This window comes from Bos indicus x Bos taurus, unplaced genomic scaffold (genome assembly GCF_003369695.1).
Source record: "Bos indicus x Bos taurus breed Angus x Brahman F1 hybrid unplaced genomic scaffold, Bos_hybrid_MaternalHap_v2.0 tig00001128_arrow_arrow_obj, whole genome shotgun sequence".
Lineage (NCBI taxonomy): Eukaryota > Metazoa > Chordata > Mammalia > Artiodactyla > Bovidae > Bos > Bos indicus x Bos taurus.
This window is the reverse complement of record NW_020867375.1, coordinates 1-50,767: the sequence shown is the minus strand read 5'-3', so window position 1 is coordinate 50,767 and position 50,767 is coordinate 1. Positions and strand designations below refer to the sequence as shown.

The window sequence follows — 50,767 nt, the reverse complement described above, 5'->3', positions numbered from 1 at the left end:
TGAAGTACTGGTATTAGCCAGGCAAATGGGGAGGGCAAAGTTTCCCAGAAAGAAAAACAGCATGTCCAGGGACCTTGAGGCCAGAAGCTACTTAGTGAGTCCAAGGAACACAGAACAGACTAGTAGGACTAGGATTCAGTGAGCAAGGGGAGCGGGAAGCAAGACCGCAGGCCTAGACAGGAGCGGGCGTGAAGGGCCCTCCGGCTAGGGAGCTCACTCACCTTGATTCCCAAGTGAAGGAACCCAGCAAGATGGTTGACGTCAGGCCCGATGGGTGGCGGACAGGCTGAGGACGTGAGAGATCGGGAGGGCAATGGTGACGAGGGTGTGACAGGCCAGGGGTGAGGCTGAAGATACACCCAGGTTCGGCCGGTATTGACACGGAGGTACATGGAAGAGCTGCAGAGACGGTAAAGGGCTCCATGTGACCTTTAGATCAGAGGCCCCGGTGACAATGACCTTGACACATGATAATCGCTAGCCCTAGTATTGACCCAGAGACTAGTAACCGCACGCCCAGCCCAAGTATCTCGAGCCAGGCCTTGTGCCACATAAGCGCTTTGCAAAGACTGCCTCACACAACAACCCCAAGAACCTCTGCGGTAAGAACTCTCATCCCTACTGAAGCATAAAATCCAAGGCCCCCGCCGGCTGGGCCAGGATGGTTCAAGTCCACTGGCCAGGACTTCCTCCCCCTGGGCGGTGGGTAGGTAGGCACTGCTAACCTTTGCTTCTCTGAACTTCCTGTGTTAATAGACTCCAAGTTCCTCTTGCTCCCAAGTCTCCCCTATCCCTCTCTTGCAGCCAATTCTTTGTTATTTTGAAGTCATTTTCATGTTTTTCAGAGTAGCACATGCTTTAAGAAAATCAAATTCTACTAAAAGGATTTTGTCCCCTGTGACCATTCTTCCCAAGTAGCAGACTGAAGCATTGCACATTTCACTGCTTAAAACATTCCACATACCTCCTTTTGCTTTCAGAAGACAAACTCCACACTGGTCTGTGACCCAGGCTGCCTGCCAGTCTCTTCTAGTCCTGTTTTCTTTCTTACTACCCAGCTCTAACCTCTAGTTTTCCAAACAAGCTTTTCCTGTATCATTTGTACCTTTTCCTGCTACATGGACTGCTTTTCCGCTAGACTTTTGCATGCTTACCTCCTTATCCTTTGGGACTCAACTAAGAGGCCCTCCCCAACTAGAATGCGCCGCTTCCCTTGTATCCTCAGTGTTCCTGTTATCACGGCACCCAGTTTATTTGGTTGCACTCACCAAAACCACAACTGTCTTTGTTGACTGGTTCACTGTCAGGCTTCCTGCAGCTAGAACGTCAGTCCATGAGGGCTGGGCCCAGGTCTCTGATCGCACTGTCTCCCCGGAGCCTAGCCCTGTCCCAGAGGCAGGGTAGACGCTCACTGTAAACGCTGTTTAAATGTTGAAATGCCCCTATGATGACATCTCAGGGCTGCTGTGCCTCCTGTTTCCAGACTTTTTGGATATTCTACAATCTATTACACTTTTTTTTTTTTCAGTTGATTGTTTTCTCAAATTTCTACACCCTGTAGTTCAGTCCTTCTAGTAACCGTTAATGAAGGTGCCATCGCCCCCTTTTATAAATGAGATGGAGAAATGACGCTGGCATGGTCTCTGGTGCACCCGGACTCAAGGCCTGCAGGGCCCTTCCCTCCGTTTGCCTTACTTGTGACCCTGTGCTCCTGGGCCTCGACTCCACACACTCCAGAGCCCTGCTGGGACCGACTCATGGTTTGTAATGGATACCTTTAGAAGTTTTTACTTTCCCCAGCATTTTATTTTTGGACCTACAGAAAAGTTTAAGGAGTAGTATGATGTACACTCATATAACCTTTACCTTGATTCAGAAGCTGTTAATGTTTTGCCATATTGGCTTATCTATTGATCTATCCACATACTTTTTTTGCTGAACCAGTTAAAAGTAAGTTGCGCTATCATAATCCTTCATGGTTAAATACTTCAGCTTAAGAATATTCTCCTACATACCACTATTCATTATCCCACTGATTTTATCCTTGATACAATGTTACCTAATATGTGCCAGTAATACCCTTGACTGGTGTTTGGTTTTGCTTTGGGTCAGGATTCAGTCAGACATCACACGCTGTACTAGGTTGGTGTGCTTTTCGGCTTCCTGCCATCTAGCACAGCTGCCAGCCTTTGCTTGTCTCTCGTAATGGGACATTTTGAAGAATCCAGGTCAGTTATTTCATAGAACACTGCACAGTTGGGGTTGCCTAGCTATTCTCTCATGAGCAGCAAAAACACAGAAGAGATGAGGGTGTCCACCCCTTTCCAGTGCGTTACATCAAGAGGCAGGAACATCAGTTTGGTCTCATTGATGTTAAGTTGGACCATATGGTCAAGGAGTGTCTATGAGATTTCTCCTGTGTTTTCTTCCCAGAGGGTAAAACTTTGAGACTCAATATCCTGTTTAGCCTTTCATTTGGTGAACTACTAAATTGATTTAGTAGATTGAAAAATGGTCCCTTTCTAGTTATGTATCCCTTCTACATTTCTTAACTGGCCTTCTGGTAAAAATGACCTTTCCCTTCTCCCTGCACTCATTCTTATTTACTATGGATTTGGGACATTTTAAAATTCAGTGTGTTAATAGTCCCATTTTTTTTTTTTTTTTTTTGCCATTATTTACCATCATATTGTTCAAAATGTGGCCAACAGGAACTCTCTAACGTGTCCCCCTTAGTTTTCTAAGCATTCCCTTACTTTCTTATGAAAAAAGTCCCAGGTTCACCTTGTAACTTCCTTGCCATGATCCTAAAATCAGCCTTTTTGCCAAGAGTTCTGGCATCTCTTAGTGGGGAGTGGGAAATAGTATTTTGAAACCAAGATCTAGGTGCTGAGCATGCTGACTGCTACTGGGACAGCCATCAGTTATTATTGCTTCTAGGCCCTTTCTGACAAGAGCTAGTAAATTATGTAATTAAAAAAAAAGTCCATACTGATACCTGTTTCCACTTCCACAGAATTCTTCCTCTTCCTGTTCCTTAACTCAATCTTTTCTCCCACAGTGAGAACCCTTGCTTTATTCTCAACAACACGAATGTATTTATTCATTTGGTCTATCCTGCCATACATACAAAATGGATTCTTTTAAATAGAATTACAATAAACCAAAATCAGGACAAACTTACCACGTAAAACTTAGTATTTCTTTGCAATTCTTTTCAAAGAATAGTTCTCCATTTTATATCCATTTGAAATAGTTTCATTTAATATAGGTTCGTTGTCTAAATCAACAAAGGAAAAAGAACTAAAACCAAGGCTTTTTTTTTTTTAATACTAAAACCTGAGGTCCAGAGAGAACCAGAACAAAGGACCTTTCAGAAATGGGCCTTTGACTTGTAGCCTAGTCACTCGTCAACAAATCTTTGCCTAGACCCTACCTACCAAATTTCATCTTCCCCAGTCATAGAATAAAAGTCGTACAGAACAGTGCCTCTGACTTTTTCCCTCTTGCAGAGCACTTGCGGAGCTCAGTGATTGACCGGAAAGACTTAATAATCAAAGAATCAAGCCCAAGCCCCAGCAGGGAGACGATATCTCCGTGGTGGACGTGGAGAAGCAGATCGAGGCCTTCCGCAGCCGCCTGGTCCGCATGCTGGGGGAGCCGCTCGTCCCGCAGCTGCAGGACAAGGTGCACCTCCTCAGGCTCCTGCTCTTCTTTGCCGCAGACCTGAACCCCGACTCGGAGGCCTCTCCGTAGGCCCAGAGCAGCCCAAGGTCGTCCGAGGCACTGAACACCGAGAATACCTCCTGAAGTCCACCTCCAACTGCTTGGAAGTCCCAGAAGTATAGAAAGTAGTTTAAAATCTAACAGGACCAAACCTACCTTATTTATCTGTAGGCTATGATAACTTTCTAACTCTTTAGTAAACATCTTTTTTTTTTAACAACCCTGTCCTAGCCTCTTCTCAGATATGAGTTAAATACACACGGTGTATATATTTTTTAATAAATTATTTATGTATACTTTTTTGAAACAGGTAATACTGTATGCACTATATGTCTAACATTTCCATTCAAGATGTGAAAAAAAGAATCCATGTGCTGAAAAAATTCGAGACGTCAATGTTACGTCATTCAAGGTACTGAGAACCTGTTTCAAAAGAGAAAGATGTTTGTCTCCCTAATGGAAAACAAACATCCTATGTTGGACCTGTGATGCTGCCTATTTGTGGCCAGTCTGTTAAGACCTAGTGTAATGAAGGGGGATAGAAACAAAAATACTGAGTGTGCTGCAAAAGAATTGATGTGGAAAGGATACAATAAAAAGGCAATGGTGTTTCAAAATACCAAGTTCATCGTACTTAGGCTTCATGACTGAGCAGGCAGAATGGAATAACAATGAAAAAAACCTCCATCTATATTTGAGAAAGTAGTAAGGATTTTTATTGTCAAAACAAGTAAGAGATACAAGCATAACGGAAGACACGAATAAATTAATTCTGATCATTTGAGACTCCAGGGTCTCTGGGGGAAGGTCAGCTCGACTCCTTGTGTAGACACAATACCGTCCAAAGCAAAAGACAGCAGGGACGGGAGACAGCGCTCAAGACGGTGGCTGCACGTGTGCAGTGAAGAGAAATGAGAGTGGCCTCCCCGGTTCCTCTCCTCAGCGAGGTATGTGTACAGAGGTAGGAGGCTCATTTGAGGGGAAAATGATTGCATACAGAAATTTTTTAATTCTCCTGCCTCCCAGGAAAAACATTTTCAAGCCCTAGCCTGAACAAGAAAATCAAAATAGAGTGACACTAGTTTCACATGAACCTCCAGACTATATTCGAACTGCAGTTGCCACCTCTTTTAAAAAGTTTAACATCCATTTATCTATAGCAAGCCAGTAGACTGAATTTTCTCCTTTAGGAAGTTTTCAACCAAATGGAAGCTAAATTAATGTCACTTTACAGTGCAACAAAGGCTGTGTTAAGACTAGTGTTTGTTCTGTGACACGCAGAAGAGAAGCACCCCTCCCACAGCACAGGCCCCAGAGGTACCACAGCAAGGGCTGGCTGTGGGACACAGGGGCCCACGAGGTCCCCCAGGACGTGAGGAGACGCCGGTGCCAGCACAAACCGGGGGTCCCTGCCGGGGCTGGCTCCTAGCTGTACCCAGATCTCAAGCAGGCCTTGGGTTCCCTGACTGACCAGACCGGCGCCAGCACAGCTGTGAGGGCCGAAGTCACCTGTATTAGTCCGCGGACATCCCCACGCCATGGTCCCCATGCGCACCTGGACACGGTGAAGGAATCCTGAAGCCTTGGTTTTGGAACAACGCAGACAGTCACCTAGTAAGCAGTGGTCCAAGTTTTGGGGAGGTCCCCATATACCACTGCTCAAGTTTAGTCTAACGTTAAAGCAATACAAAACGGCTTTTCCACACAAGGACAAGCTTTGCACTAATGTTTCGCAAAAACCAATTATGTCTCCATCTAGCCTCAGTTTGATTTCACAAAGACAAAACTTTTCCTATGTCAGAGCCAAGGTAAAGGGAGCTGGGCTCGATACCCTTGATGCAGAGTCCCCAGGACAGAAAGCTCTAGAAGCCAGTGGGTGTGAGAACATTCAAGTCCCGGGGTTTGAGGCTGTGGGCCCGTGGCAGCTGTTTCGTCCCTTCCATAACTGGGATATCCATCTTGGGCGGCTTGAACGTTGCTGGCTCCTCCGCCCTTCGGGTGGCTTGTGCGCGCATCACTTCCATTGGAGAAGGTTTCTGGGCTCCTTTGTAGGCTTGGATGGCAAAGCCTCCTGCAGAAGTAAACCACAGAGCAGATGATTTCAAGATCTGTCGGCAGTTACCAGCATACATGGTCAAATGCCCGCCACGCTGCTTTCTTTAGTGAAGAGGGTGCCTTACCTGACTCAGACTTCTGGAGGGATCTTGGTCCAAAGAGGCTCCATTTATCGGCCGAGCTTCTGTCTTTATCCCCGCTTCCAGAATCCATGGTGCTAAGGCTGGGGCCAGGTAAGGCTGTGGCAGAACCAGAAGTGAACCAGCCTCTGGAAGAGAAAGGATAAAATGCCAGGTAACACATCCTTTTGCTCCAGCTCTAGAAGTGTTCCCTGCTGAGGCCAGGGACCGCCAGCTCCTGCCCCTGACTCGGAAGCCTCGGGCTGAGCCCCTGGCTGCTGGGCCCGCTGAGGTGCTCACCTGCTCTTCTGCTTAGGGGAGGCCTGGGGGCTGCTGCTCGGGGTGGACTGCGTGGACGCCGGCTGCCTCTCCTCTCTTGCTGTCTCTCCACTCTGGAGCTTTAGTTTCTGCTCACATGAGTTAAGAAGAGAGACTTTGTAAAAGTCAGAGCAGATACAAAACAGCTAGTTAGGGTGTAAACAACCTGCTTCACACTAACTTCAGGAAAAGGAAATGTTAACAGGTGCACCATCTGGATCACAGGCCAGATATTCTTCAGGCTCTGCCATGCTAGGTAAAAGGCCGTCTTTTAAAAACATGTTTTCATCAAATACATCTCAAACACCTCTGTACTAACTTCACACCAGAGCTTCTGACGTCCGCACATTTACAGCCAGTAAGTGGAGGAGCCAGAAGCCCCGCAGTGGGCCCTCAGCACCCCTCCTGCCTCGGCACGCCACTCTCTCCAGCTCAACGCTCCCTCTGTGAACCTCGCCCGCCCGTACCCAGCCACCCGGTGCTCTGGGTGCAGTAAACAGACGCCTAACCACAGACCAGCACTTTCCCCGGGGAGACAAGCCTGCTTGTCTCACTGCTCCTGGGCCATGGCTTCCACACGTCTCCATGCCCCGTGGCTAGGATGCCAATGCCCAGGCTACGCTTAAGTGCCCACGTGTGAATCCTCTCCATCCTCAGCACGGGAAACTGTGTGAGCTGGCATCTCAGCCATCCTCATGTTCTACTCCTATGGCCAGGATGCAGAGGATGTGCCAGATGCAGTCCCATGGGTACATGGAGTGAACTGGGCAACTGAATTCAGAATGACACCCTGGAAAGTTCTCAGTGTCAAAGGTTGACAGTGCTCCTCTCCAGAAGCATCTGTCTTGTCTGAGAGCTTCAGCTGAACACCAAGCTAACCCTGACTCCCCCACATCATAGTTTTATGTGTAGTGTGCAAAAGTCATCTGGGACACTCATTACAAAATGCGACCATCGTCTACAGGGTCTTGTATCTCTGCCACAGGCCACGAACACTACATTATTCCTCTGTCTGTATACTGTATAACATGCCTCTGAGTACGCCCCTTCAGGAGCCAGATTCTCAGAAGATTTTGGAATATGAGAAAGAATCCACAGGGACTAGGGTATCCAGAGATTTGAGTTCAGATACTGTGGATGTTTAAATACATAACCCTAAACCCCTGTTTCTTCATTTACAATATACAGATAATAGTGTCTATGTCAGAGGATTAGTAAGATGAAGTCAATATGAGTGCTTGATAAAAGCAGCATTAATTATAAAGTGATAGTCCCTGAAAGAAAATCACTTAAAACTATTTTATTGATACAATTATTTGGTCATTATTAACCTTACTGAAGGGGCTTCCCAGGTGGCTCAATGACAATCTGCCCGCCAGTGCAGGAGATGTGGGTTCAATCCCTGGCTCGGGAAGATGCTCTGGAGAAACTGAAAATGATAACCCACTCCAGTACTCTTTCCTGGGAAATCCCATGGACAGAGGAGCCTGGTGGGCTACAGTCCATGGGGTTGCCAAGATTCGGACATGACTTAGTGACTAAACAACAAAAGCCTTACCGAAAATTCTTTATCCATTCCAATTTTAAAAATGAAAGAGCAAAATCATCCCAATTCTACCCTATTTTAATTTTTTAAAAATTAAATTAGAACCTGGCACTCCTTCCCACCCAGCGTTACCTCTGTTGAGGTTCCCAACTCTCCTTTCTCACCCTCGGTCACCCACTAGTACACAGAGTGACCCGTGTTGGCTCTGTTGTTCATCACATGCTCACACGATCAGCCCAGAATCTCATTTGACCCTCCAACCCAAGCTTTATAGGCAGATAAGCAGAAACAATGAGGTTGAGAGCCCCGGACCTTTCAGCTAAAGTGCGACCACCCTGGAGGGGGACTAAACAAGCTCTCAATTCCTCATTCAAGCCTCTTCCCACCCCTCTCCTCAACCCCCAACTAGCTGAGCTGGGAGCTCCTGGACCACAGCCACGCTCAGGCTGTAAATGACGAGGTTTGTGTTCAGTTCCTAAGAACAAGCTTACGTGGAGTGCTTCCGCCACTCGAAGATACTTGGTCTCCTCAGTGGTAAGGCCCTTGTGGGGGGTGTAGCCAGCATCTCGCAGCCCTGCCTGTTGCTCAAAACGCTGAATGCTCTCCTGGGTCTGTTCTGGGGACAGAGGAGATGATAGTCATGGCCATCCCCCCTCCCATCGCAACCTGGGGGAGATCAACAGATAGCTACCGTTCTCCCCGGGAGCAAGAGCTCACACCGGCAGTCTGAGAGGGCATCCCCCAGACAGGCGGCATCGCAGCAATTCTGAATCTCCCACAAAGCCCCTCTGAGCAGAAGGAAGCCTCCCTGACACAAGCTAGAGAGACAGCCGGGGAGCCTCCAGGGAAGCACTCCTTACTGTCCTCACTTGTACCCCAGGACACTGTCTGTATTAATATTTAGAAATGCAACACGGAGAAGGCAGCTGACATTCAGAAACAGTGCAAGCTCTCCAATACAAAGCTTTCTCGGAGAGACTCACCACCCTCTCTAAGACCTTTGCCCAAAGAGAAACCAAGCCACGTTTAGGCCAGACGGCACCAGGGTAGCGGTAAGATCCGAACCAGAGAGAATAATGTGCCTTGAACTGGCCAAGGTCTACTGACTCAGTGCTTCCAACGGTGTGCGTAGCTGCCCGCCACGGGGCCTGGCACAGCATCTGATTATCTCATCATCAGTGTCAGTGATGCCTTGGATGACAGCGGAATTCCTGCTTCATCTGTCCACTCTACATAATACACCCCTCATGGGTGAGAATGCGGCAGCTGTGGACCAAAATGCAGACGCCACAGGTCCTTCAGGACTGAGTTCTTCCCCTTCGAAGGGGCTAGATTATTTCCATCAGAAACAGAAGCAAGGGAAAACACACACACACTAAATGTATGAGGATGTTTTCCAGTCTTGCCAGGTAGTCACCTTAAAATTTTAAAAGCAGGAAAGGACTTCTTTGTGAATACAATACACTAATTTAAATGCGGCTTAAAAAAAAAAATTTAAGATTATAGCAACATCAAAAGTTCATGGCAGTATTAACTAAAAAAATAAAATGGTTTATTATACCTGCAATTATATAAAAATATACTTACAGGTGGACATAACTAAGCCAAATAAGTATCTGAGTGATAATAATATATACTGGGGTTCTATGATGTTTTATGCTGTTGGTAACCTCTATTTTCAATAAAGAAGTTCTACTGCACAGAAAGAACAATGACTGAGCTTCTTAACACTGCCAGGACACATTCTCAAGGTTGCAAAATACAAGTAGTAGCTGCTGATTCAAACACTGCATTTCTGTGTGAATAAGAAAAAAGTCCAGGTAAGAGTTTGAACTTCTGGTTCCTAGGTGAGTTCTTCAGGAATTGCCCAAGACTAACTGACGCCCTCCCAGAGCACATGAACAAGGGCTTCTGACTTCCAACATGCCCTGCCCTGGCAGAGGCTGCTGCTGACAAGCAGGACTCTGTATCTAGTGACTGTTAACTTCCCACAGCAACTAGAAGGACCCTCCAGAACCACTGAGTTCAGATAACTTGTTAGGATTTTTTTAATTCAGGCTATCTTGTTTCTAGTTTTATCAGGACCATAAATCACATATTCTTAAGACTAAAGACTGGTGCCTCAAGGTCCAGGGAAAGGAACAACTCTGAGCCATTTAATTTAAAAAAGTAAGTGCGGGGCAGGTGGGCGATGGCTCCGTGGGTCTCCTCCTCTAGCAGAGCCTGAGACGGCAGCGGCAGCAGCCCCTGGCCCCTGACACTGTGCTATCTAACCCTGCCACTTACTGCCGGCCAGATCCCCCACCTCATGGAGGGGAAACAGCTGCCACAGTTAAGACAACTTGCCCCAGGCCACACTGATGGACAGGGGAAAGCAAGGCTGTAGCAACAGAGCGGCGGTAGTGCCCTGAATGAACCACGATGCTGAGCACTGGGTCAACCTCCCGCCTCAATGGAGCTTCAGCACTGGTGCCGCCTGGGCAGCCAGGCTGGCTTCAGCGGGGCTCGCTGAGGACAGGCTGAGGCAGGCGGGCGTGCAGAGCCCCTGGCAGCTGATGCGGGGACTCAGCTCTCCCCCGCCCCACTTGACTCTATTCCGAGGGCGCAGAGGCTTACTTGTGATCAAAGAGCTCATGATGACATGGGTCGCTTTGGCCTTCACCACAGGGGCCTTCTCTGCACTGTCAGTGGCCGGCGGCGGGGCCGGGGCAGGCGGGGAGACGCTGGGCTCTCCCTCCTCCACCTGCTCAAGAGGGGACGGGGTACGTGAGCAGACACGGGAGTCACAGCCTCAGCCCCCCTTCGGGAGCCATCAGATCCATGAGGAAACACGTGAAGGGGGCTGTCATCCCCACCTGGTTAGATGCACAGAGACAGCACGTATGACTTGATACAAAGAGTCTGTATTTATATACTTGTGGGAGAGCCAGAATCTGAAGCTCTAGGCTTTACTGTCGTCCCAGACTGTGTCCAATACACTATATTACCAAGGCCCTAAGGATGCAGACGCCTATTACTAAGCGTTGACTGTGTCCCGAGCACCATCCCTGCTTTTGCATGATGAACCACTGCATCTACTAAGTAGTTCTGGAACTCTGCCGACATCCTGCCAGCATCCACCAGAGGGCTTATTGAACAGACTGCTGGGCCCCACCCAGAGGGGATTCAGGAGGTCTGAGTCAGGGTTCAAGAACGTTATTTCCAACAAACCCCCAAGTGATGCTGATGCTGCAGGTTCTGAGACCACACTTTCTGGGCCATGGCTCTAAAGGTCCAATAATGGTCTTTTAAAACAGACCAGAAAGTCTCCATAGCGCCTCATCTTTCACGCGAGCGAGCTGGAGCATGCTGCCTTCCCTCAGCTCAGTACCTGACACGGTGCTCAGCTCTGACTGGAAGCAGAGAAGTGGGCTTCCTCTTTATTCTCTGCTTCTCCAAAGGAGCTGAGAGGAAAGATGGTCAGAAAGGAGGGGAGAAGAAGGGAGTACTGAAATGTTGTATCCCTGTTACAAAATAGGATTTAAACTTCTCAGCTACGATCTAACTAACTCAAGTAAAACCTAAATAAACCTCTGCTTCCTCACTTGGGAGGACAGCTGCGGGTGGGGATGTGGATGCCTAGGGCGTAGAGAGTTAGGACCAGCGGAAGCATGCACGCAGAGTCGGGCTGGGCTCCCCGTGGACAGCGGCTGTTCCAAACGTCAGCTGTCCCAGCTGGGGCACAGCCGAAGACTGGACGCACGTTCTTTGCCTCATGAAGCAAGCGGGAGCCTTCACAGGTGCAGAGGGTGGTGGGCCGCCATCCAAGCCCCAAGCCCCATCAGGAGCCGCCCTTATTTCCTGCTCCAGTCCTGGGAGCCTGCTGCTTCGGCGCCACAGGCAGGCTGCCAGGGCCCTTCTCTGCTGGTACTGCCAGCACTTTTTACACAGAGCGCTTCCACCTCAACAACTGACTGGGTCAGATTTTGGTAGATGGCTAATGTGGGGGAACGTGCCCTGGAGCTGCAGGGGATCCTTCATGGCGACAGCAAGAGGCGCCCCATTCTGAGAGCCTGACGGGGCGGGCGTGGGTGAGCGGGGCACCCCCATTAGAAAGGAAGGCTCAGACACGGCTCTACTGAGAGAGGTGGGCTGGGAGCCGCAGTCACAGCATTGGCTCCACACAGAAGACTGGACAAGCCTCCCCGCTGTCTCTTCTTTAATCCCCACAGCAGCTCCGTGACAAAAGTATTGTCATCTCTCACACGAGACGCTGGCTCGGGGGTGAGGCCAGGCTCACGGCGGGGCACAGGCTGTTCGGGGCTCACCCCCAGGGCCGCTTACACGGGGGCTTTACCTGCCCTCAGGACCCGAGCTGTCATACGACCACACTGCAGCTCGACCGCAGGTGCAGGTGAGGAGGAGCCACCGAACTGGGCAGGCCTAGCTCATTCAGGCAGCGCGACCACCTTTCTGGCACCTTGGTCGTGGGAAGTCAGAGGTGAGAGACAGTCAGGAAGCAGAGGCTCCAGTGACATGCCTGCAGCCAGCATGTAAGAACCGTGAGCCCAGCTGCACAGAGGGCTGCGAGCGCAGAGCGGCGCGTGTGCCTGCGGCAGGAGGGCCGGCGAGGAGGCAGCTCCCCGGGGTCGCCACGGGACCGGTGCCCGAGACAGGACCGCACGAGGAGTGGCGCAGCACATCTGCCACGCCCTCCACCAGATGCTGCAGAGGGGTGCAGATCAGACGCGGCCCTGCCCCCAGGATGCTAACGGAGGGTGCCTAACACAGCAGGGGTGCTGACAGGGTCAAGGACACCGGAGACCTGAAAAGCAGGGGAACAGTTTACTGGTAGGACAGAGAAAGATCACAGAAAAGACTGAGATCGAGCTAAGACTCAAAAGATGCCATTTGTCAGGCAGATGGAACAGAACGACAGGACGGGGACTGGGACTATTCCAGGCAATCAGAGCAGTGACAAGCAAAGACTCAGAGGCATCAAACACCCTATTAAGTACAAGAAATCTTAGTAAGTGGCAAGGCTGGATCACGGCATGTGGGGGGCATGGTGTTCAGAGGACCAGGATCATGCAAAGCCAGACCAAGACTACGGAGCTTGGACTTAATGCTGTGGAAATGGCAAGGGCGGGTAATGGGAGAAGACATGGCCATTCTAGTTCTGAGTGAGAAAGGAAAAGAGGCCTACCAACCCCACAGAGAACAGTACCACGTACAGAGATGAGCGGGTGCCCCATTCGCTGGGTGCCGGGAGCCACCGGCAGTTTTGGGAGCAGAGGAAGGAAAAGGAAGGGGTGGGGCCTGCCAGCAGCACTCGGCAGGGTCAGATACCTTGGCGAGGTCCTGATACTTGCGCTCTGGAATCACTGGCTTCCAAGGGATGCTGCCCATGTCCGATGGAGGAGGAGTCATGGGCGTAGGGTCCTCGAGGGCATCATCATAGCTGAATGCCCGGCGGTACATCCCGATGGGCAGGGACATCTTGCCTAGAGGCCCACTAGGCTCAAGAGCTAAGAACAGAGACACCGGTGAGGATGGGATCACCAGCTGAACATACTGGTAGCTTTAAATAAATTCGTCTGTAGGCAGGAAGGCTCTGAAACACTTCTTCTGGGACAAAGCAAAAGCAGCTGGTTCTGGAAGAGCTAACCCAGGCAAGGTAAGCAAACAGGACAAAGCCCTTCCTCTCGGCCTGCCACTTTGGATTCTCCACTTCACCCACACAGCAGCCCTAATCCATCTTTATGGATTAGCAAATCAAACAATTCAATTTACCTGAGCCAGGTCACATAACTTCAAAGTGCAGTAAGGAATCAAAACCCAAACCCACCTGATTTCAAAGCTTGTATTCTTTAGGCCACAGAAGCGCCCCCGTGGCAATCCCAAGCATCTCAACTCAGGCGAAAATGAGGATGTGAAGTCTTAGGAATTCCCTGGCAGTCCAGTGGTTAGGACTCGGCACTTTCACTGCTGAGGCCCCGGGTTCAATCCAGGGTCGGGGAACTAAGATTCCACAACCCTCATGGCCCGCACCCCCCCACAAAAAAACATGAAGTCTTGTTCCCATTTTATACTATAGATGAGTAAATGAAGGCTCAGAGGTGGCAAATCCTGCCTTTCCTACATCTCCTCAGAAAACAAGAGCAATGACATGCCCGACACGCTGGGTGTCCAGCAGCGTCCAAAACAGTCTCAAATGTTTCCTATGACTCAAAAGAGCAGAGGCAACGTCCATCCAGAAGCTACTGACAATCGTCTCTCAAAGCACTGCCAGCTGACCCTGCTATTCCCGCCCACTGGAACGCCCCACCCTGACGCAGGCTCCCACTTCACGGGCGCGCTCAGCTCTGCCAGACCAGGGAGCAAAGTTCACTTTGTTTGCGGATCCTTTCCAAACAGGACTAATGCCAGATCCTGCCTTCAGGCTGACATTTTCCTTTTGCTACAATTACACAACCACTCTCTCCAAGACATCAACCTGTGTGGCAGTTGAGTCCCAAACCAGCAAAGACATTCTATGTAAACAGAGGGGGACAAGCAGTTACCCTTATTATCACGATTTGTAACAATTACCAACAAATCCATAGAAAGGATTAGTAGTTGCCTGGAGCTGGGTGGAGGGAGGAGCCACAGCGGGAATAAGGCCTGACTACTGCAGGAACAAGGCTTCCTTTTGGGGGTGAGGAAGATATTCTGGAATTAGTGGTGATGGTTGCACAACTTTGTCACTACACTAAAAATCGCTACTGACCTGTTCACTTTAAAATGGCTGAGTTGTATGGTATGTGGATTATCTCAATCAAAACAAACACGTAAGCAAATGACAATCACCAAGTACCCTTCCTTGTCAAGCATACATCCCTCATCTTTTCTAATCCTCATTAAGCAGATATTCTTCCCCTTTTCCAGCCTGGGAAACTGAGGCACAGAACAGTTAAAAACAACAGCCCACTAGCAAGTGTGAGGTGAAATCAGCCAGCAGTCACACCCTCCATGCAACCCACCCCACAAGCAGCAACCTGGTGCATGCAACCCTGGGGCCCAGACGCCCACGGGGAGTTTACGGTCAGCACAACCACAGCGAAAGACAAACTGAAGCACAAGCTGATGGAAGTCTGAGACTCAGGATGAATCGTATCGAAAGACAGAAGGGAGACTCCTATCCCTCCACTTAATTTGGGAGCAATTTCACAAACATCTTAGAGACATCCCAATAGCCTTCCTAAAAATAATAAAGTCAGGTAGTATTTATGAGGAAATATATTTCCTAGTGGCTCAGCTGGAAAAGAATCTGCCTGCAATGCGGGAGACCTGGATTGGATCCCTGGGTTGGGAAGATCCCCTGGAGAAGGGAATGGCTACCCACTCCAGTATTCTGGCCTGGAGAATTCCATAGTCTGTTGCAAAGTGTTGGACACGACTGAGCGACTTTCACACATATTCCCATAAATAGAAAACAAAAATTTTTCTGGGCAGTAAGTAACTACTCAATATTAACTTTTGTTTCACAATTTCCATTTATTTTATGTTTGATCTTCACAGTAACCCTGAGAGACAGGCACTATCATCTATACTGAGAATCAAAAATCAATTCAGGGACTTCCCGGGTGGTCCAGTGGTTAAGAACCCACCTTCCAGTGCAGGGGACGCGGGTTCAACCCTTAGCCAGGAACTAAGATCCCACACATTACCGGGCCTTAGCTAGAGAACCCGGGCCGCAGCTACCAAGGCAGGCCTGCAGGTGCCGCACTGGAGAGAGCAGCCTGCACCACAACGAAGGCCCAGAGCAGCCAGGATAGTAACGGACAGATTTTAAATTTGTTTTAAACATTGAGTGATTCAGACTTTTAAAATCACTAACCCCTCCCACTAAAACAGTCCAGGGAAGGATCAATGACTTCACTAACCCAGAAATTACCACCCGGTAAAGAACCCAGGACTCACTAAATGTTGCACTGAATATTCTCATAACTAAGTTCAAGTTGCCTTGAAGTCAGGCTGGTGTCTTTTTTGCTTTGACTTTCATTCCTCCCAATCTCCTACCTCCTCCTCACCAATAAAAGGGGTGAGTTTAAGTCATTTTGGTACAAGAACTTTTCTGAATTTTGATTTGATACATAAGAAAGTGACAAATTTGTCATACCCTTAAGTGCAATAAGGGTACTCTTTCAAGTTAGATGCTGGGTTCACACCCTGGGTGGGTTAATAAGATAAAATTTAATGTGATAATAAGATAATACTAATCATTTACTAGGATTATATTAATAAGATAATAGATTGGCATCATTTAAATAGTAAGTCTAAATGGCAGAGAGTAACTACTAACATCTGGTCCAGAAAAAGTGGTTTCTGTCTAGTTTAAAACCTTAAAGGGTAAAACATAACTTTATCAAAAAGAACTAAGTTTACCAGGCACTTCTGGTTGTCTCGAAGCCATTGAAAGACTGGGATCCAGGCGCTTTTCCTACACAGACTTTGAGCTGAGTTCCCCGCCACCTAGTAAAAATAACAAAGGGTGTTTTCTTACAGCGAGCACCAAAGACTAGCCCCAATGCTGTTCTTCCAACAGGCACAGAGCTTTATGGCTTTAACACGTCAAAGAGCCGATGAGCGACAAACATGCCAAGGGAGAAAAAAAAGGATAAAGTCAAAGGATTCAGCGTACCGTCACTGATCTTAACACCCGTGATATGACAAAGACACTATGCACAGTGAAAAGGTCCCCTTACCAGAGAGAGATGATGTGACGATTATGCCTACAGGCAGGTATTAATGAGGAACATCGTCCAGCTGCTGCAAATTAGCAAAGCTGCTCAGGAAGAGTCCATCCATCCCAGAGGTTCTGAGAACAACAAACAACCAGCGTTGGCACAGCCCTGCAGAGTCTGCCAAACATCTCCCTGTGTTTCATGTCTTTGCCATAACAACCTAAAAAGAGATACTATACTCATTTCAGTTTTCAGTAAATTAGGGCTCAGGGTCAAAATAACCTGACCCACGGCAAGGGGCTAGGGATCAAGTCAATAAATTCATTCCTTGTTGCTAGTACTGACCGACATTCAGACAACGCTTATCTCGTGTTTTAACCCTCGCAGCAGTCCATTGTTTATTCACACTTTAGAAGAAACGAAAAAGGAGAAGTGACTTGTCCAAGGTCACAGATAAGTGGCCCATCTTGTAAGGCAGATTTCAGCCCCATTTCACCGAGCAGTTCAAACAAAGCTCTGAGGGAGCCGTTATTTGCTTTCAACTTGCTACACTGCCCCCGACCCACCCCCCCCCCGCATCCTGATGAAGCTCAGACGGCAAAGTAAAGAGCATCGCAGAAGCCAAAGTTCCGTCAACCTCGGAGCCCAGGGAGCGTTCCGACAAGGCCACCTCCCCTTTCACTTCCCGGGGCCCGGCCCTCCCCGCGGCCCGCAGAGCGCTGACTTCTCCTTTACCAGATGCAAGACAACGCCACCCAGACGCGAAAGGCCTGGGCTGACTCAACCGCCTCTTCCACCCGGCGAGGCTAAGAAAGGTTACGGAGACTAGGGGCAGGGGCTGGCTTAAGATGAAGGTTCCCCGGGGCAAGGCAAGTAGGAGGCTGGGGAGCTGAAGGCGAGCAGGGGTGGTCCAGGACTAGGCCGGCTTGGTAGAGGCGAGGCCCGGTGCCGGGGCCGCGGGGGCGTCATCGCTGAGGAACCCCGCGGTGGGAGGACACCCCCCACCCCCACCCCCGCCCCGCCCCGCCGCCAGAAGGCGGAGCGAAAGCTGCACAGAGCGGTCCAGCCAAGCTCCGAGCCTGAGTAAGCCAGCCTGAGTGAGGGCACCACAAGGCCCCAGGCCCGGGCCTGGCGGGGGATGGGGGCCAGGCCCCTCCTAAACAGCGGAGCCCGAGCCCCCGGGGGGGCCAGGCCCGGATCCTCCAGTTACCTTTCCGTCCGCCGCCGCCGCGGAGCTGCCTGCGGCCTGGGACTAAAGAGGCTCCAAAGACCCACGTCTCTCGAAAGGTTGTTGCGCAGTCCGGATCCAAGCCATGGTGTGAGCGGCGCTGTGCCTGTAACGACACAGAAGGTCCCAGACGCCAACCTGGGAGGGAGAACAGGATACCAGCCGCCGGCAGCCTCCCTGATAAACTCTCCCGAGGCGGCGTCACTTCACGCGAGACCTGGCAGGATGAGGGCGGGGCTGGAGTATGCTGGGAGTTGTAGTCCACGATACGGCAAGACCCAGAATCATCGCGGGCACTGAGGGTCTTGGGGCCAGGGCTCTGTGTGTCGAACCCGCCAGCTCCCAGAAGAAAAGCGCCCCTAGACCAGCATTCTATGCCTGGGCCTGTGACAGGCTGAGGACAGATTGAGATAGCACGGTAAAGTGACACTCTCAAACCTTTTTCATTTAGGGAAGCTGACGTTCGGAGAGATGTGAAGGCACTTTGACTAAGAAGACCTGAAGTGAGCAGGGACCCTCTTCCAGGAACTGCTGGGTTCATATTAGTAGCAGGGTTCATACTTGTAAGCAGGACCAAAAGGGGAAGCAAGCAGCACCTGCCTCCTCTAGGTGGTGGTGGTGGTGTTCTGTCCCTAAGTTGCATCCAGCTCTTTGGGACAGCATACACTACAGCCAGTAAAGATCCCGTCTTTTGCTATCGCCCGCAGTTTGCTCAAATTCATGTCCATTGAGTTGGTGATGTTATCTAATCATCTCATCCTCTGCAACCCCCTTCTCCTTTTGCCTTCAATCACTCCCAGCATCAGGGTCAATTCCAATGAGTTAGGTCTTCCCATCAGGTAGCCAAAGTTTTGGAGCTTCAGCATCAGTCCTTCCAATGAATATTCAGCATTTCCCCAGCCATCTGGAGATAAAACCGCATGGAGCTATTTTTAAAATGATCAATTCCCTGTCAGATGCCAGCCCTACTGGGGTGACCACTCGCGGATAAAAATCTGCAATACTTAAAAGCTCTCCAGGTGAATCTTATCTTAGGCAATTACAGGTGATGTAAAGTGAAGTGAAGTCACTCATTCGTGTCCAACTCTTTGCGACCCCACGGACTATAACCTATCAGGCTCCTCTGTCCATGGGATTTTCCAGGCAATAGTGCTGGAGTGGATTGCCATTTCCTTCTCCAGGGGATCTTCCCAACCCAGGAATAGAACCTGGGTCTCCCACATCGCAGGCAGACACTTTACCGTCTGAGCCACCAGGCTTCTCTCTGGATCCTAATAAATCCACCTCGTATCACTTTGTCTCTCAATGAATTTTTGCAATGAGACATCAGAGCCTGAGTTTCATTAGTTTTGGCCGGGCTTGAGTCCTGGGAGAGCTGAAGGACAGGAGGAAAAAGCAGTGGGAAAAACGTGCCAAGGAATCCCCTTCATAGCCCGCCAGAAAATTTGCTAAATAGCTGACCAGTGCTCACAGTTTCATTGGTCTGATTCTTGGCACAGAGAAGACAAAGGACAGAGGAACCCCCACCAGCTTGGGTAACAGATACTGGGGCTCAGCAGATAGCGCCTTTGGGACATGCTGAGGAGTAGCCTCTCCACAGAGTCCCTCAATTGTGCCCCCTGCCACCCGCCTGTTCGCCAGAGGTTCGAGGAAACAAGAAACGAGAGATTGTAAAGGCCCCTCCAGCCATAGGAGCGAGGACCTCTTACCTTAACCAGAGGTCTTCTGGAATCTGAGACTGGGCCACATGAGCTTTCTGCTGAATTCGTTTTTCGCTGTCCCGGTGTCCAGCATGATGGGCCTTCCCCTGCGCTGGGTTTCGTAGCCTTCCACTTCTAGCGCGGGAGCTTCGCTGAACTGGGCTCCTGCTGTGCTTGGCCTCTTCCATGTGGAGGTTGTTTCAGCCAGGTTAAACCCGAGTCATGGCACCATTGGAGAAGGCAATGGCACCCCACTCCAGTACTCTTGCCTGGAAAATCCCATGGATGGAGGAGCCTGGTGGGCTGCAGTCCATGGGATCGCTAAGAGTCGGACATGACTGAGTGACTTCACTTTCACTTCTCACTTTCATGCATTGGAGAAGGAAATGGCAACCCACTCCAGTGTTCTTGCCTGGAGAATCCCAGGGACGGGGGAGCCTGGTGGGCTACTGTCTATGGGGTCGCACAGAGTCGGACACAACTGAAGCGACTTAGCAGCAGCAGCAGCAGCACGGCACCCTGTATGTTCCTCGGTTCTTTGTCTCGTCACAACAAAGATTTGGAGCGACGGACATTAAAGCCCTCGGCGTGTCACAGCTCTCAGGTCTTGGACAAACCGTGTTACGGCTCTTAAGCAAATCAGTGTTACAGCTCTATTTTATTTAGAAGGTAGCAGGAGAGAGAGGGAGAGTGAGAGAGAAAGAGAAAGAGCACACGCACACGGGAGAGAGAGAGCCCTTCACTCAGTTTTGCCATCGCATCCTAAAACAACTGCCCACAATTTCTTCCTACCCTAAATTTACCCAGAACATTGTGGTCATGCTGATATTCTTAAATTGGAAACGTCTTTATCTGATTCCTATGAAGACTTCAGTGACTCCCCTCTGCCGATAACATCCCACATCCCTGACATATCAGTGAAGGTCCATCAAAACGGACTCTGGTGACCTATCTAGGCTCACCTCCCCATATTCCTTCCCTTGGGCCAAAGCTACTGAGCTACCCACTCCTGTTACCAGCCCCCCCCCCCCCCCCACTTACCTAACTCAGTGAGTGAGTGAAAGTCCCTCAGTCGTGTCCAACTCTTTGCGACCCCATGGATAGTCCATGGAATTCTCCAGGCCAGCATACTGGAGTGGGTAGCCCTTCCCTTCTCCAGGGGATCTTCCCAACCCAGGTACAAACCCAGGTCTCTGGCATGCAGGTGGATTCTTTACCAGCTGAGCCACCAGGGAAGCCTTACCTAACTCAAGTCTTCCCCTTTGAACTCTGGCTTATCTTTTTGCTCCAAGAAGCCTCTGCATCACTCTCATCCTCAAGAGTCCTTTCTCTCTTGGGCTGTTTGAAGCTTCCTCAAAAAAACTGCCTCAGGGGGTCCTAAACCTTCGAGCTTTTTCATATAACAAACTTTCTTCCATATGGGAATAGGCATGACTTTATGATCATCTTTGCAAGCAAAAACATCTTCTGATCAGATCAGATCAGATCAGTCGCTCAGTTGTGTCCGACTCTTTGCGACCCCATGAATCGCAGCATGCCAGGCCTCCCTGTCCATCACCAACTCCCAGAGTTCACTCAGACTCACATCCATCGAGTCAGTGATGCCATCCAGCCATCTCATCCTCTGTCGTCCCCTTCTCCACCTGCCCCCAATCCCTCCCAGCATCAGAGTCTTTTCCAATGAGTCAACTCTTCGCATGAGGTGGCCAAAGTACTGGAGTTTCAGCTTTAGCATCATTCCCTCCAAAGAAATCCCAGGGCTGATCTCCTTCAGAATGGACTGCTTGGATCTCCTTGCAGTCCAAGGGACTCTCAAGAGTCTTCTCCAACACCACAGTTCAAAAGCATCAATTCTTCGGTGCTCATCCTTCTTCACAGTCCAACTCTCACATCCATACACGACCACAGGAAAAACCACAGCCTTGACTAGACGAACCTTAGTTGGCAAAGTAATGTCCCTGCTTTTGAATATGCTATCTAGGTTGGTCATAACTTTCCTTCCAAGGAGTAAGTGTCTTTTAATTTCATGGCTGCAGTCACCATCTGCAGTGATTTTGGAGCCAGAAAAATAAATTCTGACACTGTTTCCACTGTTTTCCCATCTATTTCCCATGAAGTGATGGGACCAGATGCCATGATCTTAGTTTTCTGAATGTTGAGCTTTAAGCCAACTTTTGCACTCTCCACTTTCACTTTCATCAAGAGGCTCTTTAGTTCCTCTTCACTTTCTGCCATAGGGTGGTGTTATCTGCATATCTGAGATTATTGATATTTCTCCCAGCAATCTTGATTCCAGTTTGTGTTTCTTCCAGTCCAGCGTTTCTCATGATGTACTCTGCATATAAGTTAAATAAACAGGGTGACAATATACAGCCTTGACGAACTCCTTTTCCTATTTGGAACCAGTCTGTTGTTCCATGTCCAGTTCTAACTGTTGCTTCCTGACCTGCATACAAATTTCTCAAGAGGCAGATCAGGTGGTCTAGTATTCCCATCTCTTGAAGAATTTTCCACAATTTATTGTGATCCACACAGTCAAAGGCTTTGGCATAGTCAATAAAGCAGAAATAGATGTTTTTCTGGAACTCTCTTGCTTTTTCTATGATCCAGCGGATGTTGGCAATTTGATCTCTGGTTCCTCTGCCTTTTCTAAAACCAGCTTGAACATGGTTTTGGTGAGGAGATACCCCTCGTACAAGGTAAGGAGCAATGGCTGTGCTTTGCTGGAGCAGCCGTGAAGAGATACCCCACGCCCAAGGTAAGAGAAACCCAAGTAAGAGGGTAGGTGTTGCAAGAGGGCAGCAGAGGGCAAACACACTGAAACCATACTCACAGAAAACTAGTCAATCTAATCACACTAGGACCACAGCCTTGTCTAACTCAATGAAACTAAGCCATGTCCGTGGGGCAAACCAAGACGGGCGGGTCATGGTGGAGAGATTTGACAGAATGTGGTCCACTGGAGAAGGGAATGGCAAACCACTTCAGTATTCTTGCCTTGAGAACCCCATGAACAATATGAAAAGGCAAAATGATAGGATACTGAAAGAGAAACTCCCCAGGTCAGTAGGTGCCCAATATGCTACTGGAGATCAGTGGAGAAATAACTCCAGAAAGAATGAGGGGATGGAGCCAAAGCAAGAACAATACCCAGCTGTGGATGTGACTGGTGATAGAATCAAGGTCCGATGCTGAAAAGAGCAATATTGCATAGGAACCTGGAATGTCAGGTCCATGAATCAAGGCAAATTGGAAGTGGTCAAACAAGAGATGGCAAGAGTGAATGTCGACATTCTAGGAATCAGCAAACTGAAATGGACTGGAACGGGTGAATTTAACTCAGATGACCATTATATCTATTACAGCGGGCAGGAAGACCTCAGAAGAAATGGAGTGGCCATCATGGGCAACAAAAGAGTCTGAAATGCAGTACTTGGATGCAATCTCAAAAACGACAGAATGATCTCTGTTCGTTTCCAAGGCAAACCATTCAATATCACAGTAATCCAAGTCTATGCCCCAACCAGTAACGCTGAAGAAGCTGAAGTTGAACGGTTCTATGAAGACCTACAAGACCTTTTAGAACTAACACCCAAAAAAGATGTCCTTTTCATTACAGGGGACTGGAATGCAAAAGTAGGAAGTCAAGAAACACCTGGAGTAACAGGCAAATTTGGCCTTGGAATACGGAATGAAGCAGGGCAAAGACTAATAGAGTTTTGCCAAGAAAATGCACTGGTCATAACAAACACCCTCTTCCAACAACACAAGAGAAGACTCTACACATGGACATCACCAGATGGTCAACACCGAAATCAGATTGATTATATTCTTTGCAGGCAAAGATGGAGAAGCTCTATACAGTCAGCAAAAACAAGACCAGGAGCTGACTGTGGCTCAGACCATGAACTCCTTACTGCCAAATTCAGACTTAAATTGAAGAAAGTAGGGAAAACCACTAGACCATTCAGGTATGACCTAAATCAAATCCCTTATGATTATACAGTGGAAGTGAGAAATAGATTTAAGGGCCTAGATCTGATAGATAGAGTGCCAGATGAACTATGGATGGAGGTTCGTGATATTGTACAGGAGACAGGGATCAAGACCATCCCCATGGAAAAGAAATGCAAAAAAAGCAAAATGCTGTCTGGGGAGGCCTTAAAAATAGCTGTGAAAAGAAGAGAAGCGCAAAGCAAAGGAGAAAAGGAAAGATATAAACATCTGAATGCAGAGTTCCAAAGAATAGCAAGAAGAGATAAGAAAGCCTTCTTCAGCAATCAGTGCAAAGAAATAGAGGAAAACAACAGAATGGGAAAGACTAAAGATCTCTTCAAGAAAATCAGAGGTACCAAGGGAACATTTCATGCAAAGATGGGCTCAATAAAGGACAGAAATGGTATGGACCTAACAGAAGCAGAAGATATTAAGAAGAGATGGCAAGAATACACAGAAGAACTGTACAAAAAAGATCTTCACGGCCCAGATAATCACGATGGTGTGATCACTGACCTAGAGCCAGACATCCTGGAATGTGAAGTCAAGTGGGCCTTAGAAAGCATCACTACGAACAAAGCTAGTGGAGGTGATGGAATTCCAGTTGAGCTATTTCAAATCCTGAAAGATGATGCTGTTAAAGTGCTGCACTCAATATGCCAGCAAATGTGGAAAACTCAGCAGTGGCCACAGGACTGGAAAAGGTCAGTTTTCATTCCAATCCCAAAGAAAGGCAATGCCAAAGAATGCTCAAACATCTTCTGAAAGAGCATCCATTTAACTGCATTGAGAGAAACGAACATTTTATGCAAATCCTTGACCCAAGATGCTTTTGTTTAAGTCCTTTATGAAATGTAGGTCTCCATAAACAAATTAGGGGGGAAATTTACTCCTTCATACTCTGAATAAAGCAAATAGAAATTTTAACTGAATTTTGCCAGGTCCTAAAATTGTAACTGGGGCCCAAAATAAGTGACAATCTTAAGTAATTTTAAATTAACTTCAGCTTACAGAAACTTCTTTCACAGGACACTGCTGCGACTGGTTTTTTTTTTTTTTTTTTTAATTCTCAAGGTCACTAACATAATTGGGTAAAACTGCACTAAGCAAAATCCAAACCAGTTTTAGAAGATGCAAACGTTATGCTGACATCATATCATAATTACTGATACTGTATGCTGCTAAAACTATTTCAGATGAAATTCTTACAGGACTTAAAGAATCTAATTCTTTTAGAACCAAATCAGTGGTTGTTTGGTAAACAGAAGTATTCACAGAAAACGACTTTTCTCTAGTTAAAAATGCAAAATTGGAAGACACTTTAATTTTTTATATCTTCAGGATAGATGTGATATTAGGATGCCCACAGCCTCTCTAATTTCTATTTTATATACACTTTCCCATATAATTTATACTCTCATCTGATGATCTGTACATTTTGAACTTCTTTTCCTCTTTATTTTAAAGTTGAACTGATATAGTCTCAAATCTTATGAAAGTTCTGCATTCATCAAACATTCAGTTATATTCTCCCACTTATAAGCAAAGGGCCAGGCTTTCTATTAAGTATGCAGCTTTATTTTTAGTCAGATTGTTTTACTGTAGAGCTTTATTAACCTTTTTTCACTTGGTTAAAACAGCTAGAGAAAGGTCACTAGCACCAAAGAACAAAATTCAGTAAGGTCCTTTAATAGATCTGTGTCACCCTGCTTATTTAATTTATATGCAGAGAACATCATGAGAAACGCTGGGCTAGAAGAAGCACAACCTGGAATCAAAATTGCCGGGAGAAATATCAATAACCTCAGATATGCAGATGACACCACCCTTATGGCAGAAAGTGAAGAGGAACTCAAAAGCCTCTTGATGAAAGTGAAAGTGGAGAGTGAAAAAGTTGGCTTAAAGCTCAACATTCAGAAAACGAAGATCATGGCATCTGGTCCCATCACTTCATGGCAAATCGATGGGGAAACAGTGGAAACAGTGTCAGACTTTATTTTTCTGGGCTCCAAAATCACTGTGGATGGTGATTGCAGCCATGAAATTAAAAGATGCTTATTCCTTGGGAGGAAAATTATGACCAAACTAGATAGTATATTCAAAAGCAGAGATATTACTTTGCCAACAAAGGTCTATCTAGTCAAGGCTATGGTTTTTCCAGTGGTCATGTATGGATGTGAGAGTTGGACTGTGAAGAAGGCTGAGTGCTGAAGAATTATGCTTTTGAACTGTGGTGTTGGAGAAGACTCTTGAGAGTCCCTTGGACTGCAAGGAGATCCAACTAGTCCATCCTAAAAGAGATCAGTCCTCAGTGTTCATTGGAAGGACTGATGCTGAGGCTGAAGCTCCAATACTTTGGCCACCTCATGCGAAGAGCTGACTCATTGGAAAAGACTCTGATGCTGGGAGGGATTGGGGGCAGGAGGAGAAGGAGACAACAGAGGGTGAGATGGCTGGATGGCATCACCGACTCGATGCACATGAGTTTGGGTGAACTCCGGGAGTTGGTGACGGACAGGAGGCCTGGCGTGCTGCGATTCATGGGGTCGCAAAGAGTCGGACATGACTGAGTGACTGAATTGAACTGAACTGAACTGAATCTTCCCTTAAACATGTTCTTCCTAAATTTATCCTAAAGATAATAGAGAGACTATTTGTAAAAAAAAAAAAAAGAAGAAGAAGAAGCAGGAATTATCTTCTTTATGCCTTCTACTTTCACAACTAGTTTCACTTTTGGCAAAACTTAACAATGGCCTTATAAAGAGCTAGGCATTTCTATTCTCCTGCCCTAAACTGGAAAGACTTCTTTAAAAAATTAAGATATGAATGTGCTGTACCATAATACATGCTTTAACATTTCCAACCATACTTAAGGGCTTCTGAGGTGGCACAGTGGTAAAGAATCCACCTACCAATGCAGGAGACACAAAAGATACGAGTTTGATCCCTGAGTTGAGAAGATCCCCTGGAGGAAGAAATGGCAACCCACTCCAATACTGGAGTATTGTCTGGGAAATCCAATGGACAGAGGAGTCTGGCAGGTTACAGTCCACAGAGTTGCCAGAGAGTCATACACGACTGAGCACGCATGCACTGTATTTAATTCCAGACAAACCTTGGAAGGTTGCTATTATTGTCCAAACTTTCACACTAGAATTTAAGTTTCAACTAGGTAAGTAACCTGCTTGAGATTCTTCAGCTATTCCCCAAGAGGTAAACAGTGTGATCCCAAAGCCTGTGTTGTTTTTAGTTGTTTTTAGTACATATCAATGCACCTTCAAATCCTTCACCTTATTCTCCACTATCTACCAAATGTAATACAGTTAGTTTTTAGCTGGATGGTAGGAATCACTAGGATCCAGAGAAATGTCTTGTTCCAGGACACACACCTATTTAATAAGTCTAAACCTCCCTACAACAATGTTAACATGGGGACAAAACTCAAATCAAAATCTTCAGCCAGACCTTTTAAAATATAAGAAATTAAATATCACAGTCGTTCTCAAATTTTTTGGTCCTTAGGAGGATGATTGATTTTCTAATTACTGTACTAATGAATGTGATGTTTTAATAACCTAGAATGAAAAATTAATAGGTGATTAATGCTGTGAATATAAATAAAGGCAAACCCTTACTGTACAAAGAAGTATACTAGAGCCTACAAGAATGGAAGCCATGGGAAACAGTCATGTCTGAATCTAAATTCAATTAAAATAACTTGGCTTGCAGCAACGGAACCCAACTCAGTACAATTTGAAGGAAAACAGGAAATCATATTAGAATTCCTCAAATTGGCACCAACTAGGTGAAGATACTCACATTCCTCCCACTTTAAAAGTTAACACCTAAATCTATACTGTCTTATCCCCTCCTTTTTTTCACTAGGACACACAGAATATTTGTTTACCTACAAGATTTTTATAAGAATATACTTACCTGACAAATACAGAATACCAGTGAGTTTGTGTTTAAGAAACCTTTCTCTCTCCTCACAGGCTCTAATCCCATAAATCAGTAAGAGACTGGTAATAGGTAAGAGACTTTCTTTAATGAATACAGTAGTACTTTTAAATTTTAAGACAAGAGAACCTGAAGATTCTGAAGGCGTAAGTTAGTAAGACACAAAAGGGACAAAGTGTAAATAAGTCATCAGTTAATACAACAGAGTAACATATTTAGTTTATGTGAATTCAAACAGGATTCACTTATATGACTTCAACTGTACACTTTGCAAACAGAGATAGAATACTAACTAAATAATTGTTGTTGCTTAGTCACTCAGTCGTGCCCAACTCTTTGCGACCCCATAGACTGTAGCCCACAAGGCTCCTCAGTCCACGGGATTCTCCAGGCAAGAATACTGGAGTGGGTTGCCATTTCCTACTCTAAACTAAATAATTAGGTCCACCATTCCCTGAATGAGTTAAGTCCTGAAGTCAGTGTGAGTGTGCGATGCAAAATGTGTCTTCTGTTTCCTCAGTCAATGTGTACTGAGGTCTCATGTGTACTAGGGTGATTCTAGGGCTAAAGAGAAACATGCACTCCAATCGAAATGCTCAACAGAAACAGCAAACAGCTCCAACAAACTTCCGAAGAAAAATAATACAACTGAAACTGACTTATGAAGAAGTGTCATGTTAGGATCCAATGCGATGCTTTCCTAAGGAACTGCCTCTCCCTCCCTGAAACAGTCTCGTCTCTATGAGATCGGCACCTTCTGCATTGACCTTAGAAACCCTAAAACCCATCTCTCCATAATATTCCTTATATGTAAAAGAAAAAAAAGAAACCATCCATCACTCTTTCTAACATTAATGTGCAGGAAGTTTATGGGAAGAGCTGGCAGAAATGAAGATTAGGGACAACTGGGGAGAAGGCAATGGCACCCCACTCCAGTACTCTTGCCTGGAAAATCCCATGGACGGAGGAACCCGGTAGGCTGCAGTCCATGGGGTCGCTGAGGGTCGGACAAGACTGAGCGACTTCACTTTCACTTTTCACTTTCATGCATTGGAGAAGGAAATGGCAACCCACTCCAGTGTTCTTGCCTGGAGAGTCCCAGGGTCGGGGGAGCCTGGTGGGCTGCCATCTATGGGGTCACACAGAGTCGGACACGACTGAAGCGACTTAGCAGCAGCAGCAGCATGTGAGTTAATAAAGGCAGTCTTTGAATGTAAAGACTTGGGTCAACCTGAATGATGAATCGCTTAATGTAATTATCTGTGACTACCATATACCTTCTTGAAATAATGACTTACACTACCAGAGTTTGTCAATATGAGGAACAGAATAACAGTATTACTGATGTATAATCACTGAGCCACATGTTGCATTAAATTCAATGAATAGGTACGATCTAACTTCCAAGTTTGTCAACTGATTCCTTTTAACATACACCAAATGAGGTGCTTTTTAGACAAAATAAAAATAGTGATTGAGCACATAGAAAAACAAACTTCAATGTCCTCAAAATGTATAAGAAAGTGAGATTTTTTTGAAAAAGAGAGCAAAAAAAAAAAAAAAAGAACATTCTTAAGATCTTCAAAAGCATTTTATTAATAAAGTGGTTTGGACTGAAGGGGGACAAGGAAACATTTATCTCCCCCCATTCACTGATACATGACACATGCACCCTTAAAATAAGGTGGAGTTTAAAATATGTGAGCAGAACAACAAATGGAGAATACAGCTCTAAAACAAAGTTCCAAACACATCTTCAACATCTTAACCCAACGACAACCCTGGGCAGATAAATATTAAATATAAGTCACATTATTTGCTTCCAACAGCAGCTTAACTTCTCCCTCTGTACCAAAAGTAACCCACACATACGTGGGCATTAAAGAGAAAGTTAAAGAGATATATTCACTTTTATCCTCTCAATGGGAGAAAAAATTTAAGGCCCATGTTATAAAATTAGAAACCAAGTGTCCAAGAAACTTAAATATGAAATGGAAAGCGAATATTAATTTTTCTATATAGAGAAATGCCAGCAGAACCCTAAACACACTGTAACAACAACAACCAAAATCCTCACACATTTCTATATGCTGGGTTTGCACCTGTGATTTGTCCTTTATGTTAATATACTAAAACCTAATTATCATAATGGGGAAATATGGTGGTACCCACAAGTCAATCTATCAGATAACTTAAAGTTTTAAAAGCAATCTTTCTGAAATGTATGGTACCCATTCTAGACTTCTGTAAACAAAGTATATTGGCTTACACTAGTTTCTGGTTATGAATTGGGTATTTCTTGTGTCTGATTTTCATAATTCTTCTATAACCCAATAAAGAAATTAACTAAGTTTGGTGACCAAGCAGTGAATTACCAACTATCAATACTTTCAAGATAACCACACCCTTGAAATAAAAGTGGAAGAGAAATATTATATACTGGTTGAGGGCAAAACCACAGAATTATTATTAAGAGGAAGAATGAAATCGTGATATCAGAATTTTCCCAAAGCAAGTTCCACAAAGCCTTTGCCCCAAAACAGATGAAACAGTTCCATGGTCAAATACATATGAAAAATTCTGCACACAATATTCACCCTTAAATATTTATTATTAACACTACCATAAAATATACTCTGAAAAGTTCCATAACTTTTTTTAAACAAGTAGAAGATAGAATGAATGAAGACAGAATTTCCCAAACTTTTGATCATCAAATTTTCTAGAGATCTAGTATTCTCCAGTATTGATGCAGAACAGCACCTTGCAAAAAGTTCTTCAAGTAGAAACCTAGAGTTGCAGTGGAATCATAAGAACAAATTATAAGCTATAGAAATACAAACATACAAACCTTCAGGTGAAGTTTTTGAAGAATTCGGGTGAGCAATCATGGAAATCTTCCTATATCTATTTCATTTAGCAGGGACACTGCTTTTTCATGCTAAAGAAATTCACAAAACAAAGTTTTAAAATGAGTTTTCCCCAAGTGGTACCATCATTGCTGTAAGTACAGTTGACTGTTAAGTTTTCATTTCAACAACTGACTGCTATAAAGGTTAACTCTGAGTGAAATTAAGAAAGACGGATGACGGCCAGCAAAGAAGACAGGACATTTCTAAAAGATAACCCCAGAAGTACTTCTGTTGAAAATGTCTATTTGGCAAATTTTCTCTTCCTTCTGGGCCAGGAAAACCTGCACTCTGTGGGGAACCGTATCAATTTAGGAGTGGGTGTTTATGTATCCCCTTAACTCAAAACAGAACTCTGAAAAGAGTGAGAGGAGGGAAGTGGCAATTACACCAAAAATAGAAAAAAAGAAAAAAAAAGGCCCTACATAGCAGATAATGGAATTAAAACCATTATCATATCATTTGGGGTTACTAAGTACCTAGTTGTTTTAAAACCCTGCTTAAGGGCACCCAAAGCCGGTGCTCTGGGACAACCCAGAGGGATAGGGTGGGAGGGAGGTGGGAGGTGTGTTCAAGATGGGAGTATACCTGTGGCCGATTCATTTTGATGTGCAGCAAAAAACCACCACAATAATGTAATTACTCTCCAATTAAAATTAATTAAAAATAAATAAAACTCTGCTTAAACTGTAATCAGCTTCAAATTATGTGATAAGAACAATTCTATTGCACCACCGATGTAGTGTGTCACCCAGGACACTGGTGTGAGAAAAGGAATTAGCTCTCAGAGCTCATTCAAATAAGGAAAAACTTCAAAATGACAAGTCTCCTCTTCAAAAAGACCCCTGTTCAGTCTAGACACAAGGAAGTCATTCTCCAGCCTGTTATATTTCCACACTTTTCTGCATCCACAAACCAACTACACTATTACTTATCTTTCAATAAATGGAGTCATTTTTACTTTATTTTAAAACAGAACTTTGTATCAACACCATCGACAGCCGACCTTACCTACCACGAATAGAAATTATTACACATATAAATGAACAAAAAGAAATAAAGTGAAAACAAAAGCAATGTTATCAAATTCTGGTCAGATGCTGTTGCCAACCCCAAACTCCTGACCTGGGGCCTATTCTATCTTGATTGAAAAGGTGTATTTATTAACACGTGTTAGGTATTAAAGACCATCCAAGGACCAATGGGAGTCTCTCTCATACTCAGTCTGAATGGACTGAAAATAGAAACGGATCACCTTTTCACGTGATTTCAGTACAACTCCAGGATGGCTTGAGTACCTGTGCTACCAGCCTCGGGGAACAGGGACAGTGACCAGACCCCGTCGCACCGACCTCAGCCTCCAGAGTCATTCATTGCAAGCCCGCGCAAGTGAGAGCCAGCGTGCAGGGGGCGGCGCCCGCGCTCCCACACTCCACGAGTCCCTCGCTGCGCCTCCGCCGGCCGGCGCCCCACCTCTGCCCGGGGACAGAAGCAGGAGCATCCTCGGGCCGGGCCTGCCAGCGCCGCCGGGGACGGGGGCCCCGCGCGCAGCCGGGCGACCTGGGGCTCTCCCGCAGGATCGGAGCTGCGGACGCCGCCAGCCTCCCGGCTCCCGGGCCGCGCAGCCCGGATCAGCAGCCCGGAGCCCACCCAACGGTGGCGCGGCGGACAGCAAGCCGGAAAGGCCAACCTCGCCGCGGCCGCGCCCTTCCGCTCTGGCGGTCCCCGAGGGCCGAGGGGGTGGCCCCGGCTGTCCTGCCCCATCTCTCGCCATTCCCAGTCAAGGCTGTACACGAATTAATTTACTTACATGTAATTTTTTACCTATTATATATGTATACACACACATTTTTATATATTTACCTATTTTATATGTGAACTTCCAGATGTTCCAGCTGGTTTTAGAAAAGGCAGAGGAACCAGAGATCAAATTGCCAACATCCGCTGGATCATCGAAAAAGCAAGAGAATTCTAGAAAAACATCTCCTTCTGCTTTATTGACTATGCCAAAGACTTTGACTATGTGGATCACAATAAACTGTGGAAAATTCTGAAAGAGATGGGAAGACCAGACCACCTGACCTGCCTCTTGAGAAATCTGTAGGCAGGTCAGGAAGCAACAGTTAGAACTGGACATGGAACAACAGACTGGTTCCAAATAGGAAAAGGAGTACGTCAAGGCTGTATATTGTCACCCTGTTTATTTAACTTCTATGCAGAGTACATCATGAGAAACGCTGGGCTGGTTGAAGCACAAGCTGGATTCAAGACTGCCTGGAGAAATATCAATAACCTCAGATATGCAGATGACACCATCCCTATGGCAGAAAGTGAAAAAGAACTAAAGAGCCTCTTGATGAAAGTGAAAGAGGAAGTGAAAAAGTTGGCTTAAAGCTCAACATTCAGAAAACGAAGATCATGGCATCTGGTCCCATCACTTCATGGCAAATAGATGGGGAAACAGTGGAAACAGTGGCAGACTTCATTTTTTGGGGCTCCAAAATCACTGCAGATGGTGACTGCAGCCATGAAATTAAAAGACACTTACTCCTTGGAAGGAAAGTTATGACCAACCTAGACAGCATATTAAAAAGCAGAGACATTACTTTGCCAACAGGGTCCATCTAGTCAAGGCTATGGTTTTTCCAGTAATCATGTATGGATGTGAGAGTTGGACCATAAAGAAAGCTGAGCGCCGAAGAATTGATGCTTTTGAACTGTAGTGTTGGAGAGGACTCTTGAGAGTCCCTTGGACTACAAGAATATCCAACTAGTCCATCCTAAAGGAAATCAGTCCTGAATATTCATCAGAATGACTGAAGCTGAAACTGAATCTCCAGTACTTTGGCCACCTGGTGCGAGGGGTTTGAAAAGACCCTGATGCTGGGAAAGATTGAAGGCAGGAGGAGAAGGGGACACCAGAGGATGAGATGGTTGGATGGCATCACCGACTTGATGGACATGAGTTTGAGTAAGCTCTGGGAGTTGGTGAAGGACAGGGAAGCCTGGCGTGCTGCAGCCCATGGGGTCAGAAAGAGTTGGACACGACTGAGTGACTGAACTGAACTGAACTGAACTGATTTTATATGTATACACTCCATATGTATATATACACATATGGAGTGAGGATATTTTTATGTATTATGTAGATTGTGTATAAACAAATATTTAGGAGTGCATACATATACACATAAATTTTTTTTTGAGGAAAAGTTTTAAGCGCTGCCCACACAGCTGGGTGGGCCATGGGTCGCTCTCCTCAAGGAGCCCAGGACAGCTCCAGCCCGTGTCCTGCTGCCACTGCCCTTCCTGTGTTTGCATCTCTGGAGCTCTGCAGTGGGTGCGGAGCCTGTGCTCTTGGTACTTTATTCATTCAGTAGTGTTCGCTGAGCACCTACTGTGTGCCAGGCACTATGCTAGACACTCAGGAGATAAAAGACCAAAATTCCTGATCATGGGATTGTCATCAGTTAGTTCAGTTCAGTTGTGCAGTCACGTCTGACTCTTTGCAACCTCATGGACTGAAGCATGCCAGGCTTCCCTGTCCATCACTAACTCCCAGAGCTTACTCAAACTCATGCCCATTTGCTGGGGACCAGCCCCAGCTGATCCAGGGTATTCGAAGGAGAGACGGCCTAGGCGACTATTTATATGCTAATTAGAGATATAGAGAACAATAGAATGAGGATAGCTCAGTAGGAAAATTCAGTGGAGAAAAGAAGCTGAGTAGCTTGGTTTACGCGGGAGACCAATAAAACTTCAAGACAAGAAGTTTGCACCACTTACGTAGGCCGCAGGCGCCCTCTCGAATAGCGGAAGGTGTCTCACCCTAGACACCTTCTCGAGTGGGTCTTAGAAGCCCAGGCATAATTAGTAAGCGTGGTGGGTTCCGCGCTCCAGATGGAGACTCAGCTGGAAGTTAAAGGGAAGAATGACATGGGGAGACCAAGCGCTGGTGAACAAGGCCCGTAGCTTTATTTTTAACAGGGGCTTTTATACCCTAAGTTACACATAGAGGATAATAGGGGATGCAAAGTCAGCAGTCTTTGGTTCTTATCAAAAACCAAGGTTTCTTTCCTGCAAATGTATCGTATACAAATGGTTTAGGTGATTTACATCATCTTCTGGCCAGAAGGCCTACTAACATTTTATGACTCTTGACAAGGACTTATCAACAAAGACTTACTTTCTCTAAGAGTAATTATTTCAAGGTTTGGCACCATCTTCCAAAGATAAAATTGCATTCCTATAGGGCGGATGTGTAATGGGTTTACAACAAAGAAAGAATTTATTACCTTAAGGGTCTAAAGTTACTAACACCAAGGCCACTACTTATTTTTTCTACATACCCACTATTAATTAATACATATTCAAGGATACAATTCAGGGATGTGAAAACTTGGCAACAAGCATTGACTCATCAATGAAATCCTTTACTAGTTTATTCTGACAGTTTTTAACTCTCTGAGAGGCTCTAAGCTATTTGAATATCTTAAGCTTCCCGTGCCTCTGGAGGCTAGGAGACTGTAAACAATCGTATGCATAGCTGCAGGAGTCCGGGTAAACTTGTCAGGAGAGTTAGAGAGCCATCAGAGGGGTTTGGATTTAAACACTCCTAATTGCCCAGGAACTTTATTAATTGGAGCTGTAAGTTAACTCTTTGACACAGAGAGAGAGAGATGGTGGTAGGGGACAGCCCCCAGTAAAGTCAGAGGTGAGAGCACAAAGCAATAAAGTAGGCAGACTCTGGTTTTTTGGGGGGAAAATGCTCGAGAATATCCGGGGGGACTCCTGAGGCTCGATCCCGCCTTTGCGTATGCCGAGCCTCCTTCCTCATGACCTTTGTCACGAGTGGAATGCCTCACCGGCTCCCCGCACCCATTGAGTCAGTGATGCCATCCAACCATCTCATCCTCTGTGCCCCTTCTCCTCCTGCCTTCAATCTCTCCCAGCATCAGGGTCTTTTCCAATGAGTCAGTTCATTGCATCAGGTGGCCAAAGTATTAGAGTTTCAGTTTTAGCATCAGTCCTTCCAATGAGTATTCAGGACTGATTTCCTTTAGGATGGACTGGGTGGACCTCCTTGCAGTAGAAGGGACTCTCAAGAGTCTTCTCCAACACTACAGTTCAAAAGCATCAATTCTCCGATGCTCAGCTTTCTTTATAGTCCAACTCTCACATCCATACATGACTACTGGAAGAACCATAGTTTTGACTAGATGGACCTTTGTTGGCAAAGTAATGTCTCTGCTTTTTAATATGCTGTCTAGGTTGGTCATAACTTTTCTTCCAAGCAGTAAGTGTCTTTTAATCTCATGGCTGCAGTCACCACCTGCAGTGAATCTGGAGCCCAGAAAAATCAAGTCCCTCACTGTTTCCACTGTTTCCCCATCTATTTGCATGATGTGATAGAACTGGATGCCATGATCTTAGTTTTCTGAATGTTGAGCTTTAAGCCAACTTCTTCACTCTGCTCTTTCACTTTCATCAAGGGGCTCTTTAGTTCTTCTTCACTTTCTACCATAAGGGTAGTGTCATCCGCATATCTGAGGTTATTGATATTTCTTCAGGCAATCTTGATTACAGCTTGTGCTTCATCCAGCCCAGCATTTCTCATGATGTACTCTGCATAGAAGTTAAATAAGCAGGATGACAATATGCAGCCTTGACTTACTCCTTTCCTGATTTGGAACCAGTCTGTTGTTCCAATGTCCAGTTCTAACTGTTGCTTCTTGACCTGCATACAGGTTTCTCAGGAGGCAGGTCAGGTGGTCTGGTATTTCCATCTCTTTCAGAATTTTCCATGGTTTGTTGTGATCCACACAGTCAAAGATTTTGGCATAGTCAATAAAGCAGAAATAGATGTTTTTCTGGATGCTTGCTTTTTCGATGATCCAGCGGATGTTGACAATTTGATCTTTGGTTCCTCTGCCTTTTCTAAATCAAGGTTGAACATCTGGAAGTTCGTGGTTCATGTACTGTTGAAGCCTGGCTTGGAGAATTTTGAGCATTACTTTACTAGCATGTGAGATGAGTGCAACTGTGTGGTAGTTTGAACATTTTTGGCACTGGAATGAAAACTGACCTTTTCCAGTCTTGTGTCCACTGTTGAGGTTTCCAGATTTGCTGGCATATTGAGTGCAGCACTTTCACAGCATCATCTTTTAGGATTTGAAATAACTCAACTGGAATTCCACCACCTCCACTAGCTTTGTTTGTAATGATGCTTCCTAAGGCCCACTTGACTTCGCATTCCAGGATGTCTGGCTCTAGGTGAGTCACCTAGAGCCGTTAGTTAAGTAGGCAAGTATTTGTTGCACCTCTTTTGGTCAGTCACCAAGCTAGGTACTGCACAGTTCAGTTCAGTCCCTCAGTCGTGTCCGACTCTTTGCGACCCCATGGACTGCAGCACACCAGACTTCCCTGTCTATCACCAGCTCCCAGAGTTTGCTCAAACTCATGACCCCTGAGTTGGTGATGCCATCCAACCATCTCATCCTCTGTCGTCCCCTTCTCCTCCTGCCTTCAATCTTTCCAGCATCAGGGTCTTTTCCAATGAGTCGGCTTTTCACATCAGGTGGCCAAAGTACTGGAGCTGCAGCTTCGGCATCAGTCCTTCCAACAAGTATTCAGGGTAGACTTCCTTTGACTAGACAGAGTGTTGTAGCAAAGTAATCTCTGTGCTTTTCAGTAAGCTGTCTAGGTTGGTCATAGCTTTCCTTCCAAGGAGCAAGCCTCTTTTAATTTCGTGGCTGCAGTCACCATCTGCAGTAATTTTGGAGCCCCCCGAAATAAAGCCTGTCATTGTTTCCCTTGTTTCCCCATCTATTTGCTACTGTACTGCATAGTAGCTGAGATGAATTCCTGCAGAGACTATAATTAATATAAACGCATATATGTGGAATCTAGAAAAATGGTACAGATGAACCTATTTGCAAAGCAGAAATAGAAACACAGAGGTAGAGGACAAATGTATGGACAGCAAGGGAGAAAGTGGGTGAGGGCTGGGATGGACTGGGAGATTGAGATAGATAGATAGATATACACTATTATGTAAGAAAATAGGAAACAAAGGAGAACCTGCTGTGCAGCACAGGGAACACTGCTCAGTGCTCTGTGCTGGCAAAGGGGACACGCGTATATGTGTGTGTGTGTATGTGTGTGTGTGTGTGTGTGTGTGTATCTGATTCACTTGGCTGTATAGCAGAAAGTAATACAACATTGTAAAACAACTAAACTTCAATAAAAATTAAAAAAAATTTTTAATAAAAGGGCAGGAGAGCAGAAAGACAACACGAGTTCAGGAATACTTTAGTCTCCCTTAGAGAAAACCATCTAGTGCATTAAGAGGATTCAGAGCTGGGAAGAATGATAAGACATGGAGGTTTGATCAGGCAAACTTCCTGGGGCAGGTGGCATGAAGAAGCCTTAAATGATCGGTTTGGTATGTATATTCAATCTGATGAGAAATGGTGGGTCATTAAATGTATTCAAGCAAAGTTTTGTGTTGAGAGGTGTGTTTGTTTGTTGAAGATTACTGTCAGCAGAATGATTATTGATGGGGAAGAGGTAAGCAGTAAAGCCAGATAAGGGAACTACTGTGATAACCCATGAAAAGCAATAAAGTTCTCTGCAGTAAAATGGTGCTGGAGAATGAAAAGATAGTGGATGAATTAGAGTTACATTTCAGCTGCAGAATCTTCAGGAGCTGAGAAAAGATTGGATTTTATTTTTGTACTAATTATGTTTTACTTAAATTATTTTAATTAGTTGGCATTCCAAGAGCAGCCCTGAAACATCCTAACTGAAAGGAGAAGCCAGATTGCAAATTAAAAGTGAGTAATCTAAAAACTCCCAGAGGAAAACACAGGCAAAACACTCTCCGACATACATCACAGCAGGATCCTCTATGACCCACCTCCCAGAGTAATGGAAATGAAAGCAAAAATAAACAAATGGGATCTAATTAAACTTAAAAGCTTTTGCACAACGAAGGAAACTATAAGCAAAGTGAAAAGACAGCCTTCAGAATGGGAGAAAATAATAGCAAATGAAGGAACTGACAAAGAATTAATCTCAAAAATATACAAGCAGCTCATACAGCTCAATACCAGAAAAATAAACGACCCAATCAAAAAATAGGCCAAAGAACTAAACAGACATTTCTCCCAGAAGACATACAGATAAGTAACAAACACATGAAAAGATGCTCACCATCAGTCATTATCAGAGAAATGCAAATCAAAACCACTATGAGGTACCATCTCACGCCGGTCAGAATGGCTGCAATCCAAAAGTCTACAAACAATAAATGCTGGAGAGGGTGTGGAGAAAAGGGAACCCTCTTACCCTGTTGGTGGGAATGCAAACTAGTATGGCCACTATGGAGAACAGTGTGGAGAGATTCCTTAAAAACTGGAAATAGAACTGCCTTATGACCCAGCAATCCCACTGCTGGGCATACACACTGAGGAAACCAGAATTGAAAGAGACACGTGTACCCCAATGTTCATCACAGCACTGTTTACAATAGCCTGGACATGGAAGCAACCTAGATATCCATTGGCAGAATAGATAAGAAAGCTGTGGTACATATACACAAAGGAATATTACTCAGCCATTAAAAAGAATACATTTGAATCAGTTCTAATGAGGTGGAGGAAACTGGAGCCTATTATACAGGGTGAAGTAAGTCAGAAAGAAAAACACCAATACAGTATATTAACACATATATATGGAATTTAGAAAGATGGGAACGATGACCCCATATGCTAGACAGCAAAAGAGACACAGATGTAAAGAACAGACTTTTGGACTCTGTGGGAGAAGGCGAGGGTGGGATGATTTGAGAGAGTAGCACTGAAATATGTATATTACCATATGGGAAATAGATCGCCAGTCCAGGTTCAATGCATGAGACAGGATGCTCAGGGCTGGTGCACTGGGATGACCCTGGGGGATGGGATGGGGAGGGAGGTGGGAGGGGGATTCAGGATGAAGAACACATGTACCCCCATGGCTGATTCGTGTCAATGTATGGCAAAACCACTACAATATTGTAAGGTAATTAGCCTCCAATTAAATTAATCAATTTTTTAAAAGTGAATAATCCCCACATGGGTTTCCCTGGTGGCTCAGACAGTAAAGAATCTGTCTGCAATACCGAAGACCTGGGTTCAATCCCTGGGTTGGGAAGATTCCCCTGGAGAAGGGAATGGCAACCCACTCCAGTAGTCTTGCCTGGAGAATCCCCACAGACAGAGGAGCCTGGTGGACTATATAGTCCATGAGGTTGCAAAGAGTTGGACATGACTGAGCGACTAACACCACCAATCCCCACATGGATAATTGAGTCAATGGTACAGTGTGTTGAACACATGGAAATACATTTGGTTCCACAGCACTCCACACATTTCCCAATTTATGCAGTATCTGAAAAAAAGAAAAAGTGCATGTGAATCTACATAAATTATAGGTCTCTGACACAAACACAGAATACCTTACCTAACACCATTTTAATAGAGTCCCAATTCCATCAACTTTTGAATCATTTCCCTTATGTCTTGGTTCATTGCCTGAAGGTGAGCCGCTAACCAGCTAAAACTATGTTGAATCTCTAGGAGGAGAGGTTAATCTCCTCCTCAGTTCCCTTCGAAACCATAGTAGAGGTTTTGAGCCAAAGAGCCTCAGGGTGGCTTGAGCCCTGAACCTGTGTGACCTGAAACAGAGCACTTTACCGCACCAAGTTTCCTGTTCCTGATCTGCAAACGGGAGGTGAGAAAAACCTCGGCGCCCCGGGCTGTGGTGAAGGTTAAACAGCCTGATTCGTATGTGCGAGAATCGTTGTAGTTTCCCTTATAAAACGAAGCACAGACCTCCAAGGTTTTAGCAAAAGAGTGTCCAGTGGACACGGAAGACTCTCATATTATTTCTCTTCATATTCACTGATGGAGTGATCACTTATTACTTCTTTTTCCTATAAAGGCTTAATGCAGTGAATAATTCCACCCCCAAAATGAGATTGTCAGCCAATATTTCTGTAATCTCTGGAGTATAGGCATACATATCCAAAACTACATGGAAAGTCCTGGTAATTATCTTCCTGTTGCCACCTGCTGGAGAACATGAAGTGTACCTCTTGGAGGCATAACTCCGTAACCACACTTTACTCCTAACCCCACAACTCATCAATTCATCTTTATGATGGACCCAGAGTCTAGATCTGCTGCGCCTGATCTATTATGTCTATTAAACCTGCTCAGTGCCCCAAATTTTCTTCCATACTCTTGCTTCTATTGCAGACTTCTGCCAAACTCACCTCTTTTTTATATTCTGTGTTAGCCTGGGTTCTCTAGAAAGCAACGTGAGTTACATGCTGGTGTTTCACTGGGGGCTGTGCCTGTAGGGAACCAGGAATGAGGGCAAAGAAAGGAAGGAAGCAAGCAAATGCAAGGTGGCATGTTATCCAGCTTATCCCAGCTTCGAAACCTAGCTTCTCTGTTTCCTTCTTTCTTTTTTGATGTCGTGACTTAGATAAAACTTGGCTTATTTCTGAGAGAAACTATCTTAAGGCACTGTATGCTGCAATAGCCAAGAGATTGCAGTGGAGGAAAAATTTTCTCTCTGCAAACTCTTTCCAGTCTGCTGTCTTGAAAGTTAAAAAGTTCAAAGTATTAGTCGCTCCGTCGTGTCCGACTCTTTGCAACCTTATGTAGCCTGCCAGGCTCCTCTGTCCATGGGATTCTCTCCAGGCAAGAATACTGGACTGGGCTGCCATTTCCTTCTCCAGGGAATCTTCCTGACCCAGGGATTGAACCTGGGTCTCCTGCCTTGTAGGCAGGTTCTTCACCGTCTGAAACAAGGTACTGTATATTGCAATAGCCAAGAGAGAACAGTGGAGGCAAAATTTTTGTCTGCAAACTCTCTCCAATCTGCTGTCTTATTTTGGTCCAGATTTAGCCAATGGTTCACACCTCCCTTGAACCCTAAGATATGTCACCTGGAGCATCTAGGCAGCCACTGGAAAATCTAGAGCTCCCACCAGTTGGGTAGAGTAGAAAGTGAGTCCTAGAGCTGTACAAAAGAGCCCGTGGCCCAAAGCCTGCCCACACTCACCTCAGAGATCTCCTTTCCAATCCCTGCCCCGCCAAGCCTGGCAGCAAGTTGCAGGGGCTCTAAGATCACAGGAATAATTCAGCATTTCCGGGGTCACATTATTGAGAAAGTCAGCAGCAGGCCGAAGCCTGGGACTCAGTGGGGTAAGCATTCCTTCTCTGGAGGTATACAACTTGAAGACAGTTTTACTCTTAGAGTGGAATCTCAGCACAAGAGCTGCTTGGCCTTGAGTGCTTCAGCTCTTTTGATTTTTGATTGATGCAACTTTTCTATTCGCGTGTGCTTAGTTGTTTTATCAAAATGTATCAGAGCACAGGTTGGAGTGAGATTGGTTACAGCCCTGCCCTGCATCCTGAGAACTCGGTATGACCTTTGTCCCAGTAGCCCCTCCATTTTTTTTTTTTGGCAGGGGGTGGGGGTGGGCGGGAGGTGGCGTGGCTAGGCTGCACAGCACATACGATCTTAGTTCCCTGATCAGGGATGGAACCTGCGTCCCCTGCATTGGAAGCACAGTCTTAACCACTGGACCTCCAGGGAAGACCTCGGAGCCCCTCCTTCTTGATGAATTCCTTCTTAAGGTCCCCATGGCAGTGTCCTGCCATGTAGCCTTAGTCTGCAACTGCCTTCTCCCCACTAGGCATGATATATATTTTCAATGCTCAGTGAAGTAGAGCCAAAGTGGGGGCCTTTTTTTCCCCTAAGAAGTCTCCTCCAACACTTAAGTCAACCTTGGCTACATCAAAGAATCCAGTCCAAATCCATTCCAGCCACAGATGTGAACGATTATCTTTGGAGGAAGAATAATACCTACTCAGCCATTAGAACAGTATCTGAGCCTGAGGAGCCCAGTCTAGCTGAAATGACTGTTTAAATAAGCTCTTGATATATATCATCAAATTGAGGGGTACAGGCATTTTGTTACAACCCAGGTCATTCTGGCTATGGGTTAGCTAAGGATTTGGCCCAGGTCCCTAACAATGTGAAAGCCTGTAGTCCTACAACTCACGACCAAAGGTTGTTAGAGTCACATCCTGGCAGAGGACGAGAACTGCCTGCCACCCATGCCCCATCCCCAGATGACGAGCAAACACAAAAGCCACACTTGGCTGCTTGGAACAGTCGCTTGCAGAAGCCATTGGCCCAGGTTTCCTCCTTCCTGCCACCTCCTCATTTCCACACCAGCCTCAGTCACACTTTCTAGACCTGTTTTTAGCTCTGTCGTCAGCATTTGCCTCATAAGTGAAAGTGAGTCGGTTGGGTGTAAGGGAAAAACAACCTTCTAGATGGTAAACATGTAATGTTTCCATGTTTTCTCCCCAGACTCTCAGGGGAATGAAGTTTTAAAGTCACATATATTAATTTATGAGTTGGTTTTGTGCATGTTCCTATTTAATGTGAGATACGTTAGGAATCAAGAAAGCATAAATGGAAACTATTCCTTGAGTATTTGCATACCAGGATGTGAGGTGAAAAGCAAGCAGGAAGATTAGGGAAAAAAAGAAAAGAAGGAATAGTTTTGGACTTCCTGGTAGTACGGTGGAACTGACTCTGCCTGCCAGTGCCGGGGAAGCAGGTTTGATCCCTGGCCTGGGAAGATTCCACATTCTGTGAAGCAATGAAGTCCGAGCGCTGCAGCTGCTGAGCTCAGGTCCCACAACCACTGAAGCCCCCGCACCTGGAGCCCGTGCTCCACAACAAGAGAAGGTACCGCAACGAGGAGCCTGCACACTGCAACAGAGGAGCCTCCGCTCGTGGCAACCCAGAGGCCCACACACAGCAGCAAAGACTCAGTGCAGCCAAAAATAAATTCATTAATTAGATTTTTTTTTAAAAAGAAGGAACAGTATCAAGGGCGCGGGCACATTTGTCCACACAAACAGTATTTATGTTCACCCACCTTTACCTGAATGGAGAGTGGGGAAGGGAACAGGAGGGAAATTTTTATTAAAACTTAAAAGATATATATATATACTTTGTGATATATGAACAGATCCCCTTTCTAGTCTATTCTCAAACTTAAAGTTGAAAACCACTTCAAATTATCACCTCTCCATTTTCATTTGCACCTAATTTCCTCCACTCAACCTCTCAGAGACCTGTGCCGTTAACAGGACAGATATTCACACATAGGATGTGTGAAACCTTGAGTGGTTTCTTCAGTAGTTTTCATCAGTGAGCACAATTTGAAAAGAATTGGATGATGCTTCCCTTACAGACACACCCACAGAGGCACAACTGCCTACTTCCCTTTACTCAATGATTAGTAAAGGATATTAAAACAGTAAATACCACAAATAGGAGACAGAAAAAAAAAAATCCACCCATCAACAGCAAGCAAGCAGGGAAGCACCACGCCACGTTTAATAACACACTTGAAATAAGCATCTGCCAAGACAAGAACGAGCATCTGTATTGCGTAACGTGCATCCTAGAGATGATCCCCAAAGTGCTGAAAAAGTGCTATGAAAAGAAGGCATCCACAAGCCAGAATTCTCTTTATAGTCTCCAACTTGGGGAGGAGCAGACGGTGTGGGGACTGTGCCAACTGTCAGCCAGGGGGAATCGTGGGACAGCCTTAGAGAAGATACATCTGTGAAGGCAGATGCAGGGCTCCATGGGGGATGGAGGGACCCCCAGGAAGCAGTCTTCTAGTGACCCTCGGGGAGGGGAGAAGTAGACCAATAAAGCAGGGAAAAAAGGTATACTGCACACAAGGAGCAGATGAAAAATTCCGTCTAGGATAAAATATATCCTGATAGAAGAAAATGCCAGCTGCCACGTGATTGCTCAGACAGAACTTAATTACGAATATAAACTCAGTGGAACAAGAGCTAAAATATAACCTGATGAAACAACAAAATTAGGTGTAAAAGGCATTGCAAAATCAAAGGAAGAAATGGAGGACTGAAAGCACACCATTTCCCAAAATGTAAATCAGAAACTGGAAGAAACAGACTAGATACAATTGCAAATTGCATTATCGACAGAAAGGAAGGGCTATTCATAGCAAATGCAAAGGACAGACAAACACAAAGGAGATGCTGAGAGCAAAGAAAATAAGGATAAAAATGAGGATAACTGTGTCCCCAAAGCAAGAGCCCAGTAAAGACAGACACAGATACATTCAGTCTCTGTAATAGTCTGACTCCATTTTTTCTGTGACTGGGGACAGTTTTCAAGCCCCGTTTCACCCCCTTCCCTTCTGACCCACATCTGGGCAGACTGATGAGGAAGGCCCATCCGTCCCTCCGTTGGCACTGGCAGGGCATTCAAACTGCACAAGCCCCTGACTGTACAGAACTCTCCTCCTGGTCTCCCCTCCCTAAACACCATACAGCCCCGAGCCAGCCACCTCCCCTGCTATCTCCATTTCTGGACTAGTTGGGAGCGTGTCCTGCTCACCCCAGAAAGCCTCGTGTTGTAAGTAATAAGCCTTTTCCTGTCTTCTTGGAGTGTATGTGGGATACCATCAGTCTCAGCAGAAAACCAAATTTGGGTTGGGGAGCCCATCTCCCCTCTATGAGATGATCACAGTGAATATATACTCCTATAATGTGGGGAAAACTGAGTCTGTACTTTGATGGAAGAGTAAAATTGTATTTTGGAAGAACCTGATATAGAATGATGATGCTGGGAAAAATTCTGCTGAAATTACCAGACTCCAAGGATAAAGAATACATGCTTCAGGAATCTAGGTGAAAAAACTAAGTCACAAAAGGAAAGAAGTCAACAAGTCTCAGACTTTTCCACAGCAATGTCCGCAAATTTTGAGAAAAGCATATAATTTTCAGCCACAATGCTATTCAGTTATTAAAGCAAAAGTCAGATATTCTCAAATATAATCGTACTTGTAGTTTTCATGAGCTCTTTTTGGGAAACCTGATAGTTAAAAACAAGCCAATCAAGAGATTATCAAAATAAAGAGTTACAGGAATGAAAATGCGATAACATGCAGTGAACATTAAGTCCATTTAGAACCAAGAGTTAAAGTGGGAATTATGTTTATGAAATTAAATCTAAATATTTTAATGTTTGAAAACATAAATTTAATCTATAGATAAAAGAGCTAATTTATATAATGCACAAAATAAGTGAAATAAAATTTTAAGAGTACTGGTTTCTTAATCTTTCATGGCATGGTATCAGTCAATTCTATCTTAAGTGAATACATTACTTAAAAAATAAATTGACTGTAACTTCCTCAGTTCAGTTGCTCAGTCATGTCCGATTCTTTGCAACCCCATGGTGTGTAGCACGCCAGGCCTCCCTGTCAATCACTAACTCCCAGAGTTCACTCAAACTCATGTCCATCGAGTCGGTGATGCCATCCAACCATCTCATCCTCTGTCGTCCCTTCTCCTGCTGCCTTCAATAATCTTTGTAAGAGTAACAGCCTAGGGAGTTGTCGGCTGAATATGGCTAATGGACTACGGAATATTTTACTTCTTCATTTTCTTTGACCTACTCAGTGGTGACATTGCCAATGTAATCAGAGAGACTTTTTATTTTGAAAATAATACCAGCAATTTAATATCCACAGCTTACTTCACAAGTCATGTTGTCCATTGGTTTCATGGTCCTAAAGCTGCTTGAGTTTTGTGACCTCTGCCTTAGAGGAATATTTGACTTTGTCAAAGAAACAAACTTTTCCAATCTGAAATTCTTCCATTCTCTTCCTTCCTTATCCACTTTGATAAAACTATTTCTATATAGCCATATATAGCTTTCAAAAACTGCATATAGACTGAGATCTAGAAAATATCCATCTAGAGGTTACTGGGGGCACCCCACTCCAGTACTTTTGTCTAGAAAATCCCAGGGACGGCGGAGCCTGGTGGGCTGCAGTCCATGGGGTCGCTAGAGTTGGACACGACTGAGTGACTTGACTTTCACTTTTCACTTTCATGCATTGGAGAAGGAAATGGCAACCCACTCCAGTGTTCTTGCCTGGAGAATCCCAGGGACGGGGGAGCCTGGTGGGCTGCTGTCTATGGGGTCGCACAGAGTCAGACACGACTAAAGCAGCAGCAGAGGTTACTGGAATGTGGTTTGGCTAATGTTTTCAGTATTATTTCAGGTTGGTAAGATTTTCTATAATTTTTTACCTTCTACTTTGTACTTCTCTGTAACTGCTGAATTTCTAATAATATAAAAAACAATAAAGTTATTATTAAAATATGAGAACAAAGTGAACTGGTTACACATTCAGGTTATTTTTTAATATATTACTGAAAGGATCACATATCAATAAAAATACTTTGATCCAAGTATTAAACATCATTCTCATGGTAACTTGTAATATTAATTTATTAATTATTATCAAATTTACTTAAGATATTTTTGTGTTCAACGAAAAGTCCAAAATAAGTATGAATACTAATTGCATTTAAGCGGAATGCAATCATATGTCTCTTCAGTGTAACTCCCTGTTATTTACACAAGGTTTTTAAAGGCTTTCTCTATACTGTGTGCTTAGATTAATAAATTGGCCAGACGGCATAGTTATTATGCTCCAGGACAGTCGGAGTAGCATTACCAAAGACAAAGCAGTGCTTCAAACCAGCCAAATAGCCAGAGAGGCCCTCACCTGCCCCCTTAGAGCCACGCATAACAACACAGGCTTTGTCTGATTCCTTCACCCGGCTTCCTCATTGTTGTATCCATACAGGACAATCCAATCAAATCTCATCTGCCCATTCTCAGTTCTATATCTAGAATTGAGTAGTTTCTCCTTTGCAATCTGAAAAAGTATGGGTTTTCATTAATATTGATGTATCAGTATTGGTACATTAACTGTAACATTAGTTGGTTCATTAATTGTAACAAATATGCTGTATAACCTATGTTAATAACTGGGGAAATTGGGTGTGGGGTACTCTCTGCATGGTATCTGCAATTTTTCTGTTTTCTAAAAGTGTTCTAGAAGAGGTTTATTAAAAAAAAAAAAAATTAACTATTTGCAACTTTTTGAATTATAAAGGAAATATGGCTGTTAAAATGACAGGTATAAAACTTAGAAACATCATCATCTCCTTGGGCTTTCTCAGATCAGCATCTCTAGATCACCAGGGCAGGGGGGATGCTGTGCTGTGCAGCCCATTTCCTCCCCACAAAGGAGGGCGATGTTCCCCCAGCTGCTGGGAAGCTTGTCAGCTTCTCCATGGATCTCCTTACCTAAACAGCTCGAGGTCACTTCCAATTCTCAGGGCAACCTGTCTCCAACTTCCATAATGTAAATGCCCCTGTTGTTTTTGTTCAGTTGTTCAGTTGTGTCTGACCATTTGCGATCCCATGGACAGCAGCACGCCAGGCTTCCCTGTCCTTCACCATCTCCCAGAGCTTGCTCAAACTCAGGTCCATTGAGTCAGTGATCCCATCCAACCATCTCATCCTCTGTCATCCCCCTTTTCTCCTGCTTTCAATCTTTCCCAGCATCAGGGTCTTTTCTAATGTGTCAGCTCTTTGCATCAGGTGGCAAAGTATTGAAGCTTCAGCTTTACCATCAGTCCTTCCAATGAATATTCAGGGCTAATTTCCTTTAGGATTGACTGCTTTGATCTACTTGCAGTCCAAGGGACTCTCAAGAGTCTTCTTCATCACCACAGTTCAAAAGCATCAATTCTTCGGTGCTCAGACTTCTTTATGGTCCAACTCTCACATCCATTCATAACTACTATGGAAAAAACCATAGCTTTGACTGGATGGACCTTTGTTGGCAAAGTAATGTCTCTACTTTTTAATATGCTGTCTAGGTTTGTCATAGCTTTCCTTCCAAGGAGCAAGCATCTTTTAATTTCATGGCTGTAGTCACCATCTGCAGTGATTTTGGAGACCAAGATAATAAAGTCTGTCACTGTTTCCACTGTTTCCCCATCTATATGCCATCAAGTGATGGGACCGGATGTCATGATCTTAGTTTTCTGAATGTTGAGTTTTAAGCCAGCTTTTTCACTCTCTTCTTTTACCTTCATTAAGAGGTTCTTTGGTTCTGCTTTGATTTCTACCATAAGGGTGATGTCATCTGCATATCTGAGGTATTGATATTTCTCCCAGTGATCTTGATTCCAGCTTGTGCTTCACCCAGCATTTAGGGAATCCTGAAGACATCTTTTGGCTTCTCTTCTTTTCACAGCTATTTGTAAGGCCTCCCCAGACAGCCATTTTGCTTTTTTGCATTTCTTTTTTGGGGATGGTCTTGCTCTCTGTCTCCTGTAGAATGTCATGAACCTCCATCCATAGTTCATCAGGCACTCTGTCTATTAGATCTAGTACCCTAAACCTATTTCTCACTTCCACTGTATAATCAAAAGGGATTTGATTTAGGTCATACCCGAATGGTCTAGTGGTTTTCCCTACTTTCTTCAATTTAAGTCTGAATTTGGCAGTAAGGAGTTCATGATCTGAGCCACAGTCAGCTCCCAGTCTTGTTTTTGCTGACTGTATAGAGCTTCTCCATCTTTGGCTGCAAAGAATATAATCAGTCTGATTTCGTGTGTTGACCATCTGGTGATGTCCATGTGTAGTCTTCTCTTGCGTTGTTGGAAGAGGGTGTTTGCTACGACCAGTACGTTCTCTCGGCAAAACTCTATTAGCCTTTGCCCTGCTTCATTCTGGACTCCAAGGCCAAATTGCCAGTTACTCCAGGTGTTTCTTGACTTCCTACTTTTGCATTCCAGTCCCCTATAATGAAAAGGACATCTTTTTTGGTGTTAATTCTAGAAGGTCTTGTAGGTCTTCATAGAACCACTCAATTTCAGCTTCTTCAGCATTACTTGTCAGGGCATAGACTTGGATTACCATGATATTGAATGGTTTGCCTTGGAAACGAACAGAGATCTTTCTGTCGTTTTTGAGATTGCATCCAAGTACTTGCATTTCAGACTCTTTTGTTGACTAGGAGGGCTACTCCATTTCTTCTAAGGGATTCTTGCCCACAGTAGTAGATATAATGGTCATCTGAGTTAAATTCACCCATTCCAGTCCATTTCAGTTCGCTGATTCCTAAAATATCGATGTTCACTCTTGCCATCTCCTGTTTGATCACTTCTAATTTGCCTTGATTCACGGACTAACATTCCAGGTTCCTATGCAATATGCTCTTTACAGCATCGGACCTTGCTTCCATCACCAGTCACATCACAGCTGGGTGTTGTTTTGTTTGGCCCCATCCCTTAATGCTTTCTGGAGTTATTTCTCCACTGATCTCCAGTAGCATATTCAGCACCTATTGACTGACCTGGGTAGTTCATCTATCAGTGTCCTATCTTTTTGTCTTTTCGTATTGTTCATGGGGTTCTCAAGGCAGGAATACTGAAGTGGTTTGCCATTCCCTTCTCCAGTGGACCACATTTCTCAGAACTCTACACCATGACCCAAGAAAAATAAATGCAAAAAAGCAAAATGGCTGTCTGGGGAGGCCTTACAAATAGCTGTGAAAAGAAGAGAAGTGAAAAGCAAAGGAGAAAAGGAAAGATATAAGCATCTGAATGCAGAGTTCCAAAGAATAGCAAGGAGAGATAAGAAAGCCTTCCTTAGCGATCAATGCAAAGAAATAGAGGAAAACAACAGAATGGGAAAGACTAGAGATCTTTTCAAGAAAATTAGAGATACCAAGGGAACATTTCATGCAAAGCTGGGCTCAATAAAGGACAGAAATGGTGCAGACCGAACAGAAGCACAAGATATTAAGAAGAGATGGCAAGAATACACAGAAGAACTGTATAAAAAAGATCTTCATGACCAAGATAATCACAATGGTGTGATCACTCACCTAGAGCCATCCTGGAATATGAAGTCAAGTGGCCCTTAGAAAGCCATCACTATGAACAAAGCTAGTGGAGGTGATGGGAATTCCAGTTGAGCTCTTTTCAAATCCTGAAAGATGATGCTGTGAAAGTGCTGCACTCAATATGCCAGCAAATTGGAAAACTCAGCAGTGGCCACAGGACTGGAAAAGGTCAGTTTTCATTCCAGTCCCAAGAATACTCAAACTACCACACAATTGCACTCATCTCACACACTGGCAAAGGAACACTCAAAATTCTCCAAGCCAGGCTTCAAGAATATGTGAACTGTGAACTTCCTGATGTTCAAGGTGGATTTAGAAAAGGCAGAGGAACCAGAGATCAAACTGCCAACATCCACTGGATCATCAAAAAAGCAAGAGAGTTCCAGAAAAACATCTATTTTCTGCTTTACTGACTATGCCAAAGCCTTTGACCGTGTGGGGATCACAATAAACTGTGGAAAATTCTGAAAGAGATGGAAATACCAGACCACCTGACCCGCCTCTTGAGGAAATTTGTTATCAGGTCAGGAAGCAAACAGTTAGAACTGGACATGGAAAAAACAGACTGGTTCCAAATAGGTAAAGGAGTACATCAAGGCTGT

General features: G+C 45.1%; 1 protein-coding gene across 8 annotated transcripts; it reads right to left on the bottom strand.

The window, feature by feature from the left end:
• Positions 1-4,415: 4,415 nt before the first annotated feature.
• Positions 4,416-17,897, bottom strand: LOC113888706 (putative monooxygenase p33MONOX). 8 transcript variants are annotated; one of them, XM_027535733.1, is made up of 9 exons: positions 17,680-17,897; positions 16,491-16,702; positions 16,171-16,257; positions 13,093-13,271; positions 10,381-10,510; positions 8,256-8,380; positions 6,201-6,307; positions 5,907-6,049; positions 4,416-5,797 (listed from the first exon to the last, which is right to left on the bottom strand). In XM_027535733.1, the coding sequence occupies exons 3-9, from the start codon at positions 16,196-16,198 to the stop codon at positions 5,589-5,591; spliced, it is 921 nt and encodes a 306-aa protein (XP_027391534.1). In that variant the 5' UTR covers positions 16,199-16,257; positions 16,491-16,702; positions 17,680-17,897; the 3' UTR covers positions 4,416-5,588. The 8 variants fall into 8 exon arrangements, with proteins under 8 accessions (XP_027391534.1, XP_027391532.1, XP_027391531.1 ...); XM_027535731.1 differs by having other exon boundaries at positions 16,491-16,689; XM_027535730.1 differs by having other exon boundaries at positions 16,491-16,603.
• Between the last annotated feature and the right edge of the window lie 32,870 nt (positions 17,898-50,767).

Coding starts and splice junctions, on each gene's coding strand:
- LOC113888706 (XM_027535733.1), bottom strand. CDS start 16,198: ATGGCTTCGAGACAACCAGAAGTGCCTG. Junction 6,308..8,255: donor GAGTGGCGGAAGCACTCCAC/GTAAGCTTGTTC, acceptor TCATGTGAGCAG/AAACTAAAGCTCCAGAGTGG. Junction 5,798..5,906: donor CCTCCAGAAGTCTGAGTCAG/GTAAGGCACCCT, acceptor TTACTTCTGCAG/GAGGCTTTGCCATCCAAGCC.